At 38.3% G+C, this 72,089-nt stretch overlaps 1 protein-coding gene across 1 annotated transcript; it reads left to right on the top strand.

Moving 5' to 3' along the window:
* Positions 1-45,415: 45,415 nt before the first annotated feature.
* CNR1 (cannabinoid receptor 1) lies at positions 45,416-67,463 on the top strand. The gene is made up of 2 exons (XM_081296220.1): positions 45,416-45,919; positions 65,279-67,463. The coding sequence occupies exon 2, from the start codon at positions 65,341-65,343 to the stop codon at positions 66,760-66,762; it is 1,422 nt and encodes a 473-aa protein (XP_081152346.1). The 5' UTR covers positions 45,416-45,919; positions 65,279-65,340; the 3' UTR covers positions 66,763-67,463.
* The last annotated feature ends 4,626 nt before the right edge of the window (positions 67,464-72,089 follow it).

The following is a 72,089-nucleotide window of genomic DNA, read 5'->3' as shown; positions in this document are numbered from 1 at the left end:
GTTGTTTTGATGTTGGTATTCCTCAACCTTTGAGCCTATTTTCATGTTTTTTATGAGTTTGTTTTTGTAGCTGAGTTTCTTTATGAGATTTTCTGTCGATTGTTTATATGTCCTGGTGGGGAGATGCAGTTGCCCTGTGAGAATAATGCAGGAGTGAGCTATGGCACTGGGTGAAATAAAGATGCTCCTGATTCTTCAGAAGCATCATGGACACAAGGGGCAAGTGTCTTGTCACTTCGTTCTGAGATCTTGTGCTTACTGTCCTGGGGGAAATGGAATGTACCTTCTGTTTGAGGGGGATTGCATCAATCTGTCTGTACCCACTCTGGTGACCTTGATAATGGCCTCTGGTCTTCTCTGCCTATTACTGTAACTCCTTCAGGCGATAGAATACTTTTGGTGCTACTCCTGTGCATGTTCCAAGAAGTGATCTTTCAATTTAGTCTTAAACTACATGTTTTCTAGGTGTTAAGCATTCATCAGTTTCTTATCAAGTAAAATTTCTCCTTTGTTTTATTAAAAATATAGATATTTAAATGTGTATTTTAGTCATTTGTATGGATGTATGTGGATTGTGCTTACTAGTTCTACATTCTGCCATTTTGAAATCAGAACTTTGTCCTCCCTCCCCTTCTCCTTTATTCCTCCCAGGTAAGCATTTATTGAGCCAACCATGTTACAGACATAGCTAGTGATGAGGATGAGAAGGTTGTCCAAAAAAAAAAAAAAAAAAACAAAACAAAAACAAAACAAAAAACCTTTTTACTTTCCTTCCTAAAGCTTTTATCATACCACATTAATGCCAAATTCAAATTGGAAAAGAAAAACAGAAACGGATTGAGTTTAGTAATCAGCTCAAATGGCCAGATTGATTATAACAAGGCAAGTAAGGTGTCAAGAAAACAAACAAGAAGTGAGATGTAGCCAAGAAAAATGTCCTCTGGTCCTCCAGTGTCTTCACTATCCTCCATGTGTAGGGTGACCATATGTCCCAGCTTCCCTGAGATGTCCCCAATTTATGCTTGTTGTCCTGGTGTGAGTATTAATAGCATCCCCTTCACTCTCAGAAGCAACCTAGTTTGATTATAAACCACAGGAGCACCCTCTGAAGACTATTTGAAGAAAATTGGTGAATGAACATCTCATGTTGGTGATAATATTTGAAGCAGTTGGTAGGAGATAGGAGTACCAATTCACCATTTATTTATTCATTCCAAAGGTTTTCTGAGGCTGTAGGTGCCAGGCACAGTGCTAAGCTTTGGATACAACGATGAACAGCACAAACAGACTTATGGATGTTTCTGTGAAAAAAAGGATTAGCAAATTAACAAATCTATTTCTCAGATGCAAGCCAAAGATGAATTCTATAATCTCTTAACATTTTTTTCTAGTGCAAGGACTCCATAAAACATTGTAAATTCCTGCCCACTCAATCATATGCTGACAGGTAAGTATTAAGTTAGCATATCAAAAGCACACCCTCATTTAAAAAGAAAGATTAAATACTTGTCTAGCAAACAAGAACAAAGCAGAGGGCTGTTTGGTTAATAATGGAATTAAAGTCACTGGATGACCAGGTTGGATAATTAAGCAAACAAAACATACTAGCAGAAAAATTATTCAAGTTGATGATTAGCATGGTTTTGAATTCAAAGGATAATTTTACCATTCTTTACGTAGGCACAGAGATAATGTATATAACAGATCGATCACTTGCAATTTTCTGCTCATTATGCACAAACCCTCTTTATCAAATTCTGCACTTAGCATGCACCTTGCCACAAGAGCAAAAGCAAAAAGCAAGTTGTAACTTACAGACACTATTATTTTTTTATTTTTTTTAAAGAAATGTAATTTATTTGAAGAGTTTGAATAGCAAATGCTCCTTTGTTATTTTATTTACACAAAATTTTGCAAAGAATTTTTCTTTCATTTCCTAGAGATCAGTATTCCTAGAAAGAATCTCATTCTAAACCCCACGGGGAAGTTCAGAAATGTCAGGGTCTTCTTAAATGATGTGAAATCCACTTACAGTTTATTTCTTATAAGCTTTGATATGGAAATAGCAGAGTGGATAGATAAAGGAAAAAATCCAGTGGTAATAGGAATGCATTGTTTGTAATATTATCCTTAGTCAATTAGTTCTTGTGGAAGACTCCAAAGGTACTGATTGATCCCACATGTGTAATTTTTTCTGTGTGGATTTTGATTCTTACTTTGGTCCCAGATTTTGCATAGATATGATTACAAAAAAGGGAAGGACGGGTATAAAGTGTAATGCAAATTTATCTTTAGTACTAGAAAAGAACACAAAACCAATCGTGGCCAAAAGAACTACCAATATGAATGTCAATGTCTTTATCATACCTATTATTTTAGCCAGCTTTTACACTGCTCTGACCAAAAGACATGACAAAAATAATTAGAAGAGGACAGGTTTGTTTTGGGGCTCACAGTTTCAGAGGCCTCAGTCCATATACAACATATACAATCACCTTCATTCCTTGGATCTGAGGTGAGGCAGAACATCATGGTGAAAGCATATGGCAGAGGAAAGCAGCTAGGAACATGGCATCCAGGAAGGAGAGAGAGAGAGAGAGAGAGAGAGAGAATGCATGAATATATCTCCATTCACCATGTACAAAATATACAACCCCAAAGCATGCCTCTAGCATGATTCACCTCCTCCAGCTATACCTACCTGGCTATACTTACCATCCGGTTAATCCCTATAGTGGATTAATTCACTGATTGGATTAAGGCTCTCATAATGCTATCATTTCACCTATAAATTTTCTTGCATTGTTTCACACATGAGCTTCTGGAGGACACCTTATATCTAAACCATAACATCAATAGTGGCCAAAAGAACTATTAACATAAATGTAAATGTCTTGATCAAGACATCCTATCAAGATATTAAACAGTATGTGTGTATGCTCTTGTGTTTGTGCTCAAAACTATAAATCATCAGCTGCTTTCTATCTCTAAATCAGCTCCCTTTCTCTTATCACCTCTTATTTCATGCTATCACCATCTATCTTTAGTCACCTAATCCAAAAACTGAGTCAACTTCAATACTTCCTTCACTTCCACGTCCAATCCTTTTTAAATCTTTCAATTCTAAATCCCTACAGATTTCAAACTCTATCTCCCCTTTCCCTGTTGCTCTACCACTGCCTGAGCTAATACCTTTATATATCTCTGTTATAGTTTTCCTTAAGGATCACCTAGCTTTACTCTATGCCTCTTCTGTTACAGGAATATTCTCAAGATTATAGATGGATCATGCCTCTCTTCATTTAGAAATCTTCAGGGCTATCCTGACATAACAAGCAATCACCTGGACCCAAACTCCTTTTCCAATTTCATATCTACCTGTCAGTGGGCCTGCCCAACACCCAGTGTTCTGAAGCATGTGTGTCACAGACACATTTAACTCTTTGAGGTCTCCATGACTTTCTACACTTATTCATAAATCCAGAAACCCTTTCTGGTGCTTTTCTACCTAGCAACTCCTATGTATCCTTCATGACCCTGTTTAGCTCTCTTCTATGAAGTCATCATGAAATATCTGTGGCAAAATTACTTATTTTTCAGAGCCCATAGACCTTTGTAATTAATTTCTTTACAGAATGCATTACACCCTATCCTAATTATTTGTGTCTTCCCAAAGACTGTAGGAATCATATCCTTTTTTATTATGCAAGCTCCAGGCAGTGTTTGGCAAATGGTATGCTCTGTAAATATTCACTGGATAAATTATTAAACATTTCTTACTAAATAATACAATTTATGAGAGTTAATAAAACTTTTTTCTCTAAACTATTGCAAGATTTCTTTTTTTGTTTGCTTCCACCATGCTGCAATGTTTTTATATACATGCAGATGATTTGTGTAAGTTGTCTCACTGCCAGGAATTTGAACAACGCCTGCAGAGCCAGGACAAGGTTCTTTCATGACACAAGGGTGAGAAGAATACCAGTGAAATCAGAGCAGAATTCCTTACTCGAGTTCCCTTCCTCCAAATCATGTGAAGACAGGTTGTTTTAGGAGTGACAACACTTCCCAGTGACTCGTGTGTGTTTAACTCATCTATACTCAGGAAGTGTGAGCAGTAACCAATCCAGACAAATCTGGAAATGATGCCTCTGGAAAGAGCTGTCCTTAGCTTAAAGAGTTATCAAGAGTCAGAAATTTCCTGGCAGGGTCTATGAATCTGCAAAGAATGGTCCACAGTCTACATGTGGGAGGCCACCCTCAATCCTGCCCATACTGCTGGACAGAGACATCATTAGCTTTCTGACCCGGATCACCCAAAAATAATCACTGTCTTTTATATGGTCTCATAGACCATTAAAGGCTTTTTTCCATACCCTTGAGACTCCGCCACTGTTGTCTAATCCGTAAGACACAGGAAACAGAGCTGGGAGTACTGCTTTCCCTTGATTTGCCTTTGAGTACCTTCAAAGTAATTAGAGATAAATTTGTCAAAAAAAAATGACTTCTTGGCAAATAGCCTAGTGTAGTACTATGGTTCTCAAAGTTCACTGAGTCTAGACTATCTTCTTCAGATGAAAGCTTAAGCATAAACTCCAAATAAAAAATAAATAAAGCACCCGCTTTAATGGGAAAAGGGTCCCCAGAGACCAACTTGTTCAACCTCCTTCTGAATGGGTCCCAGGATTCTTAAGCAGTCCTCAGAGACTAAAAATGTTGGTTAATGTGTGACTGAATTTGCTCCAGCCATTTGCATCCCTCCAGTTCTAGATCTTCTTATCAGCACTCTCTTGTATGCCACTGTATTATTCCCACCCAAATCCTGACATGTTCTAGCAACTCTCATTTTCTAATACTGTTCCCTTGACTCCAGCTTACCACCCCATTCTGTCTCTACAGCCACCACTAAAGTCTAAGTCAACATCATCATCTCTTGTACAAACATTGGCAGTGGCCTCATCTCTAGTCTTTCTGTCTCCACTCTTACCTGCTTAATACCCATTCTTCACAGAGCAGCTGCATAAATATTTTAAAAGCATAAATTAAGTCATAACACCCAATGATTAAAATATCTCAGTGGCATCTCAAAGTATTTAGAATGAAATCCAAACTCTTTTCCATGGTATATAAAGCCCTACAGGGTCTGCCTTCTTCAATTCAGGCCATGCTACACCCACCCCTCAAGGCCTCTCCTTTTGCCATTCCCTGAATCTAGAAGGCTCTTTTCCTTTCTGCACTGAGCTGATGCTTCCTCAATATATATATATATATATATATTTTGCTTTTGCTGAATTGTTATCTCCTCAGAGAGGTTATCCCTGACCCTTGACATAAAGTGGTCCCTTTGTCCCTATTTTGCCTTTCCCATTCACCCTGTTTATTCCATTCATGTATAGGCCACAGCCCATACTTAACCTGCCACTGTTTTTCTTTATATATGTGTCTGTCTCTCCTACGAGGATTTGAGCTGCATGAGAGTAAGGTCTTTTCATTTCTGTTCACCCACATGGTCCAGAATGTGGCTTAGATCCTGGTGCAGGATCTAGCATATAACTTAAATGTTTTTCTTATTGAAAAAACAAAGTCCATAGTCTAAAATTAGCTTATGGTGATAAACGCACAACTCTGTGAATACACTAAAAACCATTGAGTTGCTGTACTCTTTTAGTGGGTGAACTACATGGCACATGAACTATATCCTAATAAAACTGTTTTTTTTAAATGAAGTGACTTACTTTACCTTTATGAGACTTAGCTTCCATATTTGCAAAATTGTACAATAATACCACAGAGAGAAGAGAATTTAATGTGATCTTTCATAAGATTCTGTCTGTTTGACCATGTTCCCTCTAGCCATCCCTCAGATGTTGCACCTCTCACTTAGAAACTCCTGGAAATCACCTTGAACCTCAAATATCAAGACAAATACCACACTGACTTTGCTTAGGGGTGACAGATTTCTTGATGTCAATCTACTGAAATTGAACCTATTAAAAAAAAGAAGAAGGAGGGACAGAGGGGAAGAAGGGAGGGATAATATAAAGAAAGTTAAAAAGAAGGAAAGGAAGAAGAAAGAAAAGAGGTATGCTCCAGAGCTCACTAGAACCATATCATCATTTGCAAATTGCGAAGATGAACTTATCTGCTTTCTTTGGAATTTCTTCCTTTTAAATTTGTGTCTGTTTGCCTTGTGTCCTATGTTAATGTCTTAATCAGTTTGGACTGCTACGACAGCATACCAAAGACTGCATGACATAGATAACAAACATTTATTTCTGACAGTTTTAGAGCTTGGGAAGTCCAAAATTAAGGCCTGGCAGGTTTGCTGTCTTCTGAGGGCCTCCTTCCTGGTTTCCAGTGGTTACCTTCTTGCTGTTTCCTCACATGCTAGACAGCAGACTAGAGGGCTCTTTGGGTACTGCTTTGCAGGAGCACTAATCCCATTCATGAGGGTTCCACTCTCATAACCTAAACCCCACTTCGTAGGGGGTTAGGATTTCAACATAGGGGTTGGGGGAGATATGAATATCCAGTCCATAATAGTCAAATGTCTCCAGAAATAGAACCTAAGGCAAAAATTAGAGTGTACGTTGTTTATTTGGGAGGTGATATCAGGAAGCACAGATTAGAACAGTGAGCAGTGAGACAGAGAAGGGAAGGAATCCATCAAGGGAGAATGGGGCAGGGGCTGTTAGTGAGCGGTAACACTCAGTCTCATGGGCTAGGGGTAGAACATATCTCAGCAATGTCCCAAAGAGATGCATTTATCCACCAACTCCTCGCTACCATGATTTAAAGGCTGTTCCCATAGGTATTTACTCACTATCATTTCCATCTTGCTCCTATGGTGAAGACAGTCTCAGTTCTTCCAGGAAGACAACTCCACAAAACTGTGTTCTGGGATGTGGTGTCTCCACATTCCAGATGCAGATGCCAAACACCCAGCAGTTGACAGGTACTATTCAGGAGCAGCCACCCACCTTCCCTCATCCCCAGCAATCAACCTTGGGTGGACAGATGTATGAGTAGACCTGTGCTGACTTTCCCCAACTCTGGGCCTTCTTGTTGCTCTTCATAAATCTCTCATAAAAGCCAAGACAAATTAGAATCCCATGGTCCTCTTTATCACAGAAGATATTCTTAGTGGCTGAAACAAATTCTGGATTCCATAGTGGAAATTGTTGTTCAGCACAGAAATGCATAGAAATCTGAGGATTATGGCTTAATCAATGATGAGGCACATACTGCTTTCTTTCCTGTCTTAATTTTTGCTTTTAAGTTTTCTTATTCTATGAAGCTCAATGCCTTTTATTCTGCCCTGTGTATGTGACACCACACTGCAAATTTCTCAGGAACACTGTAAAACTGTAATAACTTTAAAACAATGTCAGAAAAGGAGAGTAGCCTACCATAGCACATAAACATGTTATAACTTTAGAAGCTCTCTAAACAGCACTTGCTGTTTAAAAATTAGAGTTAAGGCTGTGTTGAACACCGCAGTTAAAATGACCCAGTGATATATTATCACCTTGAAAGAGTCTTCTCATAAAATTAATGCTGCAATGTTACCTTTCTGCACACTATGAATTTCACTTTAGTTTTGATCTATTTTGATCTTTACAAATTGTTTTAAAGATTATATGTACCTGCCCTTTGCTGTGTTGTCTTAGAATGACTTTTGGTCAAATGTAATAAAATTCTACTCTGCTGCAGCTTACTTATCTCTGCTATCTATCTCAGAATCAGTGTGGTAACCTGTGCCCCGACAGCACAGTCCTCACTTGTCCAGGAAGTGTCCTGAGCCTCAACAGGAACCAACATGGGGCGAAGGAAGACAGTATTTCAATGCCACTTTAGCTCACATCTTAGGGTGAAAGCAAATCATCCCCACATTCCCCAGCAATGACAGCCACAGCCCTGGTGGATAGAAAGTCTTCTACTTTCAGTTTTGCATGGTATTGGTGAATTCTCCAATTCTGTTTATCTTACCAATGCCAACATACAGCACAGGAAATCTATCATGTCATTACCATGTGAGGCTGTCACATTGGGGTGTTCCAAATATTCTTTATTTTATTTTATTTTTTTTTAGAGAGAGAGAATTTTTTATTATATTTTTTTTTTACTTTTCGGTGGACACAACATCTTTTTATTTTATTTATTTTTTTTAATTGGTTGTTCACAACATTACAAAGCTCTTGACATATCATATTTCATACATTAGATTGAAGTGGGTTATGAACTCCCAATTTTACCCCCAATGCAGATTGCAGAATCACGTCGGTTACACATCCACAATTTTATATAATGCCCTATTAGTAATTGTTGTATTCTGCTACCTTTCCTATCCCCAACTATCCCCCCTCCCCTTCCCTCACATGTTCTCTCTCTACCCCATCTACTGTAATTCATTTCTCTCCTTGTTTATTTTCCCATTACTCTCACAACCTCTTATATGTAATTTTGTATAGCAATGAGGGTCTCCCTTCATTTCCATGCAATTTCCCTTTTCTCTCTCTTTCCCTCCCATCTCATGTCTCTGTTTAAAGTTAATCTTTTCTTCCTGCTCTTCCTCCCTACTCTGTTCATAGTTGCTCTCATTATATCAAAGAAGACATTTGGTATTTGTTTTTTAGGGATTGGCTAGCTTCACTAAGCATAATCTGCTCTAGTGCCATCCATTTCCCTGCAAATTCCATGATTTTGTCATTTTTTAGTGCTACATAATATTCCATGGTATATAAATGCCACATTTTTTAATCCATTCATCTATTGAAGGGCATCTGGGTTGGTTCCACAATCTAGCTATTGTGAATTGTGTTGCTATGAACATCGATGTGGCAGTATCCCTGTAGCATGCTCTTTTAAGGTCTTCAGGGAATAGTCCGAGAAGGGCAATAGCTGGGTCAAATGGTGGTTCCATTCCCAGCTTTCCCAGGAATCTCCAAACTGCTTTCCAAATTGGCTGCACCAATTTGCAGTCCCACCAACAATGTACAAGTGTACCCTTTTCTCCACATCCTCGCCAGCACTTGTTGTTGTTTGACTTCAGAGTGGCTGCCAATCTTACTGGAGTGAGATGGTATCTTAGGGTGGTTTTGATTTGCATTTCTCTGACTGCTAGAGATGGTGAGCATTTTTTCATGTACTTGTTGATTGATTGTATATCCTCCTCTGAGAAGTGTCTGTTCAGGTCCTTGGCCCATTTGTTGATTGGGTTATTTGTTATCTTATTGTGTAATTTTTTGAGTTCTTTGTATACTCTGGATATTAGGGCTCTATCTGAAGTGTGAGGAGTAAAAATTTGTTCCCAGGATGTAGGCTCCCTATTTACTTCTCTTATTGTTTCTCTTGCTGAGAAAAAACTTTTTAGTCTAAGTAAGTCCCATTTGTTGATTCTTGTTATTAACTCTTGTGCTATGGGTGTCCTATTAAGGAATTTGGAGCCCGACCCCACAATATGTAGATCAGAGCCAACTTTTTCTTCTATCAGATGCAGAGTCTCTGATTTGATATCAAGCTCCTTGATCCATTTTGAGTTAACTTTTGTGCATGGCGAGAGAAAGGGATTCAGTTTCATTTTGTTGCATATGGATTTCCAGTTTTCCCAACACCATTTGTTGAAGATGCTATCCTTCCTGCATTGCATGCTTTTAGCCCCTTTATCAAATATAAGATAGTTGTAACTTTGTGGATTAGTCTCTGTGTCCTCTAGTCTATACCATTGGTCCACCCGCCTGTTTTGGTACCAGTACCATGCTGTTTTTGTCACTATTGCTCTGTAATATAGTTTGAAATCTGGTATCGCTATACCGCCTGATTCACACTTCCTGCTTAGAATTGCTTTTGCTATTCTGGGTCTTTTATTTTTCCATATGAATTTCATGATTGCTTTATCTATTTCTACAAGAAATGCCATTGGGATTTTGATTGGCATTGCATTAAACCTATAGAGAACTTTTGGTAATATCGCCATTTTGATAATGTTAGTTCTGCCTATCCATGAACAGGGTATATTTTTCCATCTTCTAAGATCTTCTTCTACTTCTCTCTTTAGGGTTCTGTAGTTTTCATTGTATAAATCTTTCACCTCTTTTGTTAGGTTGTTTCCCAAGTATTTTATTTTTTTTTTTTGAGGATATTGTGAATGGAGTATTTTTCCTCATTTCCATTTCAGAAGTTTTGTTGCTGATACACAGAAATGCCTTTGATTTGTGCGTGTTGATTTTATGTCCTGCCACTTTGCTGAATTCATTTATTAGTTCTAGTAGTTTCTTTGTAGATCCTTTTGGGTCTTCTAGGTATAGAATCATGTCATCCGCAAATAGTGATAATTTAAGTTCTTCTTTTCCTATTTTTATGCCTTTAATTTCTTTTGTCTGTCTAATTGCTCTGGCTAGTATTTCAAGAACTAAATTAAATAGAAGTGGTGAGAGAGAGCATCCCTGTCTTGTTCCAGATTTTAGAGGGAATGCCTTCAACTTTTGTCCTTTCAGAATGATGCTAGCCTGAGGCTTAACATAGATAGCTTTTACAATGTCAAGGTAAGTTCCTGTTATCCCTAGTTTTTCTAATGTTTTGAACATAAAGGGATGCTGTACTTTGTTGAATGCTTTCTCTGCGTCTATCGAGATGATCATATGGTTCTTATCTTTAAGTCTATTAATGTGGTGAATAACATTTATTGATTTCCGTATATTGAACCATCCTTGCATCCCAGGGATGAATCCTACTTGATCATGGTGCACAATTTTTTTGATGTGTTTTTGTATTCGATTCGCCAGAATTTTATTGAGGATTTTTGCATCTAGGTTCATTAGAGATATTGGTCTGTAGTTTTCTTTCTTTGAGGTGTCTTTGTCTGGTTTCGGAATCAGGGTGATGTTGGCCTCATAGAATGAATTTGGAAGAGCTCCCTCTTTTTCTATTTCCTGAAATAACTTGAAAAGTATTGGTATTAATTCTTCTTTAAAGGTTTTGTAAAACTCTGCTGTATACCCATCCGGTCCTGGGCTTTTCTTGGTTGGTAGTCTTTTGATGGCTTCTTCAATTTCATCCATTGATATTGGTCTGTTCAGATTGTGTGTATCCTCCTGACTCAGTCTGGGAAAATCATATGACTTAAGAAATTTATCGATGTCCTCATTATCCTCAATTTTATAGGAATATAGGTTTTCAAAATAATTTCTAATTGTCTTCTGTATTTCTGTAGCATCTGTTGTGATATTGCCTTTTTCATCCCGTTTGTTAGTAATTTGAGTTCTCTCTCTTCTTCTCTTCGTTAGCATGGCTAAAGGTCTGTCAATCTTATTTATTTTTTCAAAGAACCAACTTTGTGTTTTGTTAATTTTTTCAATAGTTTCTTTTGTTTCCATTTCATTGATTTCCGCTCTGATTTTAATTATTTCTTGCCTTCTGCTACATTTGCTGTTGTTTTGCTCTTCCTTTTCTAGGGCTTTGAGATGAAGTGTGAGCTCATTTATTTGTTGGGTTTTTCTTTTTTTGAGGAATGACCACCAGGTGATGAATTTCCCTCTTAAAACTGCTTTCATTGTGTCCCATAGATTCCGATATGTTGTGTCTGTATTTTCATTTATCTCTAAGAATTTTTTTTTCCTCCTTTATGTCTTCTGTAACCCATTGATCATTCAGTAACATATTGTTCATTTTCCATGTGATGTAGGATTTTTCCATCCTTCTTTTATCATTGATTTCCAGTTTCATTCCATTATGATCTGATAAAATGCATGGTATTATCTCCACCCCTTTATATTTACTGAGGGTTGCCCTATGGCATAATATATGGTCTATTTTTGAGAAGGATCCATGTGCTGCTGAGAAAAAAAGTATATCCATTTGATGATGGTTGATATATTCTATATATGTCAGTTAAGTCTAGGTTATTGATTGTGGTATTGAGTTCTATAGTTTCTTTATTCAACTTTTGTTTGGAGGATCTGTCCAATGGTGAGAGAGGTGTGTTGAAGTCACCCATATTTATTGTGTTGTGGTCTATTTTATTCTTGAACTTGAGGAGAATTTTTATGTGATGCTGAGGGTTGAACCCAGACGCATGCCAGGCATATCCCCACATCCGCTTGAGGCACATCGCCAGCCCCCAAATATTCTTTTTTTTTTAAAGAGAGAGTGAGAGTAAGAGAGAGAGAGAATTATTTTTTAATATTTATTTTTTAGCTTTCAGCGGACACAACATCTTTGTTTGTATGTGGTGCTGAGGATTGAACCCGGGCCGCTCACATGCCAGGCGAGCGCGCTACTGCTTGAGCCACATCCCTAGCCCCCCCCTTCCCCCCCACCCCAAATATTCTTGCTGAGCCTTTTTTTCAACACCACTGCCTGGAAGGCCTACTCTGCCTGCTTTATCTTCATATAATTTTCTCTGTTCGTTTAATTAGTGTTTACTGATATTTGTTCTAGGCCAGGCATGTTGCTTGGTCATGAAGACACAGTGGTATGTAAATGGAGACAGGACCCCTAAGGAGCTTAAGTCTAGTCAGAGGAAGGAAATAAAGAAAATGCAAAGCATAAATATTTCAATGCATATATGATTAAAAGCTGAGAAAACTCTTATACATTATTTTTATCATGTCTTTGGGAAGGTATATCTTTGGAGGAGTAAAAAGGGAAAGTAGGAAGATAGCCCAGAAAAAGCGAATAGTGGGTTATTCAGATCCATAGCAAGTTAGCATGGAACCAAATCCTACTGTTACCATTCATATGTATGTGATCATTGGTAAATTACTTGACCACTCTAATCCTTAATTTTCTTATCTGTAAAATGAAAATAATAATGCCATCTGCCTCTAAATGTGTTGGAATTAGACTAACATATAAAACACCTGGTACAAAGAAAGTGCTCAGTAAATATAAGCTACTGATGATTATTATTAAGCAGAGTTGAAGGCCATTAAGAGCCAACCATGCTTAGAGTTTGAAGAAAAAACATTCTAAGAAGAGAGAACAGTGTACTCAAAGGTGATAGAGCTCATTTTATTGTAGGATTTATCAAAAGACTAGTGTTGCTGGAATTGCATGCATGAAGGAGAGTCTGCTACAGGTGGAAGTGGGAGGAAAAAATAGGGTGGTTGTGAGCTTTCTCCAGTGGTGCTTAAGTGTCTAAGTGCCAACCCAGAGAAAGCTGATGCTGACTTTCTCCAGAAATGGTTGTTTTCCCTAGAGAATGTGAAAGAAGAGAAGACAAGAATGTTGAGAGTAGTTATAACAGAATGGTTATAATGAAAGACCATGAAATCTAAGCTAAATAGGAGAGGATAAAAGATAACTAGAACTAATTAATAGAAAATAGAATAAATTGGCAGTATCAATTTATCAGGAAAAATGTTTCAAAGACCCTTGAATAAGGGAGCTAGGGAAATAGGAGTTTAAGTTAGAAAAGTAGGGTCTCTAGATTTCATTGTTTCTTAGATCATATGTCTGAAGCAGGGTGGTGGTCAAAGTAATTGGCAGCAGGAGGTCAATGAACAAAGGGGCTAGGATATTGAATGAATTATCTATATGCAACCCTACCAATATACAAAATGGCAATTTTGTGCAAATTAGAAAGTGGTACCTCTTCTTCAAGATGCTTTATTGTTATCTGCCAGAATTTGTCAAAGTATTTATGCAAATCAACCATAGCAACATTGATGGAGTTGCCCCCCCCCCATTTGAACAGTTATGGATGGCAGCCTTGTCAATGTGTGTGTTAAATCCAGCAAGAATAATAGGAAGTCAGGGTGAAAGAAGATGTTCCTGGAACTCCCAGTGATTGAAGGAGAAGGACCAGAGGCTGTTGGTTGACAGTAATGAGGACCAGGGAAAGGGTGAAAAGTCTAGTGGCACAAATTAGAAGAGAGAACAGAGATTTGACAAGACAGAGGAGGAATAAGGGTACAGAAGCAGGAATAAGATGCAAAGAGAGGATGCTGACCCCACCTAATGGGATCTTTGAAGCAAATAGGTGTGGCAAATGGTGCTCCCTGGCTTTCCTAAGGTTCAGCTCAAATGTTTTGGCTTCCTTGAGATATTTCCTGATTTTCCTAGCCAGAAATAAGTCCCACCCCCTTCCCTGACATCTCTAGCAACTAATCTGTGTTTCTTTTATCTCCATTTTAGCTACAAGTCATCTTAGTAGGTTATTTTCTACCCTACCAGAATGTTTGCTTCTTGAGAGCAGAATCTCAACCTCTGATGTATCTTTGTATGTATCTTGCCTGATATATCTTCATATCTATTATAATATTGTCACTCCATTTATATATTTGTGGTAGGGACTTAATAGATGTTGAATGAATGAATACTACCTTTTCTTTTTGCTTTCAAATCTTAGTAGAAAGAATTGGTCATACTTACGAAATAGTTTTATCTATAGTGCCTCTAGAGGCAACCTGGATACAAGTCATCATAAGAATTGTATTTGATGGTATTGGCTGTCTTTTTCTCTTAGCATAGATACCCTTTCTTTTGTAGTTTTTTGAGTGGCACCAGCAATTTCATGCTATTAATAATAAAGTTACAGATAGAATGATCTTTTATAGCTTTCATTTTTATCAAACAATAAAAATCCATTTTATTATTTTAAATGATTATTAAAAACAATAAACAATTGTGAATAGACAGTTTTCCTTTATTCTAGTTTTAAAAACATTTTATTGTTTTGAGTATTTAGAAATCGAATTTTTTTATTAATTTAATTATTCCTCTTTAATTCATAATAATATGCTTTTTCCCAATATAAGAGTTGAAGTTAGTGAAGTTTGTCTCTGTTTTAAGACTAATGGAATATATAAATAAGTATTTAGGGAGGTATTCGGTAGATTATTTAATTATTTTATGCTCAATATTGGTATAAGTTCCTTTCTTGATTTTGACGGAGCATATTCTTACTCTGGAATAGTAATGAAAGACTATTTAAAAGTCTTTGGTTTCTTAAGATATGTCATTTCATTCCTAAAAGTTTTAAAAATTTCTGTCTTCTCAATAAATGACACTGGAAATACACATGCCAAAAAACAAAAAGGAAAAGAATATAGACATAGACCTTCCACCCTTCAAAATTAACTAAAATAGATGATAGAACTAAATATAAAATGTAATACTAAAAAATTCCTAAAAGATAACAGAAAAAAATAACTTTGTATTTGGAGATCACTTTTGAGATATAATGCCAAAGGCATAATCCATGAAATAAAAAAATTGATAAACTAGTCTTCACTAAAATTAAAAACTTTTGTTCTGTGAAAGACTCTGTCCAGAGAATGAGAAGATAAGCCACAGACTAGGAGAGAATGTTTGCAAAAAACCTACCAGACAAAGGACATCTTTCCAGAATAGACAAAGAACTCTTAAAACCAACAACAATTAAACAAACATCTGGATTAAAAAATGGACAAAAAAATTCAAAAGACACCTCATCAAAGTAGACACACAGAGGGAAAATAACCATACAAAAAGAGGCTCCACGTCAAATATCCTTAGGGAATAGGGAAGTCAATGACAATGGGTGCCAATACACACCTATTAGAATGGCTAAAATTCAAAATGCTGATAAGACCAGTGGCAGGCAAGGATGAGGAGCAACAGGAACTCTCACTCATTGCTGGGCTGGAATGAAAATTGGTACAATCTCTTTTTAGAAGACAGTTTAGCAGTTTCTTACAAAACATATTCTGAACACATGATCCTACAATTGCACTCTGATATTTATTCAACTAGTTGAAAACTTAAGTCTACACAATCTGCACATGAATTTTATAGCCTTTTATTCATAATTGTCAAAATTTGGAAGCAACCAAGATGTCCTTTAGTAGGTGAATAGATAAATAAACTGTAATATATCAAGGAAATGGAATCTTTATCAGCACTGAAAAGAAATGAGTTTTAAACCATATAAAGAAATGAAAGAAACATATGCATATTAATATGTGAAAGAAGTCAATCTAAAAGGACTACATATTGCATGATTCCAATTATATAACAATCTAAAAAAGGAAAAACTAAAAAAGACAGTAAAAAAACAAAACAAGAAAAAACAGTAGTTTCCAGTGTTTAATGGGGTGGGAAGGATGAGTAGATGGAGCACAGGGCATGTATTTATTTATTTTAAAATATTTATTCTTAAGTTTTAGGTAGACACGATATCTTTATTTTACATTTATGTGGTGCTGAGGATAGAACCTGGTGCCTGGTTCATGCTAGGCGAGCACTCTACCACTGAGCCCCAGCCCCGGCCCCCACAGGGCATTTATGCAGGGAGATAAATTATTCTGTATGGTGCTATAACAGTGGATCCAGGTCATTACAGATTTGTCCAAATCCCTAGATGGTATGATACTAAGAATGAAGCCTAATGTAAACTATGGATTTGGGGAGATTATGATATGTGATTGTGAGTTATGGACTATAACAAATGCACCATTCTTTGGGGATTCTTGATCATGGTCAGGCTGTGCAAATGAAAGTAAGGAATGGATAGGCAATCTCAGTACCTCAATTTTGACATGAGCCTAAAACTGCTCTAAAAATAAAGTCTATTTTAAAAAACTAATGTTCTTAGTTTTCAAAATAAAGGTTATTTTCTTAGCATAGTGTTATTGTTGGATATGAGGTATCCCCCAGGATCTCCTCCTGTGTTAATATAGGAATAATCAGAGGTGGATGACTAGATGATGAGAGCTGTAACCTAATCAGTCCAACCTAGTTAGAATGGACTAATTGGGTGGAACTCTAGGCAGATGGGGTGTGGATGGAGGAGGTGAGTGCCATGGAAGGATTTGTCCTCCCTGTGCCCCTTCTTCTGTCATACCCTTGTACATGGTGTTTGGCCTCACTGTGGGCCCAGGGCAATGGAACTGGCCAACCATGAGCTGAATCTCTGAAACCATGATCCAAAATAAACTTTTCCTCTTCTAAGTTGTTCTTGTCGGTACTTTGGTCACAGCAACAAAAAGCTGACATGGTATCCCTCTCTTCTTGAACTGAACTCCATCTATCTGTCCTGTTTTATTTCCCACCACAACAGTCCATGACAACATTCGTCCATCCATCCATCTATGAAATATTTATGTAGATTTCTTATGTGCCAGATATTGCTAGGTGCTAAGGCAAAATAGTAAAAGACATAGTACTGATAAAAGTAAGTTATGATCATTGAATTTTTTATTTTAAGATTTTGAATTCTTTGGGAATACAGACTTTTTCTTTACAAATATGATGAGTACTCAAATAAAGCTTGAGATTAGATATATGAATATATAAATACATTAAGTTTTCCTTTATGACATCCTTAAATTTTGAGTTCAGTTTGCATATTTACATTTTCCTCTGAAAATTTTCTTTGAACACCTAAATAAATGAGCATTTATTAAGTGCATATGCATTATTAAAGTATTATCCTTACTATTCAGCAGCCCATGAGTAAAGAGCACATTCCATTTTCACAGCAGCAGAGCTTGCTATGGCAACCAAGCTTTTCTCCCCTTGGAATAGTGGGAAAGTGCTTCTTTCTCTTACTACAAGCATTCACAGAGACTGCCAAAAGTCTCGGAATAGAATACAGAGCTTCAGAAAGAATTCAGTTTGACTGTTTTACCAATGAAAAGAACACAGATTTCTGAGTCATTTCTATTGGAGATCTTAATTGGTTCTTTTTATCTGGTGGGGGCTGCTGGGGATTGAAACAGAACCTTATGCATGTTAGGTATGTGCTTTATCACTGAGCTACACTTCCAACCCCCTCATCATTTTTTATTTCAGTATGGATAAGAAAAGGTATTAGAACAATTTTAAAGAAATCTTCAAAGTATTTGTTTAACTCTTCATTAGGGAATATTCCAAGCATACTTAGGAGTTAAGAAAGTGAAGTAGTGAATCTTTGGGGAAAAATACCCAACATGGATGATCATCAGCTCTTGGCCTAGTTTGTTCTGTCTACATCCCTGTCCACATCTTCTCAATCTGCTGCCTGGATTTTCTTGAAGCAAATTTTATTTGTAAATATTTCAATATGTAATTCTTTTTTTTTAACCACAACACTATTATCAAACCTAAACAAATTAACAATAATCACTTTCTTTCATCAAATATCCTGTTAGTGTTCAAATTTTTCTTTTATTCATCATTTTTTAAATGGCTTATCTTAATCAGAATCAAATAAGTTCATACATTGCAATTGGATGGCAAGTCTCAAATCTCATTTACTTATAGGGACTTTTCCCCTTTCTGTTTCCCTTGTAATTTTACTTATTAAAAAGAATTTTAACTTGTTACTTTTGTCTGTAAAGTTTGTGGATTTTTCTGATTGTGACCATGTGGAGTATTTTAACATGTTCCTCTATCCTACACATTTCCTATAATTTGGTAGCTACCTGCAGAGGCCAATTGGATCGGGTTAAATTTTTGACAGGAATAGTTCCTGTGAGATATACTTCCTTTAGGAGATACATAATGCCTTGCTGTCTCTTTTTGTGATGTTAGTAGCTCATGAAATGCACTGACTAGATCCTTCCATCAGGGATTGCAAAGTGATTGCTGTTGTTTGGATCTTGAATATCACCCAAAGGCCTATGTACAGAAGGCATGGTCTCCAGCCTGTGTCACTATTAGAAGATGGTGGAAACTTTAGAATGTGGGACTTTGTGAAAGGAAGTTAGATCATTGGTGGTTATACCCTTGAAATGCATATTGGGACTCACCCCTTCCCTGTCTCTCTTTTCACTTCCCAGCTGACATGAGGTGAGCAGGTTGTTCTACCATGTTATGTTCTCCCCACCATATGTGCTGCCTTGCCACAGGCCCAAAGCAATGGGGCCAACTGTAGTAGATATGAACCTCTGAAACTATAAGCCAAAATAAAACTTTCCTATTTTTAGGTTGATTATTTCAGGTATTGCGTTATAGTAATAGAAATCTGACTAACACAGTAGTGATATTCTATTATTCTTTCTACAAATATTAATCGAAACTCTGCAAAAAGAAACTTCCCCTTTGCAAATATTTGTTTATCCTGTTGTACAACTCATGAAATAAGTGCTTGACTTTTCCCCAATAGTTACCAATTATTAAAATGAAATAAGTTGATTCCTTCACATCTTCTAAAATTGACCAATGCATATCTCCTTTTCTAAGCATCATTATGAATTCAAGGATTTAAATATAGTTGATGTATTTCAATTTAAGCATCAAGTATATTTGATAACCCAGTAGTTTCATCTTTGGGTAGGCAAATATCTCTCCAATTTGGCTCCTGAGCTTTTTTGATATGACTTCAACAAGCTTTAATATTTTCCTTTATTATATGGCATGCTATGCTCATCTTGTTCTTGACCTGAGATTGGCCATTTCTCCAAAAAGCCCTGCTTCATTTTAGTAAGAAATGGAGAGACCACACTCTGGTTGGTGGAGGTCTTCATTGCTATTAGATTGGTCACCATTTTTAGAACTTTTCCATAGATAAAGCCAGTATGCAAAATATATTTACTTTAAGAATATAGACAAATAGATGACAAATATGTTTCATCTATTTCATTCAAGATATCTGTCTATACATCAGACTATTTTCATATATACTATTTGGGTGATATTATTAAAGACTTCCAAACTTCAAACTATAAGAGTAGGAGATAGATAATATTTGATTAAAGAAAGTCTCTTGAACAATTGCTCTTCTGATATGAGGTTCCTCCTTTAAACAGACTGTTCAGTTGAAAAGTATATTCAAAATTTACCAACAAGTTTGTGAAGAATAGAACTGTCCATTATATAAAATTATTTTAAAGTCATCTTTAAGACATATGTGCAATCACATTTTGTAAAAAGGCAGAGGAAGGAGAGATAGGTAAACCACAAAATGATTTTAGTTAAATATGTTGCCTCTGTAAATAACTATATTTAAAATACTCTAAGTACTTGAGTCAGTATCCTTTATAAGAAATATAAAATTCATGGAGTACATTGTTTTTTCTTTTGTTGTTGGTTCCCCGCCCCCCTTGGAAGTCTTATCACACTAAAGATATGTGTACATACAATGCTAGTGTTAATTTTATCTATGAAATGTGAATGCTAATTTTTAAAAAAGTGTTCCCAGAAAGTAAAAAAGCCACATTTTCGATATAATACACTGCATCTTTTTCTAACTAATTTTGCTTCAGAATACCAGGCAGGTTAATTTTTAACCTTGTCAAACTTCCTGGTAATATCAGAATAGTGTCAAGTAAAATATTTTTATACATTCCTGTTCATTTTTTTAATATTTTGTTACATCCTGTACATTAAGATTTCTGGGTTCATAATTTTTCAGCATTTTCATCTGCACTAAATGGATGAGAGCAGAGAGGAGCAGAAATAGCTTTACCCCAGAGTCAATTTCCCATACATTCTAATTCAGGAATGTGGAGGAGAGACAAATTATGAAGTCCCTATTTTTGTCACAGTCTCTTGCTCCCCACCATTACCTTCTCATCTCTGAAAGCTTTTTATCCTGTCATTAAAAGGACTGCCAGAAATGTGTGCCGATATTTTGGCATTAGACTCATAACTATGGAGAACACGTACACATTTCCCCTCTAGCTAGATGATGAATAAATCCTTAACTGATCTAAAAGGAGCCCAATCACTAAGTTCAGTGCCAACTCTTGCCATTTCTCTGTGCCTCTGATGCTACTTTGTCTCCTGGGAAAACTGCTGAGAGTCACAAGGGATGGATTGAGTCTTGCATGAAGAGCAATTGTTAGATGCTTGAACCGCAAGGTACCTAGGAAAACCAACCTGAAACGGACAGCACAAGTCACACTGAGAAGCACACACTTGCTCTTGTGTGATACCCAGATTTTGTCACTCCACATTAAGATGTGAACAGAGTGAGAAAAGACCCAAATATATAAATGGAAAACGAATCTAACAAGTAAAGATGAAAGGAATGCGGGGAGTACAGTCTAGTAGAGAAAAAATGGCTTTCATTGGTATCACAATTGGACTTGGGACCCGGGAGTTGGGCTGTCTGGTATGACAGATTGAAAGTCTAAACTCTGGACTTTCACATCTTCTTGAAAGATGTGCCATCATTTCATTCCCACCCATTCATCTAACCCAGATTCACTTCAAATACATAATTAAACTTCACTGCAGTGTGAAGGAATTTAGGATTAAGCAACAAATAATAGAGGGGGGGAAATCACAGATATAATCTTGGATTAATCCATACTCTTGGTACATATTTAAACAAATTCTTTCAAGGGATTCTGTTGATGCTTCACTTTCAGATGATAATGTTACAGAACAAGATACACCTGTGGACCCTAAGCAACCATGGGGCCGCGGGGGTTGGGGGGGGTAGGTTCTGAAACCTCTGGTTCTCATAATCTTGCCTGAAGAATTTCAAGAGAGTGTCATGCTCAACTTTATTAGATGCATAGTAAAAAGCAAAAAGGGAGTACTCTCAAGGGAGAAGTGGAGAGATTGGGTCCTCTCCGAAGAGGGATGGCACATTCTTCTTGCCCTCTTGTTTTATTATTAGGGGTCCCAGAGAATCTTCTAGAGAGCCCTTTCCAAGTCCAACTTTTGACTTTGACTGCAAAATTGCACCAGGTTTTCGCATCCCCATTGCACATGGTCTTATTCCACAGAGGAAAATATAATATATTACTATTATAATGACATGCCCAAAGGCAACTCAGGGTTGTCTTGATCCCCACTGACCAGTTCTAATTGGGACTTGTTCTTACAGATTTTATAGTTGGGGGTTTTGCTTCTCATTATCCTGCCTCCCTGAGTCCTGGAATCTGGTCTGTATCAAGGTCACCAAATTCCCCCCTTCAGAGTCACTTGTGTTTTTATTGGTAAGGAGGAGCCTTTGAGCCTGCATTTCTCCTGCAGGTAAAAGACTGATTGCCGAGGAATGTAGCATATGCTATTGGCTTAAGCCAGGACAGTGCCAAGTGGCCTCAGGTAAATCACTTAAAAAAAAAAAAAAAGCATATTGGTGATCAGCACAGTAGGCCCAGTCTGTAGAGTTATCCCCTTAACCTTATGTTCCCATCACTCTTATCTGTTACCTGTCAATAAGCACTTTTTAAAAGTTTCATTTCCAGTTGAGTATTTTTTTGTTAGTTTTGGGGGGAGTTAGTGATGGCAGGAGAAAGAAGATAAAGTCAATGATGGCTTTGAGAAGCTCATGCCTGGGAGGGATCTGCTGTCCCCTTGGGGGTGGGGACAGACACACACATTTTTACACAGAATTTCAGCATTTCATAGGCAAATGTACTTCTTGCCTGTTTCACTTCAGCTCCACATACCAGTCCATGGGTAATTTCTTCCCTTTGATTCCCTTTCTGCTTCTAAAAGTCTCTCCCAGTCTGGCTTCCAAAAGACTCACAGCTTTTTCAGATTGATTCTTACTCACCTAGCCAGTGACTGTGGGGCTCTGCACCTATTTGGATTTTTCTAACTTTCTCTGCTCTTCCTTCCTATCTCTCCATCTCTTGAATCCACAGCGATGCTATCAGGCTCCTTCTCAAATCTCAACGCTGCAGGAGGTGGCAAGGGACTATACTTAGAGGTTCCATTCCCCTTCCCCACCTTTTCAACTGCTCCTGTGGGGAGCCACAGTAATGACACTATAATGACAATTCCACAGTCTTTCCTCACAAATTTTAAAGCACTCAAGGCTATTGCATTTACATTTTAACAGGAGAATCATTAGTCCCTTGATGGAGAGAGCTTAGCTCTTCAATTCATAGCACTTTTATTTTTTTTTAACAGTAGGGAACATTTTATCACAAGCCTAGACAAAGAAGACAAAGTATGACTTAATGGCTCCCTCTGTGCCTATATTTCATTAGAGACTACTCTATTTTCAGAGGTACAAAAAAAAAATCCACATTATATTCATAACTTGAAAATAAGTCAAATCAGCATATTTCTTATCCAACCAGTTTACATTTCTCCATAGAAGTGACAGTACGTGAGAGCTAAGATCTCTTTATTAAACTCTAAATTCCTCTTGCATTTTTCTTACTTTATATGAAACTAATAGAAAATTGGTTAAAATTACATTGCATAAACATGCCTGTTACAAATGGCAATTAAATTCCGTTAGAAATTCAATTACAACTATAATAAAAGTCTTTTTCCAGAGATGAAGTAACTTTGACCAATTAATTACTACTGATCTAAATTTCAGGCAATATGTAGTTTATTACCAAGACAGCTTTTGTGATTATTTACACTTCCTTCATGCTTCTTTTTTCTTTGTATTTCCCTTGAAGAATTGTTGAGAATAATGTCCACTGAAATGTGTGTCATGTCAAAAAATATGACACGTATTAAAACAGAAAGGCAGGCTTTATTAGGACTATTATGCTAAGTGCAGGGACTACTGCAATGGAGTTTCACAGTAAAGGAGAGAGTTTGGACTTGACTCCAAATACAACAAGGCATAGTGGGAATTCAAAATCTAGAGCAGAGTTGGAGTCAGTGGATGGAAAATTACTAAGAGACAGTAGGGTAATTCTTCATCAAATCAACCTTACAGAATTCTTGCTGACAGCAGGCTAGAGTGATCAGATATCACCTCAGAAGTGGTAGAGGGTGAGTAATTTGGTCATATATATAGTGCATTCTGGTTAAACTAACTGGACGTGATTCTTCCTAAAACTGGTCTGTACAAGGATGGAGAGAGAAGCCCAGAACTGGTCTAGTTGAGCAAAAAAAACTAAGAGAAACTTGATCAAAATTTGATCAGGGAGAAAAAAATCTTTGTCAAGTAATACAAGATAGATTTTTTATGTAGAAATATTTGAAGAAGACTCAATATCTTCTTTATTTAAATAAACAAAATGAAAAAGAGATTTTTGATGAAATAGTCCCTCTATAACTTTAAATTTCTGGGAAACTGAACACTTACCGCACTATTTCTCATTCTATGTTAAAATTTAGCAATAAAAAAGAGATAGATGAAAAAGCAGAGCCGGTAGAGTTAATATTGTTAGAACATAGGCATCCATTTGAGAATATAAAATTGATGGGGTTTGACACATTACCCCCAACATATGGCACCTTGGCTTTAAGAAAAATGTAGAAGCAGAGGGTCGCTTGACTTCTCAGAAGCAGAGGATAAAATAGATATTTCTGGATTAGGTCATAAAACTCTGAGCTCTGAGGGTACAGGGACTCGGGATGAAATCTGAACAAACTGCTAAGTTCCTCCCGGTTCCTCACCACTAGATCCTACCCTTTGTCTAATCATACTTCTCTACAATTGTCCACTCACCAAACAGTTTTGCTGTTCCTTTTGGTCTTCATTTTCTTATGAAGTTTCCTATGCAATGTAAAACCTGTAGTGAATAAGTCTGTATGCTTTTCTTTTACTAATCTGTCTTTTGCTATAGAAGCCTGAGCCACAAAACTTATAAGTCTTTCCTCCTCTACAATTAGCAAAGATGTTAACATGAAGCATATTACTGACCCTATAAACATAACAACACAATTCTGAGAACAAAGTGACCTGAGGATTAAGAGCAGCACACCAAATCCTAGCCCTTGCCATCATGCAAGTGAGAAGACAGGAGGGTCTGCCATTCCCTGCCTTCTATGGTGCTTTTAAATCACACCTCTCATCAAAAGCTTCTTTACTTCTCTGTTTACCTTTTTCCTTCTGGGACTGCTCAGTCAAAAGCAGGGAATTGAATATATTTTACTTGTTTTTGTGTTCCCAGTGCCCATTCCATAATGGAGGATCAGATTCTTCTTAGATGTAGATATACCAGTTCCCTGTGAAAAATTTCACAGGACTATAAAATTGGGCTATTTATTTAATTCTTGTAACATGGTTACTCTGAACCCATTGAGTACCATACAACTGATCCTTTCTCTGGGATTTCTCCTGAGCTGTTTTGCCTGGTTAACATCTACTCATCTCTCAGGTTCAAGTAAGACCTCAATTTCTTTTGAAGTCTCCTTTTGTCACCCTGGACAAGGCTGTTTCCATAGCACCTTGTTCTTCTGCTTTCATAGCCATGTTGTTAAGGATTAGACAGATGAAGAAGGTGGGAACACAAGGTTAAGAGAAGAATTCTATAAAGTGGGCCCACTGGGCTGACCCCCACATGCTTTCTTTTCCAAGAAGCAATTTACCTGCAGCTCTGCCTGGCCTATGTGAACCCATTATCTGAAGGAGAAATGCAGGCCCCAAATAATGTTGGTAAGAGGAACCCAAGTTACTGTGAAAGGGGAAACTTTTGTGACCAGACCCTGAAACTCAGGGAGAGGAGGATAATTCCTCCTAACTACAAAATCTGTAAGAATTTATGGTTAAGAATCTAATTAGAACCCATCAGCATGGACCAAGGTGACCTAGAGTTGTCATGGCAGTGAGGACTTGAAAATCTGATATTATTTTGCCATCAGTCAAATGTCAAGAGGTAAGCCAGGGTAGGAAATCTCGGAAAACTTCTCTGAGATCCCCAATAAAATTGGAGTACAGGAGAGGCAAGTTGTCCTTCTCCTCTCTGAGAGGACCCACTCTTTCTATTGAAAGTATCCCCTTACCCTTTTCCTATGCCTTCAATAAACTCATTCCTGTTACCCTGAGGGACTTGTCTGTAATCTTTCTGACATGATCCTAGGAATCAGGCTTTGAAGGGGGGTCTTTTTGCTGCCTTAGTTTTCCAGAAGACCCCAGTTCACTAGAGTTTACGTCAAAGTGAAATATCTAAGCTGCAGAGGAAGAAAGGATTCTGTTTGAACTTCCCTATCTGACAAGAATGAAACTTTATGAGAGCCGGTTGCCACAAAAACGCCTTTGGAAGTGACCTTGGACGCCAGAAAAGTTATATGCATAAGTCTCATCAGAACCTTCCTTCCTAACCTAAGGAAGGAAGCCCTAACCTCCACTCCTCTCATATAAACCTTTACCCATAACTCTTCCAGGAGGCACTCTCTCTGAAGGATACTCCTGCGTGTGCAATGAATTTTTCTGCTATTAATCTGTCTATTGACAACTAATTCACAGTCTTCCCTCCCTCACCAAGCCAATGAAACCTAAACTGGTTGGGAAGTTTTCCCTCTCAGCCCTGTTTATTACAAATTGATTTTAGCATGAGTATAAGCTCAGAGAGAAGAGACCCAGCTTATCTTACACTCATTGAATCCTCCAGAAGTTTCCGTAAGCCTGTGCTTATCCTTCACTGTGAGTGTTTTTACTTCATTCACACATGAATGGCTAATTAATTGGTTACAGAATCCATGTACTACAGCATTTTCTTTTCCTCAAAGCTAATTGGATATTTTTCAGTTGAATTAGTTTGTTGATCCCTGGTAGATGACAGATTTTTCTCCTTATCCAAGTCCCCTTCCCACCCTCTAAATCCATTCTGTGTTTCTCTACCCTACTCTGATTTTGCTGAAAGCTGTTCTCTACCTCTCTGCACCCTTGCTGGCTGGGTTCCTGGTTGGGGTCAGCCAACAGGCAGCATCAGCACCAGCAGGAGATCAGAGGATAGGAAGGGACAGGCAGGTCAAAGTTATCCCATCAGCTCAGTGCAGTGGAGGAATCCTCCCCTGCATGGGTCCAGCACAATAGATTCTGATAACTTCATTTTCTCCCCTTGTTTCTTCAGCCCAAGAGGCATCAGCAGCTTCCCACTGCTGCTAAGCTCTGGGTGCCTCACTCTATTGTTTTACAGTTTATCCTCCTGTCTAAAAGCCTCTTCCAGAACCATCAGAGGTGGTTCCTGTTTCCTGCAAGGACCCTAACTGGCACAGTAGATAACTTGATGGGTCTTAGTTTTATTGTGTGTGTGTAGAATGGGAAGGTGCTGAAAATGTCTGGGATGGCTACATTCTCTTAATAACTATAAATTGTCAAGTATTGTATCCTTATGGTATCAAGAAAAGAGCAAACCTATTTGCCTGAAAACATTATACATACTTTCAATGTTTAGATGTTTAGACTGAGTTTCTTTGGATCAGCCAAGTTTTGTTTCAATCAAACTTAGATCTTTGTTTCTGATTCATCTGTTTTTTTCCCCCCTCTGAAACTCTATGTTCCTTAGGTGGGTCTCCATGACCTTTTCCTCACATTTTTTATCATCTCCCTCATTACTTCAATCTTTTAGCCATTTCTTCTTTGTTTTGGGAGAGCTTTGCAAATTCTTTTGTAATTGAGTTTCTTCAGTATTTTCCTTCAATTGGCTGCCTCCATCTCTGTTTTAAATATGACATTTGTATTTTTCAAATTCAATCAACCCTTCATTACTTTGGATTTTCATAATTGTTTATTCAAGTTATATAAATACAACTCTCTCTTGAATCTAAATGAGAAAACAAAACAGTCTACTGAAAATGGCTGTTAGATTTTCTCCTACCCCCTAGTTTTTGTTTTGTTATTGTTTGTTTGTTTCTGTGTTTGTTTTGATTTAAAAATATATGTGTAGGCAATGTAAGTTTTCTGCTTACATATCATCCAAAGGATGCTAAGGCCTTCCCAGTGTTCACTCACAATTAAATAAAATGTGACTCGGTTTTATCAAAGATTGATGTGTTTGTACAAATCCTTTTTCCAGAGGGAACGAGGATCTGAATTTAAAAAATTAAAGGGAAAAGTTTTCAAAAGATATCAGCTCTCGGATCCAGCAGGGAGGAGTCAGAATGACTGAGAGTCTGAGTTGCTGCCAGAAAGTATCTTCCATTCTTATTTGTATTCCTGCCACAATGCCTGATTAAGAAAGAAAAAGGAGAAATGGTTATCCATGTGGATGAACAAATGAATGAGTTTCAAGTTCCAAAGTTTTTAAAGTAGTCACTGGAAAAAATTTTCCATATTAAGAAAAAAAATCAAACTTTTAAATATTCATTATTTTAACACTCTGTCAACTCAACAAAATTGTGGGTTTAAAGAACAGATTAATTTAATGTTTCTTAAGTCCCAAAGTGTCATTTTTATTAAAATGCCATTGTTTTCTAAGTTCTGAATCAATATTCTTTTTCTCTGTACTTAGGCAGAACAAATATGCAGATGAATCATCCGAATTGCAAATAGGCCATGGGAGGCATGATGGTGTCAAGAAAAGAGCAAACCTATTTAGTGAGAGAAGGCCAACTCCCATTTCCATCTTTTCAGCTATATGACTTGCATATGTCACTTAATTGAAGTTTCAGTTTGCTTATCTGAAAAATCTGCTTTATCTATTTCAAAAGAAGTTGATGAAAGTACATGGAAAACATGAAGCACTATGCAAACCTTAATTGTGGTTATTACAATTTCTTGTATTGTATTGGTTTTTAACAAAATTTTCTTTGAGTTAAAAGGTAAAGAATCTGAAAAACTCTAAGAATTGGAGGAAAAAATTCAAATGATCTTTGGGTGCACTGAAGGTGCAACAAAAGGAAGTGAGTTTAAACTAAAGAAACAGAAGTTGAGAAAATACCCAAGTCCTTGACTTTCAGAATGACTGAATCAGCAAGATCCACCTGAGAAGGTCAGAAAAATCTCTTTAAAAGGGTTCAAAAAGAGGTAAATAGATCATTCCATATTGACCAAGGAATGGCAGTCTGAAGACCAAATCTGAAGACCAAATCTGCCTCCTGGTTGGTCTATGTTTGACCAACAAAGATGTTGTTGTTACTTTTTGAGTTGAATTTGAGTCTTGGCACCTAGTGTTTTGTTCTTCATTACTTTCTGAGATCTTATACCAGGTTCTTAATCATTCAAGCCACTTTAGAGCCTAAAAACTTGCAAAATTTTCACTTTTTCTACTGAAGGTCATTGTCCTAGTTTGAAGCACTTTCTCTCTCTTCTCCCAAGATTTCCTTAAAGAATTCTAATGGCCTCTGTGTCTTCAACCAGTCTTCTCTCCACTCTGTCTTCCATGTGATAAATCTGATAAGTCTTTAAGTCCAAGCTTCTTATACCATACATAACACACTTAAGAAAACGTCCCAAACTTCCATGTTCAGCCTCATCTCCTGCCTCAGTCACACACTCGACCTTTTCAAACCTTCCCTTTGTTTATACTTTTTGAGCCTTTCAAATTGTGTTTTCTGTGATCAGAATGTCTGCTGAACTGTCTTTTATTCTTCAAGGCCAAGGTCAAACCTTATGCCTGTAAAGACTTTCCTGATCTTCTTCTATTACCCTCTCACTCCAGAAAGAATTGGTTATATATTTTTTTTCTGTGTTTCCATAGCATTCTGTACCCAATTCAATGACCTTTTTTTTTGGTATATGAATCTCTGCATCCATTTCTATCACACTATAGAACCTTCAAGGCCAGGGACCTCATCTTCTTTTTGCATCTACCTCAGTTCTTAATATGATGGTTATATCATGACTGTGTAACTGAGTAAAAGGTTTGGAGAATATATAATTTTCAGTATCTATCCCCCCAAAGTGGGAAAGTAAATGAACAAACACAAGAATGACTTTCTATTTTTTTTTTTTCTTTTAGGATCAATCAGTACTCTTCTATGGACTTTTTTAATTGCAGAGTTCTTCGTTCTTTTTTAAATTTAAATTTAATTTTTTTTAAATTTCAGAGTTTTGTGGTTATATTGCACAGAGTCAATATTTTAGAAAAAGAATTTTCACATTATGTAAAATGAAAGTCAGAAGATGGTAATAAATCATCTGACGAGAAAAAAAGAGCAACTGAAAAATAAAGTACAACTAAATAATATTTTGGTTCTGCAATTTAACACAATAGTTAAGCATTCCCTGAAGATACAGGTGCCACAGTCTGGCTGGGCACAATTCAGGAGCCACTTGTCAAAAGAAACTAACTTTATTTTTAGAACTACAAACGCCAAACAAAACAGCTCCTCAGGAAAAAACCCTCAGACCCCAACTGCCACCACCGGCTTCCCCAAGCCTCTCACCCCCACACAAACCTCACCACCTCCCACAATCCTCCTGCTCTTGAGGCTGATTGGCTGGGTCGCGTGGGCGGAGCCAAAGAAGTCCCCTAATGAGCAGCTCCGTGGAGGAGCCAATCAGCTAGATGTTCCTGGGGCCGCTGTGAGCCAATCATCAGCTGGCAGTCTGAAGGGCAGGGAAACAGCCCAATGAACATCACCGCAGAGGAGCCAATCAGCTAGATGTTGCTGGGGCTGCTGTGAGCCAATCATCAGCTGGCAGCTGGAAGTTTGCTGGCAGCTGGAAGTTTGCTGGGGCCCCTTTGGCTGTGGCTCTCAACATCTCCCCCTCTCTGTTTAAACAACAAGCATGTGGCTTGGGGACCGTGCCTGCCTTAGGTTGTCCAATACTACATATGGTCCTTACCCGTCTTCGGATGAGCTGACCTCAGGGCATCAGCCTCCTGTCTTAGGTTGGTACCATTGTAATTGGATCTTACCGGTCATTGACTACTGGTCCAGTATACAGCCACACCTGTGGAGAGGTCTTTGTCATGACAAGCAGAAGGGAGGAAGATACACCAAGCCAATTGACGGCTCTTGTTGGAAAAATTGTACAACCGATGACATCATCAGTAAAAATACTCCAACACTACCACAAGTCGCTGCACCAACAGATAGTTCACAATGCATACAAGTGAGTTCACAATGCATACAAGTGACACATAGTTTAGGCAAGTTCTGCAAGCAGTTCAGTGATGGCTATTGTAGAAACTGTAGATTAGTTTTATCTTTGTCTTCACCGGCACTGGGATGAAGATAGGAATTCTAGCAATAATGGCTAAAGAAAAAATTATGTAACATTCCACAAGGCACTAAAAGAAAACAATTTTCTTAACAATTTACATTATCTTGAAGAGAAAACAAAACAATTTTCTTAACAATTTACATTATCTTGAAGAGAATTATTAAATATAATGAAAAGGAAAGGTGAAAGTAAACAAACAGATCTGTTAACCTTCTTTTTTGTTTACATATTAAAACAATTCTTAACAGTTATTTACCCAATTTAAATTAAACCATTTAAATCACGTGAATAAAAAAAATATTTGGATCCATTTTTTCATGAGCGCTCATCATATATGATATATGGACATACGTACATTCAAACATATAACACAAAACACAAGTGTGCACACACAATATAATACATACAACACATAACATAATAGTAAAGGCCTTATAACTTTTTACAGGTGAAATCTCCATTGCAATGTTTAAAAACTCTATAGTCAAAAAAAAAAAAAATAGAACTGATCAGCAAAACATTAACCTAGGTCTGTATGAGCTCAAAAAACATAATAATAGAACTCCTAAATAATTAATTGGAAAATTTAATTGTACTTTATCTATTGCTATCTCTAGATTATAATTTTTTAATAAATTTGTAAGTGTGGCATAACATTCTAGCAATGTGTTTTTAGCTTTGTGTGCTAATAATACATCATCCATATAGTGAAATATTTGTAGTTCAGGATTTTGATTTCTAAGTTGCTGGAGTACTTTGTTAACATAAATTTGACACATAGTTGGGCTGTTAGCCATCCCTTGAGGGAGTACTTTCCATTCATATCTCTGATCAGGACCTTCATGATTTAGTGCAGGGATAGTAAATGCAAAACGTGGACTATCCTCAGGATGAATTGGAATTGAAAAAAAACAATCTTTAATATCTATAACTAAAACATACCAAGTTTTTGGCAAAGCAGACAATTGAGGAATCCCCGATTTAGCAGGTCCCATAATGACCATTTCATTATTAATGGCTCTTAAGTCTTGCAATAATCTCCATTTACCAGATTTCTTTTTGATGACAAAAATGGGAGTATTATGGGGAGATACAGAAGGTTGTATATGTCCTTCCGCTAATTGTTGTTTGACCAGATCATGGGCTACTTGTATCTTTTCTTTAGTCAAGGGCCACTGAGGAACCCATACTGGTCTTTCTAATTTCCATGTAATTTTTATTGTCTCAGTGGCCCTTTGTGAAAATCCAACCCATATCTGTCTGTTCCTTGATCTGTTTGTATTGGTGCTGCTATACCTTGTTCTTGTTTTTCTAATCTTTTTCTTTTCCTAAAACCTTGTCTAGCCATAATAGTGGGTGCATTTTGGTTGATGTTATTTGTTAATGTCAAACCTAATTGATCTAAGACATCTCGTCCCCATAAATTTACGGGAAGATGATCCAATACATATGGTTGTATAGTTCCTTCACATTCTTCAGGATCCTTCCAATCTAATACCATTGCGCTTCTATTGGGATTAGTCGCCACTCCTAGGCCTCGAAGCGTTTGAGTGGCTTGTTGTAATGGCCAATGTTTTGGCCATTCTTGACAAGAGATGATGCTAAGGTCTGCACCTGTATCCAGTAGCCCATTAAATTCATGTCCTTGAATATTTAGTTTTAGCATGGGGCGAGAATCTAAATTTAAAGAAAGCATAGCCCAATCTACACCTGTGGAGCCTAATCCCTTGGAACCTCTTTCTACAGCATGACTGGAAAATTAATCATGTAGGCTTGGTATTATTAGTAACTGTGCTATTCTATCTCCTGGTGAAATTACTGATATACCCTTTGGAGAACTGGCTATAATTTTTATTTCACCTTCATAATAGGGATCAATTACCCCAGGATTTATCAAAAGTCCTTTTAGAGTAGAAGAGCTGCGTCCCAATAATAAGCCTACTGTTCCTTTGGGAAGAGGTCCTTTTACCCCTGTGGGAATGATTTGAACTCCCATCTCTGGAGTTAGTACTGATCTGGCGGAGGTGCAGATGTCCAACCCTGCGCTCCCTCTGGTTTGTCTGATGAGGGATCTGATGGACAATGTGTCCTGGTCACTACCCTGATGGGGTTGCTGGGTTCCTCCAGTGCTCCGTATATTTGTGGTTTGGGGCCCCGGAGCATTGGGGCCCCCTATCCATTTTTTGGCAACAGAGCCCGATGCCTTTCTCCATGATATCGTGGATAAACACTTGGTCCTTGTTCATTTTTTGATAATGGAGTACCCTCTATGGTGGTTTGAGAACGGCATTCATTAGCCCAATGTAATGGAGTACCCTCTATGGTGGTTTGAGAACGGCATTCATTAGCCCAATGTCTCCCTCTACAGCATCGTGGGCAAATACCCGGTATTCTACTCCTTTGATACCTAGTTTTGTTAAACCCTCCTCCTATGGGGCAATTCCTTTTAAAATGTCCTGTTTGTTGACAATTGTAGCATGTTCTTGGCCTGGCATATAAAGCCTGTTTTACTGCAGCTGCCACAATTTGCCCTTGTTCATTATTGTCTCTGGCATCTAAAGCCTGTTTTACTGCAGCTGCCATGACTTGCTCTTGTTCATTAATGTCTCTACATAACTTAATATATGTGTTTAAATCTTCCTGTTTCCATGGTCTAATGATATCTCTGCACCAACGATTCGCTTGGTCATAAGCCAGTTGTTTTATTAATGGCATTGCTTGTTCTGTATTCCCAAAAACTCTGGTAGCTGTTTGAATAAGCCTATCTACAAATTCAGTGTAAGGTTCATTAGCTCCTTGTATTATCTTAGATAATTGACCTTGTAAACCTCCATGTCCTTGTAAAGTCTTCCATGCCTTAACTGCATCTACAGCAATTTGTAAATATACACCAGGATCATATGCAATTTGTTGCTGCCGATGCTCATAAGGTCCCTTTCCTAACAACATATCTAGATTTCTCTGAGGATAACCAGCTGCTGCATTTCGCCTAGCCGTCTCCTTGCAAAATTCCTCATTGGCAACCTTCCATAACAGGTATTGTTCTCCATTTAGCACAGCTTTACAAATATTAGCCCAATCTGCTGGCGTCATGTTTAAGTTGGTAATGGATTCGACCAAGCTTACAGTGAAGGGTGCTTGAGGATCATAGGTTGTTACAGCCTCTTTTAGCTCCTTCACTGTTTTGAAATTTAAACCCTGGTAAATTCGCTGCCCTCGTACCTCAAATACAGGGCATACTTGAGATCCTGTCTCAGGATCCCAATTATCAACTGCGGGGGTTGGGAGTCTCCTAGCATATGGAGGTGGTGCTGTTGATTGGACACTTATGCCCTCTGGTGATAGAATGCTGTTAGTAGCAGTCTCCTGTAGAGGTGGTGCTGTTGGTTGGACACTTACGCTCTCTGATAGAAAGGTGTTATTAGCAGTCTCCTGTTGTAACTTTTCCCCTGATGGCTTTTTCTGCTCTAAACTTCCTTCCTCTGTCTCACTAGCTCAAAAGACCTTCTCTTTTACTTGAATCTTTTCCTCTTTCTGACTAACTTGAGAGACCTTCTCTTTTACTTGAATCAATATGTGTTCTCCTTCCTTTACCTTTGTCTGAACTGAAGGCTTTGGACTAAGCAAACCAGATACGAACGTCCACAATGGCAATGTGCCAACTGGCAGAGTTCCTGGGTTGTTCTTTTCTATTCTTTTTAAATCTTCACCATGATGGTTCCATTGTGATATATCTAACAACTCCTCCTTAAAAAGCCATGGGCTACATTGTTGTATTGTATCAACGTATGCCCTGACTGCTCTTGATTTTACTGGGAAGCCTCCTTCCTCTAATAATTTACTTAACAGTCTTTCGGTTTGTTTTTTACTAATTGCTGATCCCGTATTTCTACTATAATACAACCCAACAAGATAACGCCAAACAAAACCGAGACAGAATGCAATAAAAATGGAACAATAATTCATTATATCAGCCTTTCTATCCTCCTGAAATGTGTATCCGTCCTTTCTCCCTATCTGTTCCTCAGACGCAAATAGTTTTTCCTCAGATGTGAGCGGTTTTTCTTCCGTCTCACTCATCTCCAGGGACAGGCAACTTAAAACAAAAATGAAGCAAAACAAAAGAGGAATCTTAGAATGGCTACCCATCCTCTCGCCCTGCCCTCAGGGGCGAGCAGTTTACTTACCCTCAGTCGCTCCCTGTGGGAGCCACCAAATGCCGCAGTCTGGCTGGGCACAATTCAGGAGTCACTTGTCAAAAGAAACTAACTTTATTTTTAGAACTACAAACGCCAAACAAAACAGCTCCTCAGGAAAAAACCCTCAGAGCCCAACTGCCACCACCGGCTTCCCCAAGCCTCTCACCCCCACACAAACCTCACCACCTCCCACAATCCTCCTGCTCTTGAGGCTGATTGGCTGGGTCGCGTGGGCGGAGCCAAAGAAGTCCCCTAATGAGCAGCTCCGTGGAGGAGCCAATCAGCTAGATGTTGCTGGGGCCGCTGTGAGCCAATCATCAGCTGGCAGTCTGAAGGGCAGGGAAACAGACCAATGAACATCACTGCAGAGGAGCCAATCAGCTAGATGTTGCTGGGGCTGCTGTGAGCCAATCATCAGCTGGCAGCTGGAAGTTTGCTGGGGCCTCTTTGGCTGTGGCTCTCAACAACAGGAGTCTGGGGTTATCGTTAGCACATTGCATAGTCAACTTTTTAATTGGGACCTTTTTATTGGATATTCTGTGGATGGAGAAGAGTCCTTCAAACACATGCCTTTGAGAAAACAGAGAGGGCTGGGAACAGTGACAAGTCATCAGTCTACTGCTACTTTCTCTCTCCTTCCATACCCTAAACTGCAAAAAGTACCAGGCTGAAAGGAAATTGCTGACACACCCGAGGGCATACTAATCTCCAGCAAGATGACACAGCTTGATGAACCATGCCCCTAAAAACAATCTTATCAGTGTCATTAAGCAGGAGCTACACTTGGTTTTTCACTTGGCTTTAAGAGAGAAATAAGAATAATAGATATGATTTTGCTAAAGAAAAAAAGCAAAACCAAAACCAGTGTTAAGAATGAAATACCGTAAGAGTAATTAATAATTTCTAGATCATAATCATTATATATAAGTCAGGGCAATATTCTTATCCAATGGTGACCCAGCACAGCACAGTTATTCATGATGATTGGAATGGATCAGCAGATTGAATTGAACAAAGAAGGCAATTAACACCACTCTACCACGATGCTGCCCATGATTAGTTACATAAGTTTGGACAAAAAGGTGTCCAGCCTTTGAAAATTAAGCACAGTTGCACGATGAAAAAAGAGTAACCTCTGTCACTTCTCCGTAACTTAAACAAAGGTGTCAGGGTGTTCTTTAAAGGATGTCTGAATTCACTAATTCAATCAGTTTTGAGAAAAATTAGGCGCTCTCCAGGGTGCTGGGACTAGAATGAAGACCTGCACTCATGTGATTTGCATTCTGGGGGATGGAGCTGATAGTTTAGTGATGATTGCAGAGTTCTTCATTCTTTTTTAAATTTCAGAGTTTTGTGGTTATATTGCACAGAGTCAATATTTTAGAAAAAAATTTTCACATTATGTAAAATGAAAGTCAGAAAACAGTAATAAATCATCTGACAAGAAAAAAAGAGCACTGAAAAATAAAGTACAACTAAAAAATATTTTGGTTCTGCATTTTAACACAATAGTTAAGCATTCCCTGAAGATACAGGAGTCTGGGATTATCGTTAGCACATTGCATAGTCAACTGCATGCATCTTGCTCTTGCACTCCCTCCTTGCATACCTAAAACTGCAAAAGGCACCAACTGGTGCCTTTTGTAGTGTAGGAAGAAGCAAGTGTCCTGTTTTTACTCTTCTTCAGTGTGCCTCACGGTCACTAGGTTGGCTAATTTGCTTTCTCCTAGGAACAGAGAAGCACTGCTATCCACAAATTGCCTGTTCTCTCAGAAGACACTGGACAGAATTGACTAGTCTGGGCTGTGTTCTCTGAGGCTGCTGTATAAAATTGGCATAACTCGTTACCTGTGGGTGTCGGGGATGGGAGGCAGGGGAATCTTGAGAGCAAGCCAAGAGGATTCAGAGAACCAGGGGCCACCCAAGCCAGCATAAACAGCATAACCCCCATCTGGATGGGGAAATATGAAGGTTCTCTAGAACAGTGTGTTTTAATGCTTTCACGTGCAATTCCTCTTTCTATAACAGATATTTGATAGTATAATCCTAATGGAATAAAATTGACAGGTAATATAATTCACTTCATATGTTTTAAAAAAATATCGATGTAATGCTCTAACTAAAATTAAAATGAACCAAAAGAAAAGTAATTTATATACTACCTATATCATTATGTGTAACTTTAAGCATAGTGGTGGCACAGCCAAATTATACATAGAATCACAGTGAGTCCACTAGTTATAAATGTAGACATAAAAAGGTATATTGGTTGAGTGCTTAAAAACCACAGTGATGCAATTATTCAAAAATATTTATCCCTGAATTTACAGGACAGTTGTATTTATGGAAAATTCAGTGTATATTAAAGCCATGTCAAAAATAAAATTAAACCACACATGAACACAAAAACATAAGTTTTGGATCTACATGCAAAATGTAATTAGGCTCTGGGTCTAGCATAATAAGCAAGTTCTTCAACAACATGAACGCCCACCAAAACATTTGTAAATTATATGAGACACAGAATAATCTTTAATTGTGTGGAATTATACTGCACATAGCATCATGTTTAATATCCTGGTCTCTTATTTCAACCTCCCAATCATAGTAAAAATAGAATATTCCTTCTACTACCGATTTCCAAAGCCCTTAGGGAGTGGTACTGGCCCCTGGTCTACTATGCTTAATCTAGCCCAATGATGTCCTAGAGGAGCCAGGTTAGGTTTTCACTTGAATCCAGCCATGTGCTTACATTAGTCAATCGTATCCACTTAAAAAGGTTTGGTATACAATTGGCATTTGCTTTCAACATTTCAAATGCAGAAAATTTGACCCTCAGATTCCACTTCTAGGAATTTATTCATCTAATTATGTTCATTTACAGGGTAAAAAGATATGAGATGGGGTGTGGTATAGGGACTTTGACATAAACTTCCTATCACAATGTTGTTTTTTTTTCAAAAATAAGCATAGTTCACTGTTTGTTAAAACAGGTTTTTAAATGCTACTTTTACTCAAAAATAATGATAAAGGGTTCAAAAGAAAGGACCAACTTGAGTTTTGAACACTGGACTCAATTCAGTGACCCTATCACCAGCTCTAACATATTATCCATGTTACTAAATGCTGTCATGTTGACACTGTAATATTATCTTTAAATCATTTAAAAAAAAAGCAAAATTAAATATCCAGTCTTTGTCTCAGTGGACTCCGACTTTTAGGGATATTCCTACACCAGTCCTTTTCCCTGAGAACTTTTAGGAGTAGAAATGAATTAGCCAAGGCCTACCCTCACAAAACATGCAAAGAATTCTTTAAAGCCAGACACTTGGGGCTGCCCTGTGAAAGCTGAGAGCCATTATTACCTCATATTGGGCACAGTGTCAGGTCACGAATTTCATATATTATCTCAAGTTTCTCAATTTTAGTACTGAAAGATAAGAGACATAAATATTCTGGAAAAAAATCTTCCTTATTTCCTATTTTTGTTCTGTTTCTTTTCTTCTTCTGTTTGTTTTCCTTTACTATATCTCTATACCATCCCACCCCCATGGGCTCTTATTAACAAAAAAACAGCTATTAGAGGGAAAAAGATCTGGAGAAAGGGAAAATGAAGTCTTCTAGAATGTGACAGAGGAGAGATTTCAGAGCACCAGAGGCATCGCCTTTACATTAGGATTCTCCTCATAACAGACCATGATAAAAAACTCAGAACTGAAGATCTTTTAAAATGACATTCACCAACGGTTCATTCTCCCCTATATGTTCTTTAATAACTTTAACATTACAAAATTGTCACATCAATTTTTTTCCACAGTGTTTGCTGAGTTGTATGAGATCACATCTAGAAAATTATTAATAGCTCCTAAATTAACTTCTCATAAGGGATTTCTACGCTTACGGCTGGTTTTCCAAAGCCTGAGAACCACATACAACACAGAGATGAAGCCGCTGTTATTTTACTCCATGCTTCCTGTAGGAAAAATATGAGCTATGCAGCCTTAACATTCAGCAATCAATTTTGTGAAAAATATTTCCTAGGATAATATATCATATATTTTCTAGTTTTTTTTTAATATAAGGAAACTATGTCCAATTGGGTTGAAAACATAACCCCTAATGGGAAACAGTCTGTAGTATGTAGTTGCACTAATGAGAGGCAGATTAGTATCTTAGTCCATTCAGGAGGCTGTAACAAAATACCTTAGACTAGGTAATTTACAAGTAATTGGAATTTATTTCTCACAGTAGTGGAGGTTGGAAAGTCCAGAGCAAGGTGTAATGGAAGGAGTGAATGCTGTTTTCTCACATGATGTAAGGGACAAGGGAGCTCTCTTTGACCTCTTTTTTGAGGGCAAAAGTCACAGTCATGAGGGCAGAACCATTATGATTTAATCATTTTCCCCAAAGTCATTACCTCTTAATACCTGTTAGTGGGTTTTAATATGAATTTTGAGGGGACACTAACATTGAGATGATAGCAATCAATCATTTTCTCAGCTTAAAAAGTCATATTATCAGGCCAGGAACTGAAATTCCTTTCCCTATATAGATAATCATCCATTATAAACATCCAGTATTCTTGCTTAAGAGGCTTCCACTTGGTTATTAGCACACTACATCTTCTTCTCTGGGCCTTTCATACAAAGTCAATGCCATCACAGCCCTATGATTCAAAATATATTCACTGTTCTTTCTTCAAATTAGCACAATAATTAAAATATTCTGTGTAATTTGATACAACTGAGAAATCAGTGGACCATTAAGTCAAATAAATTATTAATGGTAAGAAACCTTTCATTTGAATTTTTTTTCCCTGAAGCTTTTTCCAATGAACTTTCACTTCTGTTTTCTTATTAGACCCTCTCAAAGGCTGTGCAGGAGATATTAGTGTTATTCCCATCTCACAGCATAGAAAAGAAAGGACTAGAAATGATAAGTTAGAGCCCGGGTGATCAGTGCACAGCTGAGGAATAAAAGCTGTATACCCAGATGATCTGCTCCCCAATCTCACCTGTATCTGTCTAAATCAAGTTTTTTAAACATAAAATTAGAAAACTACCTATTACTTTCAATTCTTCACTAAGGCCTGAGTTGTTGCTGCTTCTTTAACAACAGCTACAATAGACAAAGCAATGAACCCACAGACCAATCATACACCCCATTGGTTTTTGCCAATTCTCATTTTTACTGGCAGCTGCATTTCAAGGAAAATCTAGTGAACTGCAGGGAGTAGGTAATGGGGGCTTCTCAAGGTATCAGTACATCCAGACCACTGCGCAAAGCAGATAATCTACAGCATCTGTTTAGAATGGGACAGACAGCAAAGAAGTCACAGCTAAGCCATAAGAAACCCTCAAAATGCAAGTACTCTGTTTACAAATCCACTGCCTGCCCTCTGTTTGAGAGTGAAAGAGCCTTCAACCATTCAGTGATCTTCTCCAGATCTTTAATAAAGATTCAGTTGTAGTACAACAGAAGTCATAGGAGAAATAAAAACAGCTATCATTTATTGAGAACCTAAGTACGAGGCACCAGTCTGGGGGTTTTATGTCTATAACTTCATTTAATTCTTATTGCTCAAGATGAATGATCATTTCTTTTTCTTTTCAAAGTTTCTACCAGAAGTTGAAACAAACTATAAAGAACACTAGGAAGAGAATTTTTCATGAGGAAACCAAGTGACTATTAAGAAATACATATATTTTAGTACTATTTTTCTATTACTTGCTGTATTTTGACATTATATTACTGCAACTTGCCCTATCTTTTACAAGAAGAAGAGGAGGAGGAGGAGGAGGAGGAGGGGAAGAAGAAGAAGAATAAGAAGAAATATTTGGATATGCAATGTTTTAGCCTTTTTAATTATGGAGTGTTGATGACTAGTTTATAAATTTAATCCAGGGGGAACAAAAGCTTTGTTAACCTGTTTTCTCACCCTCATTACTTGCACCATGCGCTTGTTTATTATCTGTTAGAACATACTCCTCATACGGTTTGAAATGAAAGGATGATCCATCTCCTCATTACTGACCCTCTGCTTGGTGACGAAAAACAAAATGAAACATATGAACAAAGGAAAAATGCCTTCCTGTCATTTCTCAGCCTTCTCTGCCACTGCTCAGCTGGGATGTTAAAGATTGAGGTTTAATGAAAGAAGGTGAGAAGGTGAAGAAAAAGAGAAAAAAAAAAAAGCCCTAATGAGCATGTGTTTAGTTGTATGGAAAGATCACTGAGGAGCAGCAGTGATTTTCTTTGTGCCTAATATAACACAGTGTCCCCCAAGGTCAAAGAAGTGCCTTGTCCTTCCTTTCTCACCTCATTCCTTCATTTCCCATCCTGGCAACCAGCTTCTCCACTTGAAGACAGCTTCATGAAGTTTAATTTCTAACAGTGAAGTGAAAAAGACTCTCCTCTTTCATCACCGGCTTGGAGTTCTTAACAAGCATGCAGGGGTGGAATGGGAGATTTAGTAGGTTGCTTGTGTCACTGGTGGAGCATCCTCAGAGCGGGCATTTGAGACCTCATGCTGTGCTGACAGAGCCCAGGTGGTCTGCAGATGCAGACACAGGGACACTTACCCTTCAGATGAAGAATGAAGAAGCCAATTCCCATGGGGCAAGGCACAACCACTGCAAACACAAATGCTTTATAGTTTTAAAAGAGAGCTGATAACAGCTGTTGAAACTCCAGAGCAATGCTTGGAATTAAAGTGAAATCGTGTCGCTGAAATATCATTCCAAAAATGTCATTCATCAGTGAGCATTTCATCCCGATGGTGTGAGCATCCCATTGAAAATGTCCAATTCAACATGAGGGCCAAACTTGGGCCAAAACCCCAAAACTCTAAAGGAGAATGATGTTTTTTGCTTCACCAGTTCCTAAGCCAGGGGATCATTACTCACTCCTTTGGGGAGTGGGAGAGAGGCACGACACCATAACAAGTAAAACAAGAAACCTTAAAGGGCTCTTTTCGGATCAACAGCTATCTCACGGAGGCAGATGCTCCTCTAACATTCTCTGTCCAGTATAACTACAAACATACTGGCAGTCATGAATTGATATCTTTCTTTGAAGTTGAAATATGCAGTCTTAACTGTGCTCTCGTTCTCTATATTTCACTGAGTGAACAACCTAAATTACACAGAACGGCAGTAATTGGCTCATCATAGTCCGGTTCTAATTTTAAAAGGATAAAGATCTGAAAATCCGGACAGCCTAGCGCTGAAGGAACTAATAAAGCCTGTTAAGGGACTGCCAGGGTCTTTTCCCACAAAGTCATGGGTTCAAATTCAGCCTAGGTTTTTAGTGACCAAGGACCATTTTAACATTTTGTGTAAAATTTATGTGTCCTTAACATAATGTTCCCAGTAGGGATGCTGACAGCTTGCATTTGTCATTCTTACTGATTCTCTCAAAAGTAACTGTAGATGGCCAGACACATGTGGAAAATAAATCATTTCCTTTGATAGAAAGGTGATACTTGCAAAATGTGAAGTCCACAGTACTAAAGAGCATCTTGCCTTCATGCTGTCTGCTGCCTACCCCTCTTCCAGCTCCCCCAGCTCCAAGGGAAAAAGTACAGAAGTTCTTCAACTATCAATTTAATATCTGATGAGCCTGGAACAGGTGAAATTCAAAAGCTATACGTGCAGGACCACCAGAACAGTATTTTCCAAACAACCTAAATCTCCCATTTTTAATACAGCATTCATTTATGGTGATAAAATGCCAGGTCACAAGCCAAATTTTGACTCCTTTACTGAGCATTATTCTTAAGCTCTAAATGGAAACTCAGTACAATTCTCCAGCTGTCAGACTCCAGTCTCCCTCCAATTTCTGTCAACAGAATAACAAGCTAAATAGTTATGGCTACTAGAGTCACTCCTTGATCAGACAATTAATGATTGACTTAGTCCACCAGTCACTTCAGCCAATCAGCAAACAGACTTTCAGGTAGTCAGATCCAAGATTTCTGCTTGGAATTTCTTTGGATTCAGTGGGGAAAAAGATGCCCTCACTATTGGTCGCTATAAAGTGTCTCTACTAGGAATGATAATCAGATTGTTCCTCTTTATTAAAAAGCAAAAGTTGGTGTTGGATGAGTTGAGATATGAGATTTCCAAGGAATACCTTCCACAGGTTGTAAATGGTTCTCACTTTCACATATGATATTGACCAGCAAGAGGGTATATTACTGTGGGAGAATGTCCTAAAGGGCACTACCAGGGCAGTCAGTGTTGTCTATCTAAGTGCTGTTAGACAGCTGTGCCTCCCCAAGTGCATACACAGCCCAGCTGTGTGGGTGGGAAATCCAGCATCCATGTGAAATCCTGTTACTGGAAAGCTGGAGGAACCCAGCACCTCCAACTTATTCTGAGACTGAAAGATGTCTCTGTCACAGCGAGAGCATTGTTTGAACCTGTACTGCCAAGCAGTGGAGGGATTTTGCAGTTATTTCTTGTCAAGACTCTTGGGAAGTCACAAAAATTCGCAAATGTTTCCTTCTGCCAGGGGTTTGAGGTGAGGGTAAAAACAACCATGACTGCCAAAAGAAAAAAAAAAAGTCAAATAATGTTGATACTTCCTTCCCCTCCATTTAAATCTCCAGAAAGTTGTCTCTGTGCTGGGGTGGGCTAGAGATGACAGAGTAGAGTCTGTCCCTAAATTAGCAGCAGGTTTAAGGTCCATCAGGAATTCCACACGTATCCACCCATCTCTCAAACATTTGTCTACATATTGATGGGTCCCTCAGATCTTTATTTGTAAATGGTATTCCTTCTAACTACTTAGTAGAACTTGATCTTTCAGCTACGGACTCTCACAAATGGACAGTTCTCCAAAAGGCACATGGGAAATACGTTTTCTAACCTAAAGCAATCCAGGGGGATTTTCAGAGACAGAACTAGCGCTGTGCAAAAAAAAAAAAAAAAAAAAAAAAAAAAAAAAAGCCTTTCTAGCCTTGGCCTGTTGTTTCCAAAGCGATTTCAGCCTTCCCTCCTCTAAGTCCTTGAACCACCCAGTCTGCTGCTTCCTGTCCACCAATGTTCCTTCTTTCCTTGAGAGGCTCGATTCTTGTCACGTAGTCCAAGATATGGGCCCAGACATGTTATCATTGCTGTTGGACTCTGGGTTGGGGTAGGACAGTGGAGGTCGCTCTTTTTTAAGAGTGCGGTGAGGGATGCCCTCTGGGCTAGACTTCTTTGCAAGATGTCATAAGATGAACGCGCCGCGAATAGGAGAACAGGAAACCGAACCAACTGCCCTTGGCAGGGCCCCTGGGGCCGAAGTGAAGTGGCTCCATCAGGTGGAAACCGCGCAGTTCGAGAGATCAAGATATCTAAATAAGCACGGCCGCTGCCGCCACAACCCTGTCCGAGACCCGGGAAGGGGGAGGAGAAGCGCCGATCTCGGCTGAAGCCGCGGCTGGGGTTTGTTTGTAGGTTCGCAATTCACCATGATAAATGTAAAGACCAATTAAGGTTTGATCCGTGCACACGGGAGGCAGACGGCTGCTGATAGTGGAACCAATTAACGAGCATGTCCCCTAATTTCTGCCGCGGCCGCCGGGCGCACCGCGGATCCCCAGGCGCCCGTGACGGCCACCCCCGAACCCCGAGAGGCTCCCCTGCCAGGCCCTGGAGGGGTGCGTCCTCCTCCAGCAAGAAGGTGCGAGGAGTGGGGCCCCGGGTGGCTGGGGAGGGGGCGCACCGGGCAGGGAGGCGCGGAGCCAGCCGCCTACGGAGCCCAACTGTTTGCAGCCGGGGACTGGCGGGTGGGGCACGCCGGAGTGGTCGCGCTGGGCGGGGGCGGCGGGGGCTGCAGAAAGCGCCCAGCGCGAAGCCAGGCGGTGTTCCGGGGGCGGAGGACAGGTGGCCCCGCAGCCGCAGCCAGGTAGCAAACGGCTCGGGGGCTGTGCAGCGCGGCCCCAAGGCTTGGCTTATCCCCGGGCCCGGCTCGCTGTGGCCCGCCGCGGGGGCGGCCTAAGGTAGAGGAAGAGGGGCCCGAGGCCGCACCCCCGGGTTCGGCGTGCCTCGGCTTCTCCCCTCCTGCTCCTTTTCCCCTTGTGGCTAAACCCGCTGCCCCAGACGTGACCTCGGCGCAAGGTGTTGGTGCTGCGCGCAGCCCGGGCGCGCGTGATTAATGGCCCAGAGGTCGGGGGCGGCTCAGGCACGACCCCCTTTTTGGCTCGGCCAGGGTGTAAGGGTATCCGGGAAGAGAGAGGGGTCATGGCCGCGGGGTCCCCCGGGAGCGCTGTGGCAACGAAGGAGCGACGAGGAGGGGGAGGAAGAGGAGAAGTAGGTGACGCCAGAGGGAAAGGCTAGTCCCTTTGGCCTCGAGGCCAGTGTCACGGCGGGTACCCCGCGCCAGCAAAGTTTGGAGCCGCGGGCGCCGCGCGCGGGTCCCTCCCCGCGCAGTTCCCTCGGCGGAGTCTGTGCCGCCGCCGCTGCCAGGGCAGGACAAAGGCTCATTAACACGTGATGGGACCGCGCTTCATAAATGGGACTGAGAGGGAGCCAGAGGCAGAGCGCGAGCGGAGGGAGAGGCAGGGACCACGCGAGCAGGGCGAGGCGACGGGCGCTCAGGCTGGCGGAGACGGGCGGCCCCACGCCGGGCCAGGCGGGGCCAGCGGGAGGACCCAGTGAAGAGCCCGAGAAAGGGGCGAGGCTCAGTGGCAGCCGGAGCGGAGGGGGCGCCAGTCCGCGTTGCTGTCGCGGGCGGGCGCTGGAGGCAGGGGACGCCGGCGCGCGGACCGACTGACTTACTGACCCACCGCTGGAGGCACACCCCGCTCCACCCCGCCGGCGCCACCTCCCCCATGCTACTCCCTCAGCCACCCCTTCCTTCTCCACTTCTTTTCCGCCTCCGCTTCTTCTAGGCTCCCGTGGCGCCTGTGCCTTCCCCTGGCCCGGGCGGGGCGCCTCGACTCCCTGCAGAGCTCTCCATAGAGTCAGGGGGGACGCTTCCTTCTAGCGGAGAACCTACCCCTGAGCTGGGCGAGAGGTGCTGAGGGAGCTTCTGCCCTGAGGATCAGGGGATGCGAAGGGTAAGACCTGGCAGAGTTGTGTTTGGAAATACTTTTTCCGCCTCCTGCCCCTTTGGGTACTGACCACTGTGTCCTGACCACTTGGGTACCAGCCCCCAAGTGTCCTTCGTGAAGTTCTTATTCTGGGAGAGGGAATCGTGTGTCGGTGTTTACTTAGGTGTATAGCCTCAGACTGCTAACTGTTGTCTGTGCTACTTCTGGAGGTTTCTACCATTTACTATTTATTGGATGTGTGTGCACCTGGCTCTCTGTATGCACTGATGTCTGTTTGTAGAAAATGTGTAATTGTGCATGTTTGAAAAACAGGCGCTTGAATTGATGCTTAATGTCTCTAAACCTTATCAGCAATGAAATATTCCCAGAGAAATAACATCAATCTCTGCATCAAACGTAAAAACCGACTAAATAAAATATTAAGTGTCATGTAAAGAAATGTATGTCAAATAATAAACTTTTGACATAGAAAAAATAGCTATAGAAGCCACTTCTAAGAGAAAAAAAGAGCATAGTATTTAGTATTTAAATGTAGATAGAACCATTTAACTCAGAGCTAGCCATTAGATGAATAAAGTTGATGTTGCATTTTTGATAAGGTTCACAAATCACAAATGGATCACTCCCGAATGCAAATATTTGCTGTGATAGACATGAAAAGGTGTCGTTTGGTCATTTGAAAGTTTGAAAGCAATATGCATGATTCTAATTTGAATACACTATCTCTCAAAGGTTTTAAACTGAACAGGTGAGGAAAAAATAGTAACCTATTAAACATTCTGCCTTTGATTTAAAAAATTTTCTTCCAAAGAAGAGCTAATCCTGCCTTTGTTTATCTCTTGGTCTATTAACCTTCCTTGAGCATTTACTCCAATAAGATTTTAGAGCAGGTTTAGTGGTTTTAAAAGTGTTGAAAGATATTTCTGTGGGTCCTCTAACTTCTCATTTTATTACCAAGTTAATATCTTTTGAACAATGGGGGAAATGCTATTTCTTAGAGGAAACTCTGTGGACATTGAGTATCAGAGGGGGTCACTACTGACATCAATCTATTTTGCAGAATATTGAGAAGCTCACAGCAACCAACCTTAAGGTTCCCATAGGACTTTATCTGATTTAAAGTGTTGCTTTTCTAATCCTACCCTCCTGACAGTTTGCAAGGGAAGATATACGGATTGATTTTTCTCTGTCCCTTTTCTTCCTGCTACTCTTTCCCCCTCCCCCACACTCTAACTCAGTTAAGAGCAATTTTATCAAAATAAAAGGCCAGGTATAGTTTCTTAAGAAAGCAAATAATTTTCTAATTATATTCATACATGAACAGAATGCATGCACCACCAGAATGTTAAAACATTGCACACTGCAGGCAGTTATTTGCAGGTATAATAACAGTTACCTTAGTTGGGCAAGAGGCTTCATGTTGAGCATGTTTTAAAAAACTAATGTATATTAGATTATCAGGAGAACTTACTGTAAATGGACTCTTTTTGTTTCAAAGATGTCTCCCACACCAGGCGAGGAATACTCTTGGCTGAGGTATGTATCAAGTGTCTAATGGGGAGAGGTCTCATTGTGTTTCTATGCCTACAGGAGGGTAAAATTAGTCCACAGGGTGGAAATGCTCAGTTATGACCCTTCAAAAATAAAATTACTATGCTTGCATACTCATTGTTAGGGAGGAAAATTAGATATTTATACCCTGAATTTTAATAGCATCAATATGTGTCTATAAATGTATATTGTGATTAGAGCTTTAATTAAGTCATAGGTGATATTTAATTTAGTGTGCAAAGTTTTCAATTCTGGTGAAAATCAGATCTCACATTGGAGTAGTGCTTGGCTTTGTTTGTTATCCACTGTTTTCTGTCTTTTTCTGTTACCCTGTTCCCAGTGGACTATGTTCCTCTCTGTCTTGCCTGTGAGATTGCTCTTCTCTAATAAGCCTAGCTGCAGGATCAGTGTGTTCTTTTTGGCATTTCAAAATGTTAAAATAGTGAAATTGTTAAATGTTACCAAGCTGAAACTGCTGGGAATGAAATTCTCCAAAAGAACCACTACATTTGTGACATATTGCAGTCTATTTCTAAAGAAAACTCCTTGAATCGGTTTACCTATTTTCTCAAGAAGGAAGCAGCCCCATTGATTCTGTTGATAAGTATTTAGTATGCAGTGTCAGCTTATTAATTACTAAGGCAAAGCCTGAGAAACTCTTTCAAAACAATTGTGTGACACTCTGCTTTGCTTTGACTCAGAATTAACATTAACCACCAAGAAATTTAGACAGGCTCCTTGGTTGCCTTGCATATTAGTTTTTGGAATTAGAATTGGAATACTTTACTGGGTAAGAATAAACTGTTATGAAATGGAACTTCTAATAGTGGTTTAGAATTCACAATGTTTACCAAATGTTTCCTCCGAGAAAACAGTTGGCCTAATAATTTAAGGGATTATTTCCCCTAACTAGCTATCCAGGAATGCTGAAACAAACAAACAAACAAACAAAAGTAACAAATTGAATTTGGAAATACCTAACAACACATAATTAGTAAAATGAGATTTGGTTATAGCTTCTTGAATTTAGTTAGTACTATGGAGCCTGTCCTTCAGGTTGCTGTCTGTTATTCTTAGCGTAATTATGTTAGCTCAGTTGCATAAAGAACACAGATGAGAGCTTGCATTCCGTGCTTAAAAGGATGCCGTGTCTCCCCCAGTGTAAGTTTGTCTCTTCTATTTTTGTGTTCATCATTTTCTAATTGAACTGACAAATAGAATGAAACCAGCCTTTGGATATAAATTATTTATAATTCTGCTTTTGACTCTGAACTTGAACCCAGCATTGTTTGAAAAACTGTACTAGGGCCAGGTTTACATATTTCATATCTATATTTCTAGAAATAGCCAGATCTGCTGGATTGTCTCTTATTGACTGAAGATTGGTAGAGAACTTAAAGAAGAAAAAATAAAAAACAATTTGTGTATTTTGTATTGGCAGAATTTTAACTTCGTATCTCCCTCACCCATATCTCTAATTTGTTCTTGATCCTGTTCTCATATGAAATGCTGCTAACTTTGTGCATTAACTGCATGAGTGCTATTTGGGGAGGAGGGTTCTGGGGACTCAACACTTTGCCACTGAATTGCTATTTAATACTCTGACAATCGCTTAATTCATTTATCATGTATAGTTGTATGTTAATTTGGCTTCATCTTACAGATCAACTCAGATTTCTCCAAAATATTTTCTGGACCAAAAGTAATGATAAGCATCATCCAGAATATTTCTATTAATACTGCATTATTTTAGACAGCTGGATGTGTAAACACATTTATATACATACATAAATAAACTTCTTCATAGATGTTGCCTTTTAATATATTTGAACACATCTTTATGATTTTAAATGAATTCTACAAATTTGGAGAAATATTCAAGTTCAAAGCAACTGTGCAGATGGACACTGAAGACTCAAGGCAAAAAAGAAGTATTCACCTTGAATCAAAACACGGCTGTTCTTGTTTTCCAGGATAGGAGGAAATTGGTTCCAGGCCCATGTATTCTAAGAGTCTTGCAAATATGCCAGAATGAGTACCACATCATTGGATTATAATTTTTTTTTATAAAACTAATGAGTTTAAGACAGCTTTTACCAGTCATGCTAATTATTTATTAGTTTTAGAAGTTAGGTCTATACCAATTAGGAAAAAATATAGGTTATTACCATTTCACAAAATGCATAGTAAGATAGTTGTATTTGTTTTATATCTAAAGTGTTATAATGTTGTATCGCAAGGAATTTAAAACTTGAGGAAATTTGTGAGGCAGGGGGGAAGAGGGTTGTTATAGTTGTCTTCATCACTTCTCTTGTTACTATTCAAATTGTGTGATGTTAGATGGACTTCTATCTCAAACTTGCCCCGTAGATAATAGAAATGTTTATGATGTAACAGTAATAATAGGTCAAAACTGTTATGTAAAGCAATAAGTGTGATTATTTCTAGTTCTTAAGGTAAAATATTTACTTCCTGAGTCTTATTTCTTTACTGAACATGATGTCTTATGGTGAAATAAAGTACATTCCATTGTAATAGTTATTATAGGACAGTTAGTTGCATAAACAAGTATAGTCTTAATTGAGTTTTCATTGATTTTTTTTCATGTATTTGAAGTGTTTTCCATATGGATTACTAAAGGATAAAGTTGAGATAGCCTGTAATCTGAAAGCTTCATTTGGACAGGTTAATTTAAGAACTAGCAACCATGGAATTTTGAAGTTCATAGTTGAGTTTTTATGGGTTTATGAGGAAAGAATTGTTTGCTCCTTAAACCTGAGCCAGTGGCTCTGGCAGAGTCATTGCATTTGTTCTGGGAATGCCTTGGATTTTGTTTGGGTCTCAGCTGGAGAGATTGTCACACCTGCACGTTAGGAAATATTTCAAAGTTTTGTTTTCTTTTGTCTTGATTTGTTTTTGAATAAATGAGTTGAGACTGGTTAGATGGGAATCCTTGTTTTTCAGACAGCTCAGTTTTTAACCCATTGTGCTACTTCATTATATTCAGTAAATTTTAAATTAAGTTTCACAAAGTAGATTTTGCATTTTTTGAATGCAAGAAGTGATTTAAGTTCCCTTTTCTCTAACCCAAGTGGCGAATCTTTTTTTCCTAAGAATACAATGTTCTTATTATATTTGAACACATCTTTATGATTTTAAATGACAATGTTTTAGTTTATCATTGAATGTTTTGTTTTTCCACTCTTAGTTAGATAGTTGGATTCTTTATTGCTTAAAATTTTAGTTGATTGAATAGAGATTTGATATCTTTGGCTTTATTCCTCACTATCTTTTGTCAAGTCTGAATAACATTTTAAATTTTCTTTTAACTTCAGGAGATAAAGTGCAGTATAGTTCCCAAAATTTGATAATGTAATAATCTATTTTTTTCCCTACTAGCAAATTCCATGCTATTGCTTTTTAAAGAAAAGCAGAGGCATTTTTCAAAGATGTGCCAGGCAATCTGTTGTGGTGGTTTAATATACTGGCAAATGCTTTCACAAACTGCATATGTCCATAGTATATTTAAATATAATTAAATATGATATAATTAGGAATTCAAGTTTTTCAAAATTTATGTTTAAATGGTAGGGTCCCCTGTTTTCTTCATCCATTCTTTTGGACCATGTCTTTAGAGAAGAAAATTGAAATCAATCTGAGTTCTGTAAATTGAATTAAGTTGTAAGGAGTGTTACATTCAAACTGTTGATAATTCTAATGTGTTTTAAAAGAATAAAAACTTGCTTTAATTAATCTCCACTTCTATGGACATATGTACTAAGTATTTTCACAACACTGATTTGTATAACAAGTAAATCAATACCAATGATCTCCAAAAAATTATTTAGGCAGTCATTCTTTGTCATCCATGTTTGCTTATTTTGCAGCTATATTTAAAAATCAAATGTATTTGTTCTTTATAAGAGCGGTTTATTTCTGCTATGACCCGAGTATTTTGGTTTATTCCATAGTGGCTGGTAAAACGGACCACATTTTCAAATTATTTCAATGCGTTGCTGCCAGAATTTGTAAATGTTTTCTCTAGCTTTTGTACAACTGGTGAACAAGTATATATGGAGAGAGAAAAAGGAAAGCCAGACAGTTTAACACATAAGTAAGCAAAAGATTATCCAAGGAATTTTGTGTCTCTGCATGTGTGGATACTTGACTTTGAAGGATGCACAACTACTTTTGGAAATGGCATCTTACTTCTTATTTAAAAAGGCGGGGGGATATTTGAATGATTTTTAGCTATCAGTAAGGTAACTAACTATAAGTAATCTGTGGTCCATTTTTATTGATTAAATAATTAGAGAAGAAACAGCTTTCGCAGGGTCATACATTTGAAGTGCTTTGGGACACATTTCCATATACTTATAACTTGTAAGTATTTTAAATTTTTTTCGACCAACTAGAATCAGTGTAAATTGTATAATTACTAGAATAATTATTTAAGAATTTGCAGTGCAACTATGTTACTTTAGATACTGCAAAATTGCCATTTTAGTTTGTCATTTTCTGGGCTCATCTCTTTTAATATAATATTTTATGGTTTGGGGGTAAAGATTAACTGAAGCAAATGTTTCTAGCTTAAAAAAATAAGCTGAGATGTTAATTACTTTTACTTTTTTCTCATTCTGTTAAGTTCAGTACTCATGGATTCCTTCCCAGTGGTGTTAAAAGAAATAGCTTAGCACTCCAATAAAGCTTTGCATAGGCTTTGTAAATAGAATTAGGAGAAAATGGTGTAGAGTTTTTAAATTTATGTCTGTGTGCTGTGTTAGTACACATTACATCTTGAAGCCCCTTTGCTGGGTAAAATGTTTAACCATAAGTGTCCTGAAAAAGTCTAGAGAAGCCCCGATTGTACACTGAGAAACCTGGAGAAGTTTCCCTCCCCTTATACTTATTTTCAGGCCAGACTAACATTATTCTGTTCCATCAAATGGGAATACCCTGGTTTTAAAGATCTGTGAGAATCTACTTTATTATGAGCAGGTTCTCTTAGCACTTCATTTCAGTGATCTAAAAACCTATACTCAGAATATTCTTTCTTCCTATCTAACAATTCTTAAAATTTAATTCTATTTCTTCTCCTTAGTTTTTTTCCTCAGTTTCTACAATCTTTAACAGTGGTTTTGAAACTTCAGAATGTGTCAGAATCTTCTGGCATCCTGTTAAAAACACAGATGTGCCTCAACTCTAGTGTTTCTAATTTCCCAGATCTGAACTGGAGCCTGGTAATTCACATTTCTCAAAAGTTTTCAGATGATGCCTGGTACTACTGTTGGTTCAGAGACCACACTTTGAGAGCTGTTGACCTGTAGACTACCTTGTGTGCACTTACAGACAACTATGTGACTTCTCAGACTATTTTCTAAAATGCACACTAGAGTTTTCAGCTCATTTGCATCAGTCTTTATCTTCCTAGTTCTTTATCTTCTTGTCACTCTTTCTGAACACTTTCAGTTTCAGCTCTGTTCAGAATCTCATAACTGAATCACAGAAACCCTAGAAAGAGTCTGACCTTGGATGCATACAATAAAACCACCTCATGGTTTCAGTGGCATAACGATTCCACACTTGAATCCAAATTGCATGCTTACTTCTAAGCCACAACTGCATTTCCAAATATATTTTACATTCTTACTGAAACCGAGTACTTCTACTTCTGTGTGTATATAATTATTTGCATCTTGAAAGCATATTTTTCTGTTTATATCTTACATTGTTAGTACACACTGAGACTTTCCTAAATATTCCAACCAAAGTGGGTGAAACAGAAGTGCCTAGTTTCTAAAATATGCTTCCCTGGATTTAAGCAATAATAAAAACTTATTTTAAATTATTTCAGTGAGTGAAATAATAATTGGAAGGAAATTGAATTATTTAGGAAGTCACTGTGTCCTCAATTTGAGTATTTGAACTAATATTCACTTGTGAAATGTTCTACTTCACTCCCTATATAATACAAAATTATTTAGCATTCTTTTTCATCATAGAATTATGACCTGTATTGGTAATTTAATATTTAGAAATGGGAAAGCCCAATATTTCATGAAATAGAAATGTGTTGAGTTTGTTATTAGAGTTGATTTTGGGCTCCTGAGAACTCTCCTCTTACTTTTAGCATCTGTTGGCATAAACATTTATTTTCAGCAGAACTGCTTTTCTCTACTTATTCTTAATTACTTTCTTGAGGCAAAGTTCCAAATATTCACAATTAATTTTTGTCAATATATTAAATTTTCTCAATGCCCCTTTACCCGAGAAAAGTAATTAGAAATTTGGTTTTTGTAGGCATTCATAATAATCCATTTGAACCTTCCATGACATATTTTCTTATTTATATTTTAATTAATTCAGTTGTAAAATTCATAAAATGTTGTAGCAGGAAGAGAAGTTGCTCAACCAAAGCAAGAACTATGTCCAGTGAATAGAATAACAAATTAATTCCCAAGGGCTTATAAAAAGGGCTTATAAAAGCCACTCCATCTAGTGGTTGGATTTTCACATAACTTGTCTTGACAAGTTGTTTTGAAAACACAGTTGCATATAGAGAAACCCATTTGGAAAAAATCAATGCATGTGCTTGGGGAAAGAAAAATTATTATAATAATTTCATGTGTTGTCTTTAAAGTTATATCAACAGTGTGTAATTAGTATTTATCCAAGGTTGTGTGTGTCCCAAAAATCTCTTTATGTATCATTGTTATGTGACTAATCATTGCAGTTCATAACACACACCCAGAGTGAACCAGGATCAGAGTGAAAAACAAATATCTGGTTGTGGCCCATAACTCTCATTTGATACTGAGAGAAAAGATCCTAGGGTAGATCTTTGTTGATGCATTTTATCTAATTTTGACATTTGGGGACTTTTTCAGATGCATGTTTGTATGGAAATCTCTAACAATCATCTGGATTTTTGACAAAGAAAACTATTCATAAAGCCATTATCTTAAGTTAGATCTGTCATGTTGCTAATGCCTGCCAATATCCATTTTGTAAACAGAATGCCTACTCTGTGCCAAACCCTGAGTTAGGCAGAGGACTTGCAAGACGGGTCCCAGCTCTCAAAGTGTTCATGGTCTGGAGGGATTAGACATGAGAGACTGCTACAGAATGGTTCGGCATTGCCCGTTGTCACTTCCGGCAGAAGTCATCAATGAACAGCCCATACTCTTTGGTGGTTAAAATATCCCTATTACACACTTTCATATCCTATTCTTATCCTATTTTTTCATCTGTGGGATGGGATAGACAGATGGGTGGGCTTTATTTGGGGGGTGGGGTGAAATGGAGAATCATTTCCCTTTTTCCATTTACCCAACCTTTATATATTACATAAGTGTGAAACGTGGATATATTTCAGGAGTGAATCACAGAAAACATGCATGCTTGGAATATAATGTCTAGTGGTAGGCACAGACTATGTGCCCAGTAAAAATGAACTAAATAAAGCATGTGAAGGCCTATAACTCTGTATCCCTCAATCACATTGCTGTGGTAACACATTTTTATCTTATTGGGCACTAGAAGTCTAACAATCACTTATTTGTTGGAGTCAAACTAAGGTTTATACAATTTGTCTACTGTGATTCTAGGTCAGAACTTAGGAACTGGCCAAAGAGAATCTTATTCCCTCTGGATCTAAGAAAAATGCATAGCTCATGGTGGGAACTTGATGGATTTCAAGTGGAATCTCTCCACCACATAGAGAATGGACATTACAAGCTTTTGTTGACTTAACAGTCATCTTGTCTCATTCAGACTAAAGAAGCTCTCCTCTTCGTGTCTCATGGTGTTGTGGAGGGGTGTCATTACCAACCGCAGTCATCGTAATTGACTGATGAAGCAAAAAAAAAAAAGTAAATAAAATGGAACCACCTTTCCTAATTAAAGATAAAAATAGAGACAAAGAGGTCTTAGATTTTATATATTTGCCAATAATTACTGCAAAAATGTGCTAATCGAGAGTTAGAACTTTTAGTTTATAGATGATTGGCATACTTTGTACCTGAAGACCTTAGGACTTGCTTTTGATGCTGAGAGAAAAGACCCTGGGGTAGATCTTTGTTGATGCATTTTATGTAATTTTGACATTTGGATACCTTTTCAGATGTATGCTTGTATGGAGACCAAAACTCAAGCTTAATTCCCTAATGATCAGCTGACTTTTTGCCAAAGAAAACTATCCATACTTAAAAGCCACATGAAATACTTACTTAAGACTATCTTTATCTCAAATGAAAGATTTGATCATTGAAACTATATATAGTCGATCACCATACTTTGCCCCTGAAGACCACTGGTGAAGAATGTGTTGCAGGTGCTATGACCAATGTTTTTGCTCTCAACTGATCATTCATATTTTAGTTGTTCATCATGTAAAATTATCATGTACTGTTTGTGACCTCCTTCCCCCAAATGGACTCTTCCCTTTCCCTAGGAATCAAAGAAAGGGTTTTTTACTATATGGTTCCTATATCTCACAGTGAAGAGCAGGCACTTTGAATTATGTAGACCTGAATTCCAGCCCTGCTCCCACTGGTTGGAGACCTTTGGCAAAGCATTTTTACCTCTGTAAGACTCAGTGTTTTTGTGTACAGAATGGGGATTGTAATAACATCTATTTCACATAAATATTAAAAAAAATAATATCATACTTAGCATGATGACTGAAACATAAAAATATTCAGCTGTTTCTTAAATGAAAATATTTGAAAATTGAGATTTTTTTTAATGTCCATATTTGTTCATCTAAATCTCAGATTTGAAACTGAAAGGATAAAACTGAAGTTGGGCTTAATTTGTATGTGCATGGCTTAAAAATGAAAATACCTCTTCTTCAATAGTTGGAGAAGAAACTGAAAGTTATACCACACAATTGGATATCATATTGTGTACCTATGATAGCTATTGCTGTAGAGTACTTCATAATGAATGGCAAAGATAAGAGCCTGCTTACTAGGTCCTACATAATTTATGGACCAGAATAATATATTGCTTTCTACTTTTAATGACGAAATCTCACATGCAAGATAAGGACAATCTTATGTAGTGGACCATGGCTTTTATTGAATTGAAAACTGCATGTTCTCTGTTATCGGATGGGTGTTTTCCTTACAGACTGTGTGGAAAACATCTCTCTCTTACAGAATAGGCCAAGGCACTTAGTAGGAGGAAACATCTAAATGGAAGAGCAAAATTAAATGGTGAAAGAAATTTGTTACATAAATCAACAGATCATTTTATTTGTATAATTAATTCACCTTTGTGACAGGCTTTTCATGTAACATCATCACCAAACTGTGCCTGAGCCTTTTGTAATTTCAAGGCATCATTTTCTTAAGCCCTGAAATTTAAGATTTAATAAGGTTTTAAATGTTAAATAATAAGGAATATTTTACATTGAATTTTTTGAAAAGAAATACAGCTTTATAAGTGTCTTAATGTCTTCAGTTCCTTTTAGTTGATATATTTTCATGGAAATTTAATATTCCTATTGTTAGTAAAGAAAAAAACAAAGAAAATGGTGCATTTAATAACTTCTATATTTTTAACAAAACATATGAAGAGCTAAAGCTTTGAGAGCCAACCAAGCATTACCACTGTAATGGAATTTTCTTTTATATATAGAAAAAGGAGCTGACATTAGTACCAGGAAGAAGGATTATGCATTTTTGCCTGAATTATCAGGTGAATTAAATAAATTCTTTATTTTACATTACTATAGTAGATGATGTTAAAAAAAATGACCAAATTGTTTCAGTAATTCTAAACCACTAACAATTAGGTAAGATTTTGAAGAGATTCATTGCCCAATCAACTAACACCAAACCATCATGCATTATGTTATGATGTTGGCCCATGAGACCTGCTATGTCTATTGAGGACATAACTTAGATATAATGTTGTTATAAGAGTCAACTAAAATTTTTCCTACTAACTTTAGAGAAATAAATTAGCTAGCTATTTTTCTTGATTGAATTAGTAGGAACCAGACTTATTCTCAGAAATGAATGGAAAATAATGGCTATATCCACTGGGACCTTTATTCTCTTGAGCCTTCACATGGCTCTTTTATGAGGCAGCTGAGTAGAACCCAGAATTAACAAAGTAGGGGAGACAGCAGGTTAAGCAAGAGCCTGGACCTCCTGCATCTGATATCATGGACCCCTCTCTCTGTTAAGACACTGTAAACTTGGTATCATTTCCTTAAAGCATTTGAAAAGTTCAAATATTAGAGAAGAGCAGAATATATAGCTATATCCAGAATCATCAGTCCTTCTGATACTTCCAAAGAGTTTTCTGCTTTCCTGGACATAAAACATCCTGCACAGAGCAAATACTAGCCTGCTTATTATTTCCCTAGAGATGCCACACAGTCTAGAACAATAAGAATTTTGACTCCAGATGCAAATACCTGAATATTGAAATGGCCCTCTAAAATAAAGAAGGTCTTCAGTGGGACAGTGAAAACTAAAATAACTATGGTTAAGTAATATTGATATGAAGTGGCTGTATTTGAAATCTTGTTTTCAGGACTTACGTCACACTCAGCCTAATCAGAAACACCGATGTTTTATTACCTTTAAAATGGTAATAAAAATCTGGAATCTGGATAAACATTTAAAATTAAAAAAAACCTCTATGCTGTTGCCATACCCCAAAAATTCCTTTGATGACATCAGAGCCTGTTGTTGATGAGATGTGATGTGTTTTTATGGGGGAAGAGGATAGCAGAGAGGCAGGTGTGCAGATGGAGAGAAGGACAGAAAGAACAGGTGAGATGATTCTATTCAATTTGAAGTATTTTTCTTAAAAAATTAACACATTCTAATCATTTTATTATTACTCTAAAGACATGATTTATAGCTTAAATTGTTAGAATATGTTGGTTATATTTTTTAAAGTATAATTCTAAGAAAATCTCTTTAACAATCATCCTTTTACTATCCTCATAATAAAAACCAACTGCTTCTTTAATAGGTACATCCACACACCTTGTTAAAAATTTCCAATTATGATTTTCCCAGTAGCAAACAAAAACAAAATTAATGGCAGCTACCTCCCCCAAAGCCTAAGCTATATTGCTAATGAACTCTCAAAGAAAACTCTCAATGCAAAAAAATAATAAGGTGGAAATTACTGTAATATTCCAAATGTAGAAATAAAAGAAAGAATTATCAAAATGTAGAAAACAGTTTTCCTGCCACGATCCCATTAACTGCTAAAATAGGCTGTACAGTGTGGTGTTTTGACATTATGAAGATCTTTGAACTGCACAAAATCCATGTTTTCTTTTTAACTATATTCTTTTTATTTTAATATTTTTTAGTTGTAGATGGACACAATATCTGTATTTATTCATTTATTTTTATGTGGTGCTGAGAATTTAACCCAGTGGCTCACATGTGTGAGGCAAGCAATCTACCACTGAGCTACAGCCCCAGACCTTAAGTATATTCTTTAATTAAAGTTGGCTTATATTGGACAGAAATTTCTCTATATCTCATAACTTCATGCCCTGGCTTAGATTTTAACAAGCTAATTTATTTTAATGAAGTGTTTGGTGGCATTAATATGGGAAGTTGTGATCACATATGCGGTGATCTTCCTGTGGAGAAATAACAGAACACGTGTTTTTTTTTTTTTTTTTTTTTTTTTTTTTGCTTTACTGAAAATAAGGTCTATGACCCTTTGTCTTTATTGAAGAAGCTTGATAGCTCTCAAAAATATTGACTAAAATTTTAATCCCTGGGGCCATCCCAGTAGGCAGATTTACCTAGATAGGCTGGGATAGGAAATGGTGAGTTAGTAGGAAATAGTGTTAATTACTATTGACAAAGTGCCTTATGTTTTTAAGAGGCTGGAATATTTGAATATAAGATGCAAATGGCTTTAATAAAGTTTATGTTAATTCTTAAAGCAGCACATAAGGTCTAAAAGGAGAGACTTTGGAGTCTGAGAAACATGAACTCAACTGCAAGAAAATTTTTCACAATCTGGATAATTTTCTTAATATCTAAAAACCCTCACTTTGTGAAATAGGAATTATAAATAAGCACCTGATAGGATTATAGTAGTTTAATAATAAAATATCTAAAGTTTCTCAAATGTCTGAATATAATAAATACTCAGTAAACATCCCCCCCACTATGTATGTATATCCTATTTGCTATATGCTTTAATCATTGAGACAAAACGAATAAGTAGCCTGTGATCTAGTTAAGGTAGTGCATATTCTTGAGATATAATTAGCACATATAGTATTATAATAATAATTAGTATAGGTCATATATTCTTGAGATATCATTAGTATATAGTGTATAGCAAGGGTCATAAGAACTAATTGACTAATATTTATTGAAGACTTAATTTTTTGTTGTATGCTAAGGGTCTTATGTGCATTTATTATCATAACAATTCTGTGATTTAGTCATGACTGTCATCACCATTATCCCCAATTTTCAGGTGAAATACTGACCTTAGAAAGATTACTTCCTCAATAACATCTGACACTTATCTTGGTCTGCTAACTCCTAATGCAATGTTCTTTCTGTTGACTAGTGCTTTGGCTGGTTGAAATCAGCAGGGAAAATAAGGAAAATAGATGTATAGTCATACCTCTTCTTAGCTCAGAGAGAGAGAGTACATCAAAAAGGCAAAGAGCAGGAGTGCTAGGCCTGCACTGTTGAATGTGGTAGCCACTAGCCGCATTAAGCACTTGAAATGTGGTTGACATCTGGGTTGAGTCCTAGCTCTACCACTATTCTAGATGTGCTAATGTCAAATTACCCATTCTGTGCCTTTCTAAAAACGGGGATAATAACAGCATCTGCCTTATAGGGCCATGAATAAGTGAGTTGATATATAAAAGGCTCAGAGTGCCACCTGCCTGTAATAAGCCCCCTTTATGTGAACAAAGGGGGGAAATCAGCAAGAGTTAAGTGATATACCTGACTGTAGAAGAGAGGGAGGAGGAGGTTTTACAGTAAGTCCAAGGTAAGAGTTTAGGTAGTAGAAAGATTACTTGCAATACCAAAAGAAATGTGAAAAATGAAAATGTTGCAGCATTATTTGTATTAACAAAGGATGACAAATATCCAAAACATCCCTTTTGTAGGAGGTGAGTCACGTTCATCTAACAGACCTTAATAGAACAGGTGTTAAATCGAAAGGGAGGTTTTATTTGTTAATGTGGACTATCTCAATGCATACTTTTTTTCCCCTTTACTATACCCCCAGACCATTTTATTTTGAGACAGAGTCTTACTAAGCTACCCATGCTGGCCTCAAACTTGTGATCCTCCTGCCTCAGCCTCTTGAGTAGCTGGGGTTACAGGTGTGCACCACCAAACCCCACCTTCCCAGATTTAATATGCCTTCAATGAAGAGCAAGGTTTGAAACAGTATGTGTAGTATGTTACTATTTTCTTAAAAGGGAGTATAGAGGGTATATATATATATATATATATATATATATATATATATATATATCTCACTTGAATGTGTATGGTAAAAAGAATTGACTTTTCACTGAGTATTTTTTCTGTAACTTTTGAATTTGAATCTGGTAAGTCATATATATACATACACATACATATTTTTTATATATACATATAAATTTTAAAATTAGATTTTAAGTGAAAGTATTGGGGAGTTTGTCACTTGAGGGAAAATGTCTTAAGGACAGAGGCCATGGACTATGTGCCCAGAAACGATTTGGAAATGTAAGCTCCAGTTTTGCTTTTTAGGCCAAATGTCCATTGAGTTATCTTCCTATTCTCAAATTTTAAGAAAGGCAAAGAAATAGTATTAAATCACTGTTTTCAATGTCCAATCAACTGCCATCTTATTAGGTTCTGGTGAGCATTTCCATGGGTGCCCCGCTCTCTCCTCCTGCTCTCAGGTGGTAAATCACCTAAAGGTAGAAAGACAACATTCTGTGTTTGTAACTGAATTCTAGTTATGAAAATAAATATGTAAATACACATTTAAATGAAGAGGCCTATGACAGAGGGATAAACTAGGGGTTCAAGTTATGCCTAGTGGCAAGGGCTGGTCAAGAAAGTCTCAGACATGAAGTATCATTGGCACAATTTGGTGCAATCATTACAAGATCAATTTAATAGGCAAGGATCTTGGAAATGAGTGTTTAGGCAGAGGGAAGGGAAGAGGAAGAAGGAAGGTGGAAGGTGTGATGGTCTATTCAGAGAGCAGAATGTCATCTTCCAGGACCAGGAAATTGTATGTTTTTGTGTGAGCTCAAGATGTTTTTGTGTGACCATGTAAGGAACAGCTCTCATACACCATGACTATCTTCTGTGTCTCCTTGATTATGGACGAAAGCTTTCACGTGTGAGTGGAATAGTTTAGCAAACAAGTTTGCAAATAGCATGAGTTGACTCCTGAGAAACAGCCCAATGGTGGCACACATAGGACATGTTATTGAAGAGATGAAGAGGTGAGAAAGGAGATGACAGGGACCCTAAGGACACTGAGAGTTAATTGGAGCCAGGCTGAGGTTGGGGCTCAGGAGAGTCTTTAGGTAAAGAAACATAAAGCTCTGGACAACCAGGTTGACTGTTGGGATTTGGCCTTATTTCTGCATCCTGTATTTCTGTAGCTTCAGCAACCAGCCTTTGCTCCTAGGCCACTGCCCTGATTTTGGGTGGGCTTAGCACCCTAACCACATTAGGTGCCTCTGTGTTGTTTGTATCCTGGAACTCCTGTCTCTGAAAAAGCAGCCGACTGTTCCCAAGTGCCTTGTTCTATGTCAGTGCAGAACAGTGTGCAGAACTGGCTTGAAAGCCCAGATTAAGGGGAAAATCTAATTTTCCTGACTAGTGACAAAAGTTACCCTTGGAGGATTAGGGCCCTTGGTTTGTCAGTTGCCTCCATACTGTGCTTGGGCAGTCTTGGAGGGCTGAAGCGAGCCCTTTGGCTTACCTGTCATATGAGTGCTGGGGGCTCTTGCTTTGTTTGCCATTTGGTGGGACAGTGCCAGTGTTCTTGTTTACCTTGCCCCCCCCCCATAGTGCCTGTCATGTAGCTCCTTCTTGAGTATGTAGACTATGTAATCACATAGGCTGCATCATTTAGAATGCTGTTAACATCACCTAAATATAGCGTTTTTATAACACAAATGGATCAGGCAGCTCCTTGGGCTTGAAACCTTGATTCAAATAATGTGCTTATTTATTTTTCACAATTAGAAGAATACCTCTCCCATCTTGAATAGAAAAGAACATTTTTTACTCTATTTGAATGCATTCAAATATATATTTGCGGTTTTGCCTTATTTCTGCATCCTATATTTCTATAGCTTCAGCAACCAGCCTTTGCTCCTGGGTCACTGCCTTGATTTGAGTGTATATCAGCCCAGACTAAGGGAAAAATCTCATTTCCTGAGTAGTGACAAATGTTACCCATAGAGGATTAGGGCCCAAATAAATAAATAAATAAATAAATTCAAGATTTATATTTGAATGCATTCAAATAGAGCACCAATCAACCAACTTATTTAGAGCCTCCTTTATGTGCCAGTCAGCATATTAAATGTTGGGAGTTAAATACTAAAATAGGTAATGTCCCCAACAAAGTCCTCAATGAGCTTGTTCTCTGGTGAGTTAGAGGAAGGAGCAGAGCAAATGCAGACACAGAAATACTGAAAAATTTAGTAAGTGCTATGACAGAACTCTATTTGGTTATTCTGGGAACCCCAAAGAGGGTATTTCATCTGAACATGGGAAGCAAGGAGCTAGGGGAAGTAGTGACACCGAACTGATGTGGGGGAGATGAACAGGCAGAAAGAGAGAATGCTTGGGCAGAAGAGTGTTAGGATAAGTAGGAACCAGAGCATTGAGCTAAAAAGCAATCAATTTGATGTGTTTGTGGAACTAGAATCCATCTGGTACAGCTCACATGGTGAGGTTAGGGGTGCTGAGGGGAGGGCTAGGGAGACAGGCAGGGCTAGATCACAGGAAGCTTTTTATTGCAATGACTTCATCCCTGGCAGAGAAGTTGAAACAGGGAAGTCACATAATTATCCATGTGATTTCTAAAGATCAGGCCAATAGCTGCATGGCAATGATCAAAGAGACTAGGATCAGAGAAAGACAGGAAAACTGATTGGGGTGCAGGTGCCCTAATTCTGGCACACACTGATTGTGGCCTGGACTTGAGAAGGCAGACTGTGGGAAGGTGGGCCATATTTCTCACTTTATGTCTAATCCAAATCACTTTTTTTTAAATTTTGTGACATTTAGGGTATTAATTTTAAAATATTTTCTTTGATTCTGTGTCCTTTCCCCATCTACACTATTCCTACCTATTCTTGGCATAAACATTCTCTCCTTGGGGAAGCCACCTTCAACCCCCTGGATTGGATGTTCCCCAGCATCCTGAAGTCTCCAGGGGTAGCTCACACTGCACTTGCTCTTAATTACTGGGGCAGCCGCCCATCTCCTCTGCTGGACAGTACACTTCCCATGGGCTCCTTGAAGCTGTCAAGACACTAGTGTCTAATCCAGTGCATGACACATAGTGGGTGCTCCATAGTTTGTTAAATGGATAATACAATAATAAATTATTAATTCTAATAAGCAGGTTATTTTATCAGGAAGACCCAGAACTTTTAAATTTATTCGAAGATAAAGGCTGTCAGGGACCCTAAGGACACTTGAGAGTTAGTTTCCATAGTGCGTTGTGTTTAGAAGTAACAAGTAGCAATTAATAAGCAGAGTACTGGCTCTTAGTATAATTTCAATTAGTATAGATACCATGCTATACTTCTAATGGATTTCATAAACTAGAGAGATGAACAGCCATTTTTTTAAACAAGCATTTATATAAATGGTGAGATCAGTTCTCTAGCTCTTAATTTTGAAACACCAATTTATTTAACTTAAAACTGAAGAGCCCTTAAAATGTGGCCCCCTCCTCTTAGTTGTTCTTATTTCCAGAGCTGTCTACTTGGAAAGTCTTGGACTCCATTAGGCCTGGTTCCAGTCCCCTGTGACCCTTGTGTCAGCAGACCACTTGCAGAGATTGCTCTCAGGAGGCATGCTTCATCCTCACCCTTCTCAGGTGTTCAAGGTCTGGTTTGCCACCAGCTTCAGTACAAGAGTAGGCATTGTGACATTCTTCTTGGCTGCTATAGACATTTTAGAAGTTCATCTCAGCTACAGCTGAGTCCAGAACATCTCTTCTCTGGGGGAGGAAATTTGCCTGGTGGAGCAGATCTTCCCACCATGGCCTGGAGCTGCCTCTTGGTTTTAGCATTTCCCTCCTTTCCCTTTACAGAAACACACAGATTGCAACTCAACACCTGATTCTGCATTTTTTTTTTTTTGCTTTGGTTGTCTTATACATTTATTCCCACCCATCTGACAAGGTAGTGTTCCAGACGCACAATTGTGTCATATGTGGGTGAACTCCCTGCCCCATTGGCCCGGGGTGCTTTGTATGTGGTCATAGAAGCAGAGTGGAATGCACACTGTAGCCAGGGAATATTTCATTTACCTTGGCCTGCTTGATCCTGGAGGCCCAGTCAGGACTTGTGCAGTGACTCCAATCCAGACAGCTTAAGTAATAAAAGATGTTTCTGATGTATGCCACTCCACCCCTAGCTTTGGGGGAGGCTCTCCCCTGAATGACTGGCGCATTGTGTTGACAGAAACTACAAGGACTTGACCTGTATTCAGAGACACAATGACACGTCATGATGGCACGTGTGTGTGTGATGTTTTTATTTTTCTTCCTGGTTTTCTCACCATTCAGTTTATCTGTTTTCCCTCTTGTTAGGATCCCCTCCTGCGATCTCTTTCTCAGTCACTTTGAGTCTGGCCTAACCGAAGGCTGAGGTTATGAAGTCGATCCTAGATGGCCTTGCAGATACCACCTTCCGCACCATCACCACAGACCTCCTCTACGTGGGCTCGAATGACATCCAGTACGAAGACATCAAAGGCGACATGGCATCCAAATTAGGGTACTTCCCACAGAAATTTCCTTTAACTTCTTTTAGGGGCAGTCCCTTCCAAGAAAAGATGACTGCAGGAGACAACGCCCAGTTAGTCCCAGTAGACCCGGGAAACAACATTACAGAATTCTACAACAAGTCGCTCTCATCCTACAAGGAGAATGAGGAGAATATCCAATGTGGGGAGAACTTCATGGACATGGAGTGCTTCATGATTCTGAACCCCAGCCAACAGCTGGCCATCGCCGTGCTGTCCCTCACACTGGGCACCTTCACGGTTCTGGAGAACCTGCTGGTGCTCTGTGTCATCCTCCACTCCCGTAGCCTCCGCTGCAGGCCTTCCTATCACTTCATTGGCAGCCTGGCAGTGGCAGACCTTCTGGGGAGTGTCATTTTCGTCTACAGCTTCGTTGACTTCCACGTGTTCCACCGCAAAGATAGCCCCAACGTGTTTCTCTTCAAACTGGGCGGGGTCACAGCCTCCTTCACTGCCTCTGTAGGCAGCCTGTTCCTCACGGCCATCGACAGGTACATATCTATTCACAGGCCCCTGGCCTATAAGAGAATCGTCACCAGGCCCAAAGCCGTGGTGGCCTTTTGCCTGATGTGGACCATCGCGATTGTAATTGCTGTCCTGCCTCTCCTGGGTTGGAACTGCAAGAAACTGCAATCTGTCTGCTCAGATATTTTCCCACTGATTGATGAAACCTACCTGATGTTCTGGATCGGGGTCACCAGCGTGCTGCTGCTGTTCATTGTGTACGCATACATGTATATTCTCTGGAAAGCTCACAGCCACGCAGTCCGCATGATTCAACGTGGAACTCAGAAAAGCATCATCATCCACACGTCAGAGGATGGCAAGGTACAGGTGACCCGGCCGGACCAAGCCCGCATGGACATTAGACTGGCCAAGACCCTGGTCCTGATCCTGGTGGTTTTGATCATCTGCTGGGGCCCTCTGCTCGCGATCATGGTGTACGATGTCTTCGGGAAGATGAACAAGCTCATTAAGACGGTGTTTGCCTTCTGCAGTATGCTCTGCCTGCTGAACTCCACCGTGAACCCCATCATCTATGCTCTGAGGAGCAAGGACCTGAGACATGCTTTCCGGAGCATGTTCCCCTCATGTGAAGGCACTGCGCAGCCTCTGGATAACAGCATGGGGGACTCGGACTGCCTGCACAAGCATGCGAACAACACAGCCAGTGTTCACAGGGCTGCAGAAAGCTGCATCAAGAGCACGGTCAAGATCGCCAAGGTGACCATGTCTGTGTCCACAGACACGTCCGCCGAGGCTCTGTGAGCCTGATGCCTCTCTGGCAACACAGGAAAAGAAATTCATTTTTTTTTTAAGCTCAAAACCTAGAAGAGTCTGTCGTCTCATCGGTTATATTTTTTTAAGTTTACCATGCTCAGTGAAAAGGTGATTGTCACCATGCTTATTTATCAGTTCGTTGACATTTCAATAGTTTAGGTACTCAAACTCTGTTCTCCAGGGGTTTACAGTGAAGAAAGCCTGTTGCTCAAGTGACTGAATGGTCCTTCAAAGTCTCAACGAAATAGGAGGGAAACCTTTGGCTACATGATTTTAAGTCTGAAGTACCCATAGAAAAATGCCATCAGATGAGTAATGCCTTTGTAACCACAACTTTCATTATAAATGTGACGTGTATTTGTTCATAGTATCAGAGGTGTCAATTTTTACAACAGTTATAGTACTAAAGTAGATATATTTTGTAAAATGTATTGTGTCCTGTGAGTTGTGTGTCAGTGTTTCCTATGTGTTGTGTATATTTGTCTAGTTAAGCAAAACCAAAAGGTTGACTTTTATGAGAACAATGGAACACAGCAGTGGATATATGCCAATGAGACCACTTTTCAAAAGTATTATTGCCCATGATCTAACTTTAGAAACCTTAATATTTCTTGAAATATCTAAATTTGACACTGAGATACCTAAAGGTTTATTTTTCTCTTAAGACAACAAGAAGAATTTGAAGACTGTTCAAAGTATTGAGCAGAATTCATTGACACTTAAAAATTGGTTAGCCCTGCATTTTCATAAGAGGACACTTATCTTCTGGATCGTAGATGTTCTGTTGGGTAATGGATTATAATCAGAATGGAAGAGAGAAAGCATATTGACTTTTTTTAGGCTGACATCTCTGACTTTCTTTAGTCGTTAGCTAATTACTGAACCTCTTAAAACAGCATGTGTCAATCTTAATGTATATTGTATCACTGTGCAGTTGCTGTTTACTTGAAGAGTATTGCATTCTTCTATTCCAAGTGTAAGTAGATTCCATCCCTGGGTGGTCAAATAATAGTCTTTTTTTTTTTTTTTAAATCAAAGTATTGTCTGGATCAGTAAAATTATACTGTGTGTGAATGTGAATATAAATGTGTGTATATGTGTGTTTCTATCTTGTACTGTTAACAGCAGTGTCATAAAGTGAGACAACTATGACCAAGTGCAAACTGTACCACTTGCTGCACTCTTGCACATGAATTCAGTTTCTAAAATTGAGTTCTTCCAGAAATCTTCTGATAAAAATTCTGAGAAAATCATTCAGAGAAAATTCTCCTCCTTAAGAGAGAGATTGAATTAATAAATTGACCTTTAGATATTATGTGAGACCAGTTTATAACAAGAAGTAATCAATGACAGGCTCCCAAGTAAAGGTTTGTATTTACAGTATTACTGTGGGGAAAATGAGAGTGTTTGGGTTTCTGAGCACCTAATATTTATCAAGGTTATGGAGATATAGATCATTAAAAAGTAACATGGTTCTAAAATCCCCAAACAGTAACGTTCTTTAGTTTGTGTATAGGTAGTGTGACCCAAGTTTCATCAGCATGGTATACCTCACACTACAGTAGCACTGCCAGGTCCAGGTCATGTGGCTTAGGGAGGCTGAATCCAACAGTGGCAGTGAAGAGCCACCACACCAGGGACTGAGGCCTGGGTCATGGATGCTGTTTCTCTGCTTTGCCCAGATGTCCTTGGTGTTAGCCTGGCACCTGGCTTTGTGTCAGTCAATGTGGAATAGCCTTTTCCTCTGCTTCCTGGTGGCAAGATATGCTAAAGACTAAGCTGGCTTGCTTTCTACTGATGCCCCAATCTCAGACTCCTTAATGGTACCATGGGTGCTCAGAATTGAACCCTTTTCCAGTAAGGAAAGATACTGCTTAAGAAGCCACTTAACCCTGACAAACTTTACTTACAATCTCTCCTTAAACAGATAAAGCATGACTCCTAGAGAACATGAGGCCTGCATTGCATGAAAGTGAAGACCTAGTGTCTATCTGGTTATTTCTAGCTCTCATGATACCCCAGCAGCCTGGTGGGGTGGTTCCACTTCTTGCAGTTTATGTTCTAAGATGGAATGGGGCCCATGGACCAAGCTAGGATTTAGCTAGAATCTGCCTGTTGGCTTCCTCACTTTACCTCTGTGTGAAATGAAGCAAGGGCTCAGGGTGCTGGAGGATTAAGATCTGTTTAGAAGGAAAGAAAATGATTGACATAAAAGGATTCACCAGAGTCTAGTTTCCATTTAAGAATTTCCAGTCTTTTGTCCTGGATCACTCTAAATATTAATCTGCATGTCTTAGAGCTCACCAGGCAGTACCAACTCTTTTCTCACAGCTATGAAGACCTGGTGGAGAGGAAATTCTTATCATAGATATAAAAAAATTCAGAATTCATTTTTGAAACTGTATTTGTGTGAATGCCATGTAGATTTTTTAGTGTGTTGTGCTTTTAAGACCTAAATCATATATAATAAATTAAGGGACAATGGGGCTGACAGCACTAAACTCGGTGCTTATTGATATTTTAAGAAATATCTATGAAATATCATCACGTGTGTGTTATACTACCTTCATTTAAAAACGTTTAAAATGAGTTGGATTCACTTTGACACTTCTCATATCATTTCCTAACCCAAGTGACTAAGATGTTCTCCCCAATGAATATACTCATTAGAATTACCATTCATTAGTATCATTCATTAGCTGATCCCTTAATTATATCCATTAATTTAAATACAGTTTAAATTTAAGTATTTATAAGCTCTGGCATCAGAGTCCTCTACTGTCCCCCTAAGATGACATATTTGTCCTCACCGTGCATTCTGTCATCACTTGTCTTCAGAAAGGGCCAAATTCCCAGCCCACTCAATTTCTTCATAATAATGATGATGATTCAGTCCTAGACTAGCAGTTTCATTTAGAACAGTCAGGTTGTCTCCAAGAACCTCTAGTTTTTCATTACATATTAAATATATGTAAAAGAAATTAGATCTGGGAGATGCTGCAGTCACATACCTGCAATTGAGATGATTCCCAGACTTCCCTGGCACTTTCAGTCAGTTCTGTCTGGTATTAAATGTCCAGGATTTTTTTGCTGCCTAAACCCACTTTGCAGGAAAGAGGCCCAACCACCAAATGAGAATCAGGTCCTCGATGAGTAGCACTCTAGTTACGGTCCTGTTGATTAATTTTTGCCATTCCACATCTGTAAAAGAGACCACCAATATCATGCACAAAATTAGATTTCTCACACTCTAACTGTATATTTGTATGATATTTTAAAATCTCCGAAATGCTGGGCAACGGCTGTTCACAATCGTCTTGCACTGGCCTTCTGATGAAGTGTTAACAATGCCTATTGTAATATAGACAAAAGACTCTGGGCTGAATGTATGTATATAGGTTTTAAAGGGTCAGATGTTTAAGCAGTGGCTTACAAATCAGTACTTTTCAGATAGGAGAGTTTCTTTACATTGCTGTGGCATCCTAAAAGCTCTCTTCATGTAATCTTACTGGACTAGGCCTCCTGGGGATCAGAGTCCCCAAGAAAGAAAACTTTTTCTTGTAATAGTATGAATCAAGATACCAGATTATCTGGATTCTTATTTCCAGTGTTTCAAGTGGAAAATGTAACTCTTTATTGTCTGTAAATCTAACCTTATTACTTTTCCTCTTAGAAGAATATTGTATTGTTAGATGTTTGTTGAACTGGTAATATCCTTGCAACCGCTGTAATATCTTCGTTAGTAATCTGTATAATACCTTGTATACAAGTAATGGTAAGATTGTTATTAAATGTAGCTTCAGTCATTAAATAACTATAGCAAAGTAGTACTTCTGTAATATTTACAATGTATTAAGCCCATAGTATATTTTATTTCATTGATGTAATTTAACTGTTATTTATTCAAGAGAAAACATTTCATCCTGTCTATTGTCCAAAGTTACCTGGAATCAAATAAAATTCTAGATTATCATGAAGAACATAAAATGCTTTTGGTCTCTGCCTTGTTTCACAGTCAGATGAGAAATCACTTGGGTTTCACATTCCAAAGGATTGCTGAACCACTAATTTGTTCTCCAAAGAGCACTTACAACTTTATTTGAAATGTGGGAACAGATTGATTTAATATATTCATTTTTAACATAGTAAAAACAGTGCAGAAAACTTTCATTTATACAAGAAAGCAGAAGCAGAATGACTGCTATTTCTTTCTTTCTTTCTTTCTTTCTTTCTTTCTTTCTTTCTTTCTTTCTTTCTTTCTTTTTTTTTTGGTACCAGGATTGAACCCAAGGCTGCTTAACCTGAGCCACATCCCCAGTCCTTTTAATTTTTTATTTTGAGACAAGGCTTTGCTAAGTTGCTGAGGCTGGCTTTGAATTTGCTGTCTTCCTGCCTCAGCCTCCTGAGCTACTGGGATTATAGGCATGTGCCACCATGCCTGGCCTGCTATTGCTTTTAAAGGCATTATTTCATTGAAGGTATTAATGATTTTGCAATGAATTAAAACAAACCTGGTCAAAATGTATAAATTAAATTGAGACTTAGCAGACATAATAAATATAAACCTAAAGAGTCAGCTTTCTGTGGTCAAAATACCTAACAAGAATTAGAGGAAGCAAAAGTTTATTTGGGGCTCATGGTTTGAGAGGTTCAGTGTGTGGATGGCTGACTCCATTGCTCTGAGCCTGAGGTGAGGCAGAACATCATGGAGAAGGGCATGGCGGGGCAAGCCGCTCAAATTATGGCAGCCAGGAAGCAAAGAAAGGAAGGGTCCAGGGACACATATTGTCCAGACCATGCCTCCAGAGACTTAATTTCTACATCCATGCCCACCTGCCTGCAGTTAACACTCAATAGTCCTTTCAAATTATTAATCAAGTGGGTTAATTTATGGATGAGTTTATAGCTCTCATAATCTGATCATTTTGCCTTAGAACATTCCTACATTACCAATCACATAAGTTGGGGGGAGGCATTTCTAGATCCAAACCATAACAAACACTTTGTAAAAAAAAAAAAAAATCACATAATTTTTTCGAAAATAAAAGAGCAATATAATAAAGCTTAAATAGTTCTGCCTTAAACTTTTCAAATAATGAGCTGGTGAATATTTGAAATAGATTAACTGTGGGGGTTTTTTGTTTGTTTGTTTGTTTTTGGTAATGAGGATTGAACCCAGGGGCACTTGACCACTGAGCCACATCCCTGGCCCTATTTTGTATTTTATTTAGAGACAGGGTCTCACTGAGTTGCTTAGTGCCTCACTATTTCTGAGTCTGGCTTTGAGCTCTCGATCTTCCTGTCTCAGCCTCCCA

This window comes from Spermophilus citellus (assembly GCF_964194105.1).
Source record: "Spermophilus citellus genome assembly, chromosome: 5".
NCBI classification, from domain to species: Eukaryota; Metazoa; Chordata; class Mammalia; order Rodentia; family Sciuridae; genus Spermophilus; species Spermophilus citellus.
Note: the sequence above shows the minus strand (reverse complement) of the source record. Positions and strands in the feature narration are given on the sequence as shown.

Excerpts from the sequence above, each read along its gene's own strand:
- CNR1 (XM_081296220.1), top strand. The coding sequence starts at position 65,341 with ATGAAGTCGATCCTAGATGGCCTTGCAGATACCACCTTCCGCACCATC.